This window comes from Castor canadensis, chromosome X, assembly GCF_047511655.1.
Source record: "Castor canadensis chromosome X, mCasCan1.hap1v2, whole genome shotgun sequence".
In the NCBI taxonomy this organism is placed as follows: domain Eukaryota; kingdom Metazoa; phylum Chordata; class Mammalia; order Rodentia; family Castoridae; genus Castor; species Castor canadensis.
The window spans coordinates 35,684,016-35,756,104 of NC_133405.1; the positions used below are offsets into that span (position 1 = coordinate 35,684,016).

The 72,089-nt window shown below is 42.1% G+C and overlaps 1 protein-coding gene across 1 annotated transcript; it reads right to left on the reverse strand.

The window, feature by feature from the left end:
• Positions 1-6,013: 6,013 nt before the first annotated feature.
• On the reverse strand, positions 6,014-52,530 carry Slc25a43 (solute carrier family 25 member 43). The gene is made up of 5 exons (XM_074064211.1): positions 52,169-52,530; positions 40,629-40,870; positions 35,861-36,033; positions 8,112-8,246; positions 6,014-7,268 (listed from the first exon to the last, which is right to left on the reverse strand). The coding sequence occupies exons 1-5, from the start codon at positions 52,441-52,443 to the stop codon at positions 7,068-7,070; spliced, it is 1,026 nt and encodes a 341-aa protein (XP_073920312.1). The 5' UTR covers positions 52,444-52,530; the 3' UTR covers positions 6,014-7,067.
• Positions 52,531-72,089: the final 19,559 nt, after the last annotated feature.

The following is a 72,089-nucleotide window of genomic DNA, read 5'->3' on the forward strand; positions in this document are numbered from 1 at the left end:
GAAGGCAAGGTGTAGCTGGGAACCATTGTCTCACCCATATAATGCTATCAGGAGGCAGAGATCAGAAGGATGAAGTTCAAAGCCAGCCCTGGGCAAATAGTTCGTGAGAACCTATCTCGAAAAAAACTCACCACATAAAAAGAGCTGGCAGAGCGGGTCAAGCGATAAGAGTGCTTGCCTAGCAAGCATGAGGCTCTGAGTTCAAACCCCAGTTCCTCCAAAAAATAAAAAAATAAAGAATGCTAGGTATGGTCACGTGCCCACCCATTTGCACACATGCATACACATGTATACACATGTATGTGTAAAGTAGACTTCAAAAGAACCAGAGAAAAGACAAGTATAATGTCCTGGTCAGATACCAAAAGAGGAGAGCTCAAGAGGGAGAAGAATCCAAAAAAGAAAATTCAGATCAGTACAATTTGGAAAAATTCCAGTGAGAAATTAAAAACACTACAGTGTCCATATAGATTATTCTCTGTTGAGCTTAGATTTTAAAAGTACCTGTAAAGGTGATAGAAAGAGGGCTAGACATCCCAGGACAAAGTCTGGTATCACAAACTTCTAGGAACTGAATCACAAATGCTAAAGTCTGGAATACACCCAGGCTTATAAAATGAGAAGGACCACAATAAAGGGTTCTAATGCTCTATTTAGTGCAAGACATTTAAGGATACTGAGATAGAGTTTTAATGGTAGCATTGTGAAAGAGAGAATTGGGGGGGGTCTTAGTTGACTGATTTGGCAAAGCCAAAATGTGCTGGTGAATCTTTATTTGAATTAAGAGAATATCAGTGAATAGAATCGGGGGGACTTTCAGTCCCACTTGGGTCTTTGTGCAATTCTGGATGCCACATTTAAGTGACATTAACAGATTGGAGCACATTGAAAGAAAGCAATCAGGAATGTCATATGAGAAATGGTTGAATGAATGAGATATTTAAGTGGGAAAGAGCTTTGGGTGAGGGAGGGACAACATAACTATGTGCATAATTAAATAACTTCCAGGTAGAAGAGAATTAGACATTCTATACGGAATTAACACCAGTTAGAATCTTCATGAAGGTTGACTTCAGCTCAACAAGAAATTATTTTCAAAAAGATGAGCTATTTCAAAGTGAAATGGATTGCTATATGATGTGGTGAACTTCTTGTTACTGGAAATGCTAAAAGTTGAGGCAAAGTAGTCACTTAGGAGGGACTCTGGAGAGAGATTGCTCTTGGTTGGGAAGGGAGTTCTACAGGCCTGTAGTTATGTTTGCAGTATAAGTATTGAGGAGAAATCAATGACTGTCATTTGTGAATCAGTCTTCTTGAGCCTAGTCTCTCAGTGCTTCAGCGTCTGGAACATTCTCGCTCCTGTTCAGTTTTCATTATGCCACCTATGTTGCTTAAGAACCCAATGACTCTCCTTCGCTTACTGGATCAAACGTAAGCTCAGCATAGCATTGGAAGCTCTCCCCCCACACAACCCCAGTGCTTGGAAGGATTTTATTTATGGCAGTTTTAGAAAGCATTTAATGGATTTCGGGCCTGGGTAACTGTCTAAAATAAAATAAAAACAACAATATTACTGAGGTACAATTGTCATATAATGAAACTGTACATATTTGAAGGATACAATTTGACAAGATTTTTAAATGTATGTACACCAGGGAAACTATCACAGCAGTTAACATAGTGAACCTGTCTATCACCACTCACCTACAATTTCCATGTGGCCCTGCTAGCTTCCCCATCTCCAAGCAGCCATTGTTGAGCTTTCTGTCCCTGTTAGAATCTTGTATAAATGGAATCATACAGTATATATTCTTTCTTTGGGGGGCCTGACTTCTGTTGGCATATTATTTTTTTGAGATTTATATTGTTGTATATTTCAGTAGTTAACTCTGTCCTATTACTAAGGGTATTCCATTATTCAGATAATGCCACATTTTTTTTAAATTCATGGGTTGATGGGGATTTGGGTGATTTCCACATTTTGCCTATCTTGAGTGATGCTACTTATGGCAGCATCCTATAGCAGTTTTTATATGGGCATGGGTTTTCATTTCTAGGAGGGTATTGCCTGGTCACATGGTAACTCTATGTTAAACATTTTGAAGAACTGCCAGAGTTTTTCCTGAATTATTGTACCTTTTAACATTCCCAACACCAGGGGATGAACATTCAATTTCCTCCCCATCTGGAGGTCTTTCTTTAGCCACCATCTCCTCAACGTCACTTGTTGTAGCTTCCACTTCCCCCAGGAGTCTCCTTTCACTTCATCCTTTGGTGGTCTCATTCCAGCCCTCTGTTTTAATCTGCTGATGACAGCTACATCTTTATCTCCAAGCCATTACTCTTCCCTGAAGAGGGTTAGACTTGTCCTTATTATCCTGAAATAATTTTCATTAGTGTTCTGATGTATTAGATTTCTGTTGCTGCTGTAACAAATTACCACAAACTAAGCAACACAAATTTGCTATCTTAGTGTTCTGCAATTTTGATGTGGATCTCACTAGGTAAAAATCAAGATCTCAGTATGGCTGCATTCCTTTCTTAAGGCACTAGGGAAAAATCCATTTGACTGAATTCAGTTCCTTGTGATTATAGGACTTAGGTCCTTGTTTCTATTGACTGAATGTTATTCTCACCTTCTAGAGACTATCCCTGTTCTTTGGTTCCTGGGTACCTTTGTGTTCAAAGCCAGCAATGGTGAGTTGAGTCCTGTCATACCTCATTTCTCCTGCCTCTTCTTCTGTCCTTGCCTTTCTCACCCATTCTTCTGCTTCTTTCCCAACTTTTAAGAACTGTGACTAGGGCTGAGGGTGTGACTTAAATGGTAAAGCACTTGTCTAAGCCCTGACTTGAAACCTAGTACTACAAAAACAAAAACAAAAACAAAAACCTCTTGTCTGTGGTCCCACCCAGACAATCCAGAATAATCTCTCCATCTCAATGTGTGTAACTGTAATCACCTCCTTAAAAGGTCTCTTTTGTCATAGAAGGGAATATATCCACAGGTTCTGGCAATTAGGGTGTAGGCACCTTTGAGGGGGCATTATTCTGTTTACCTCATCTAGTTTGAACAATTTCAGGGACATTCTGTGCTCTAGTCAACTATCTACATGACTTCTCTCCTTGGATATCTCCTGGGCATTTTGACTTTATGCATTTACTTTTTTTTTTGGAGGTACTGGGGTTTGAACTCAGGGCTTCATGCTTGCTAGGCAGGTGCCCTACCACTTGGGCCACTCTGCCAGCCCTCAAAATAGAACTTTAATTTTACTTTTCTTGATTGTTTCCTTCCTTCCTTCCTTTCTTCCTCCCTTCCTCCTTTCCTTGCTCCCTCCCTCCCTCCCTTTCTTTTTGTGGTACTGGAGTTTGAAGTCAGGGCTTGCTAGGCAAGCACTATACCACTTGACCCACACCCCCAGCCCTTTCTTGCATTAGTTATTTTTAAGATAAGGCCTTACATTTTTTGGGTCAGGGTGGTCTCAAACCACAATCCTCTCAACCTGGAATTAACTTTTTGTTGAGATGGGATTTCTGTAACATTTTGCCTGGGCTGGCCTCAAACTGTGATCTTCCTGTTCTCTGCCTCCCAAGTAGCTGGGATTATAAGCATGAACTACCATGCCTAGCCCTTAGTTTCTTTTTTTAAGCTGTACATAGTAAGTGGTTTTATCATGACATTTCCATACATGCATATAATGTACCTTGACCATATTCATCTCATCTGTTACTATTTCTTATTCCCCTCCCTCTTTTCCCTTTCCTCTTTTATCTCCCTAGTAGTCCCCCTTTTATTTTTTCATGACCTTGGGTTTTTTCCCCCATATATTCCACAAATGAGAGAAAACATGTGATGCTTGTGGGACTGGCTTATTTCACTTAACATGATCATCTCCAGTTCCATCCATTTTCCAGAAAATGACATAATTTCAAAAACTCCATTGTGTATATACATCACATTTTCTTTAGCCATTCATTTGTTGATGGACACCTAGACTGATTCCATATTTTGCTGTTGTGAATAGTGCTGTGATAAACATGGGTATAGAGGTATTCCTATAGTAACTGGTGTTGATTCATTCATTTAGGTAACACCCAGGAGTGGTGTGGATGGCTGATATGGTAGTTTTATTTTTAATTTTTTGAGGAACCTCCATAGTGGCTACACTAATTTACATTTCCATCAAGAGTGAGTAAGAGCCCCCACCCACTTCCTTTCCAGGATGTTATCTGTTATCTTTGTTTTTGTGGTTCTGGGGTTTGAACTCAGGGCCTCACACTTGCTAGGCAGGCACTCTTACCCCTTGAGCCACTCTGCCAGTCCTTTTTTTGTGTGTCGGGTATTTTTGAGATAAAGGCTCAGGAAAAATTTGCCAGGGGCTAGCGTGTAACTTCAGTCCTGATCTCTGCCTCCTGAGTAGGTAGGATTTCAGGTGTGAGCCACCAGTGCCTGGCTTTATCTGTTTCCTTGAATGATAACCATTCTGACTGGGATAAGGCAATTTTGATATGTATTTCCCTGATTTGCTAAGGATGTTGAATATTTCTTCATATATTTATTGGTCTTTGGACTTCTTCACTTGAAAAATGTTCAGTTCATTTGCCCATTTACTGATTATTTGTTCTTTTGGTGTTTGTTTTGAACTCTTTATATATTCTGGATATTAATCCTCCATCAGATGAATATCTGATAAGAATTTTCTCCCATTCTGTAGGCTGTTTCTTTACTCTGATAATTGTTTCCTTTGCTATATAGAAGCCTTTTAATTTGATGCAATCCAGTTTGTCAATTTTTTTTGGCAGTAGTGAGTCTTAAACTCAAGGCCTCATACTTGCTAGGCAGGTGCTCTACCATTTGAGCCACTCCACCAGCCCTTTTTGTGTTGAGTATTTTTCAAGATAGGGTCTTGCAAACTACTTGCCTGGGCTGGCTTTGAACTGTGATCTTCCTGATCTCTGCCTCCCAAGTAGCTACAATTATAGGTGTGAGCCACCTGTGCCCAGTTTCTCACTGTATTTAGAATAAAATTGAATTTGTTGCTCTGGCCTATGTGGTCACATAAGACCTGGCTCTTAGGAGGTGGGAATGTGACTCAGTGGTAGAACACTTGCCTAGCATGCACAAGGCCCTTGGTGCCATCCCCAGCACCTCAAACAAACAAATGAAAAAGATCTGAGGGGCTGGTGGAGTGGCTCAAGTGGTAGAGTGCCTGCCTAGCAAGCGTGAGGCCTTGAGTTTAAACCCCAGAACCTCCCTCCTCTCCCCCTGCTCCCCCAAAAGAAAAAGATCTGGCTCTCAGGGCTGGCAGAGTGGCTCAAGGGGTCGGGCACTTTCTGTGACAAGTAGCTGTTTTATACTTGTAGAAAAATACACAGAAGATATGCAATGATGGATATAAGCTGAGGTTAGAACCTTAGGTTTCATAAAAACTATCTTTGTAGCTTTTTAAGAGGTTTTTGAAAAGTTATTTGCTTCAAAGGAAATAAAGAGTAAAAAGCATGGACTATTCCCCCGAGTTACGTATTTGCCACCCTCCAAACTCTAACAGATTTGGATTCAGATGAGATTTTCATGTGTGTGTTAACTGCCATACCCTGTAAAACACAGTCTGACACAGCAGTTGGAAAAAAGAGCTATTTTGGCTCAAGGCCTACACCTTGAGCCACTCTGCCAGCCCTTTTTTGCAAAGGGTTTTTTTGAGATAGGGTCTTGTGGAACTATTTGCCTGGGCTGTCTTTGAACCGCGATCCTCCTGACCTCTGACTCCTGAGTAGCTAGGATTACAGGCGTGAGCCACCAGCGCCCAGCAAAAGCATGTTGATTAAACTTTTTTTTTTTTTGCAGCACTGGAATTTGAACTCAGAGCCTCATGCATGCTAGGCTGGTGCTTTACCAATTGAGCCACACCCCCAGCTATTTTGGCATATTTAAATAGGACAAGGTTCTGAGAGTTTAAAGATTGTGGCCACTTAGGTATTTAACCGTAGTTTTATACCTCTGATTAGTAATAACATCCAACACATTTTTTTCTTTGGAAAATAAATTTAATAGAAAAATACTTTCAACATATTGAAAACCTGAGTGTGTGTGTATGAGAGACAGAGAGAGAGAATGTGTACATATGGATTAACAACTGAAAAATGTAGAGATAGGCACCATTTGAAAAAATACACTTATATAAATTTTACATGGAATCCCCCAGGTGGAACAATTCTAAAATATGATTTGTAAAAAATTAGTACAGATGATTAGCCTAAAGTGTTTTAATTCCACTATTTTTGGGGGGTATGTGTGTCAAACATTCCATTTGATTTCTTGCAGGCAAGTGGAACATCTTGTGAGAATAATGTAAGACAACTAAATAATGTATTTTCAGTGTAGGCTTGCAAAGCAAGTTAAAAAGGCAGAGAATTCAGGCCACTTGAACTGTACATGACTTAGTCAGAACGGTGTGTGGGCACGAGCAGTCATGGTAAAAACTATTGCTGAAACAAAAGCTGCTAAGCCTCAGATACCTCATATTTCAGCAAAGCACAATGGTTCTACTACAGTAGTGATACTTTAAAAAGTTAACATTTTCAGCTAGGAGTGAAGACGTTCTCTTGTAACCCCAGCACTCGGGAGGCTGAGGGGAGATGATCAAGGCCAGCCTGGGCCACACAGTGAAACACTCAAAAAACAAACAAACAAACAAACAAAAAGTTAAAGTTTTTCTTTTCTTTTCTGATAAGGCTTAATCTACACTGTGGTGTGTGCTTTCAGAAGTCAGCAAGGATTATGAGTTCAAGTACAGTTGTAGGGGGAGGCCACAAGTCAAACTGAGCAAAACTCAGGGGACTCTACATCGACTGTGAGTGACCCTGTGCCTGTGCTCATGCTACTGTGACACAGTACTGTTGGGAAAGCCTTCTCATGGTGGAGGTGTTCACAGGAGCATCAGTCTGGGGCTCTGAGTGATGTATGGCCAAACATCTCATTTCCAGCAGCAGCCGACGAGAGTGCCCTCTCATTACTCCTCACATGCACAATCACATGCCTTCAGCCTGTGTGCTTCTAGTTACATTCGGCTTTATAGAGTTGGTTTTTTAGACTTCAGGTTTCCAGTTTTGAAGAACTTATTTAATTCCCGTAATTCTTGGGGCTTCAAACTCTGGTCCACCCCTGGGGTCAACTTATAGCTGACAGGAGACATGATATAACCATTTTGGTAAAGAAAGATTCTCTTGCAGAACTCAAAGGTGCTAAACATAACTCCAAAATATGGAATTATCTGTTAAAACAGAAAATGAAAATCACATTAAACTCTGAAAAGGAAAATGTCAGTGCTTCTGCAATGGAGTTGGATCATGGTTAACTAAGATAATAGCTGTGGGTAATACTAAGGGGCGAAGGCGGGTTCAGTGTGTGGGAGAGAGGAATGACAGAGCCACTGAAGGGCAAGCACTGGCCTGGATTAATATGCATACAGACGATCTGACCCTGCTTATCAATATATGCTGGCCTTCACTGGAATGATTTATGTCAGCTAGTACAAGGTTATTCCAGAGTTCTTTTAGTTTTATTTTATTTTTATTAGCATGTTATTGTTATACTGGGGGTACATTGTGACATTTATAAAAGTGTTTACAATATATCTTAGATTTACCTTGTCCATCATTCTCCTTTATCCACCTCCAACCCCTTTCTTAGAATAGTTTCAACAGGTCTCGTTCCATTTTCATACATGAGTACATATTTCCACCATATTTGCCCTATCCCAGAGTTCCTGATCTTAGACTCTTAGGTCATGGAGGGCTTTGGGAATATGTGCACATATACACACATACACTTTTGCAGATAATTTTAGAATGTGTTTTGATTTTTCTTAGGAGTCCATGAGCCCTATGTTAGGAACCTCTAGACTAAATGCTCAGCTCCTCTGAGGTGTGGTATAAGCCGTCCACTACTACACAGCACCCCTTCTCTTCAGGGCTGAATTATGGGCATATATGCATCATGGTTTTATAGCATGATAGATGGGGTGTTTCCATAGAAACTCAACTGTAGTGGGTGACAAAGGAAAGGGGTAGAATTGGAAAAGGCAGAGAAGCAGCAGAATGGTCACCCCTCTCACCTTCAGTAGGTTTGCTGTCAATCCATTCCAGAGCCCCAGTACTCCTTGGGCCTTCACTATCTGCTGAAAGCAGTCCACTGCTCCTGAGAAACGGACATCTACTCCTCCATAGTAAGGAAGATAGGGACTCTGAGCCTGGTAGGAAATAGAAGGTGGGAGGAGGTTATTTAAATACCCAGAAATAAGTGTTCTCATCAAAGGAGTCAGGGTCTCAAGTCTGGACTTTAGATGTTATGCTTCTGGCTAAAATGATGGCAAAGAATGGCTGCTCCAGGCTTTGACTTATTCCACAGGCTTAGAATGATTATGAACATTCTATAAAACCATGATGCATATACGTTCACATATATGTAGTTTACTTTGCCTAGAAGTAAGCGGGCATTTGGGACAGACTCAATTTCGTACTTACATTCCCTCCCTCTGGACGTGACAACATATTCACATGCCCTTAGCTGTTCTTAGTGCCCTTCTGCCTCCTGGTTATAAATGATCCCTCCTCTGGGAAGACACCAAGTGGGGCTCCTTATTTCACCTCGCCACAGATGTCACAGGGTGGGGAACAGAGTGACAGTGGCATTCCATTCTTCTAGCTCCCTGTTGCTGTTCCCAGACCCTGACTCCTTCACTCTCATGCCAAAAGCACTTATCTGGGACTCACATCACTCACTAACACTTGGTGGCTTACCCTCACCCAGTCTCACCATCATCTTAGGTTAACTTTTTTATTACCATATATTTATTGTACAAAGGAGTTTCACTATGATATGTCCACACATGTATATTATGTACTTTAATCATATTCAACCCCATTACCCTTTCCTTTCGCCCTCCCCACTCCTAGTATTTCCCTCTAATATTCTTCCTTTTATATTCATGCTATTCTTTTTCATTTTTAAGATAACTTTTAGGATAGCCCATGCCATTCCCGGTTTCTGGCCCTCAATTTCAGTGATCCTCTCCTTTGTATCACTTTGCTCACCCCCTCCTTCGGACACTCCATGGACTTCATCATTACTTCAGAACTATCCTGACTGAGCTCTATTATCAAAATGCTCTGTCTCTGAAAGAAATTTTTTTTTTTTTGTGGTACTGTGGTTTGAATTCTGGGCCTACACCTTGAGCCACTCCATCAGCTCTTTGTTCTGAAGGGCTTTTTTTGAGATAGGGTCTCACAAACTATTTGCCTGGGCTGGCTTTGAACTGTGATCCTCCTGATCTCTGCCTCCTGAGTAGCTAGGATTATAGGCATACGCCACCAGCACCGGCTAAAAGAAACTTTTGTGTTCACTAGAAAAAAGAATTTTATGTTGTGTGATTATGCACACCTATAATCTCAGTATTTGGGAGACTGATGCAGGATGATCATGAGTTTAAGGCTAGCCTGGGTTATTATGTAGTAAGTTCCAGGCCAACCTGACCTGTATAGCAAGACTCTGTCTCAAAAAAAAGAGAGAATTTATGATCAGATGAAATGACTTTTCAATATATGATCTCTATAAAATCAACATTACTTGTTCACTATCTCCTCATACCCGGCTTTCAGAAATGGTGTTTAGTTTACATTAAGTTGTGCACACAGTTGGGATTGATTCTGAAATGTCTGATTGGGGCTTTACGATATTCTGCTTTTTTGGAGGGGCAGTGCTGGGATTTGAACTTAGGGCCTTGCACTTGCTAGGCGGGTACTCTTAGCACTTGAGCCACTCCACCAGCCCTTTATGACATTCTGTGAGAAATGCAATATAGTGTCATAGTAAGAAGAACATAACCCTGGAGTTGGACAGATCAAGTTCTTGTCCTGACTTCTTCACTTCCTGGTCACATGACCCTAGGCAATTTACATAATCTTCTTGAGCCTCAGTTTATTTAGAAAATCGAAATAGTACCTGCTTTGTGTGACTGCTGTGAGAACTATGTGTCAGACACACAGTAGGGATCAATAAATAGGAGCTAGCATTGCTGTTAATTACTATGATATAGGAAGTATTCTAATTATGGACTGAATCCCTTACTGTACTTACTAGTCCACTTCTGCAATCTTAGGCATCAGAACTGTTCTGACTACAATGTCCTCATCCATTCAGCTATCTCACTTCTAGTCACAATCCCTCAGATCATGAATGCCCCTAGTCACCTGCCTGCTTCTTTATCTCTAAGCTACCAAGGCCATGATGGTATCATGTTTCTCCTTTTTCATTCTTAAATTTTTTTTTTTTTTGCGGTCCTGGGGTTTGAACCTAGGGCCTTGTGTTTAATAGGCAAGCATTCAATTACTTGAGCTATATGCCCAGCCCTTTTGTTTTTCATTTATTTATTTTTGTTCAGACAGGGTCTTGTGCTAACTGTGCCTGGACTGGCCTCAAACTTGGGATCCTCCCGAATAGCTAGGATTACAGACATGAACCACTATGCCTGGTTCAGCTTTTTTTGCTCCCACCTTCAAAATCTTTGCCACTTGTCCTTCAGTTGATCCCTACCCTCACAAACTCCCTCTCCCCTATGCTGTTGAAGATGAATCCAGGGAGAGGTAGATGGGAGCCAGGCAGGGAAGCTTTCCGGTCTCCAACCTTGGGTGCTCCTCAGACTGCAGCGCAAGCTTTCCAAGCACCCTTTCCTGTTCCTCATAACGGCTTTTCACAACCTTTCCATACTCCTCATCCCACTCTAGGCAGGTGGCCTAGCCTCCTAGTTCATGGAGAAAAGAAAGATTGTACAGGGCCTAAACCTTTTGCTTCTTATCACTAATGTCCTTCCTGCCAGTGGTGCCTTGGGTCTCACACCTTGAGGCTCTCTTGGGCATCTTCCCCAAGAGACCTGCCTTTACCTTAAACAAATAAATTCAAGTCTCTCCCATCTTGAAAGCAACTCCTTCCTCCAGTCCTAACTACCAGTCAGACACCGCCTGATCTCTCACTCCCAAATTATCATACAGTTGGATCACTTTGTTTTGGTGTAAAAGTTCTAGGAGTCTCAACACACGTATAGGCTTGTGTGACCATCACCACAATCAGCATACAGAATTGTTCCATTGATCCCCAAATTCTCAAGTGGTGCCTCTGTAGTCAAAGCCTCTCTCACCATGGCAATCCTTAACCTGTTCTCTGTCTGTATAGTTTTTATCTGTTGAGAATGTTATAGAAATGGAAGCATCCTTTTAAAACTGGCTTCTTTCACTTAGCATAGTGCCTTGGAGATTTAGCTGTGCGGTTGTGTCCAAGAGTCTGTTACTTCTTATGGTTGAGTAGTATTCCATTTTGTGGCTATACGAGAGTTTACCCATTCACTTGTTGGAAGACATCTCATCCCCTTTTCTTCTTTTTTTTTGTGGGACTGCAGTTTGAACTCAGGGCTTTGCACTTGCAAAGCGGTGCTCTACAGCTTGAGCCACACCTCCAGTCCACTCTGCTCTAGTTATTTTTTGGAGATGGGGTTTTGTGAACTATTTGCCAGGGCTATCCCTGAACATCGATCCTCCTGATCTCAGCCTCCCAAGTAGCTAGGATTACAGGCATGAGCCACCGATGCCCAGCTTCATTCCCTTTTCATTTGTGCTTCTTCTTCTTCTTTTTTTGTGGTACTGGGGCTTGAACTCAGGACCTCACGCTTGCTAGGCAGGCTCTCTACCACTTGAGCCACTCCACCAGCCCTCATTTGTGCTTCTTGATATAGTCATCTCTGGCTGACTTCCTTACTTCTCTCTCATTGCTCTACCTTTCACAATCTGGTCCTGTCTCCACTTTTCCACTTTAACTGAATCTGACCAGGCCTATGTGTTTTCCTTGCTCTTATTTTTTCCAGAGTACTCATCACCTTTTAATATTTGCTATAATTTGCTTGTGCTTTAACATCTTTCTTCTCAGCCAGGCACCGGTGGCTCACGCCTGTAATCCTAGCTACTTAGGAAGCAGAGATGAGGAGGATCGAGGTTCAAAGCCAGCTGGGGCAAATAGTTCCGTGAGATCCTGTCTCAAAAAAAACCCTTCACAAAAAAGGGCTGGTGGAGTGGCTCAAGGTGTAGGCCCTGAGGTCAAGCCGCCCCCCAAAAAAAAATCTGTCTTCTCTTCCACCCAACTAGAATTTCAGTTGTGTAGGAAAAGAGATTTTTGTTTAGTTCACCATTGTATCCTCAGTATGCATAAGTCAATATTCAATAAAACTTTGAGTAAACAAAATGTATTGAATATAGTGACCTCCTAATTGCCAAATCCAATGGATACTTTTTGGGCATTTTCTTTTCTTTTCTTTCTTTATTTTATTTTATTAACTTTTTTTGAGACAAGGTCTTGCTCTGTAACTCAGGCTGGGCTTCAACTTGCAATCCTTCTACCTCAGCCTCCCAAGTGCTAGGATTATAATGTGTGCCACCACGCTAGGCTTAACCATTTTCTTATTGGATTTTTGGACACTAATTGGCACTACAACCTGCAACTCTTTGTCTTCTTGAATTTACACACCCTTTCTAAGAAATGCCACCACCGGTATGACTTTAAACATCATCTGTAGGCAGACAACTCTCAAATATTTATCTTCAGCTTTGATCTCCCACACCTCTAGAACCATGCACCCAACTGCCTACTAGCCATCTCCGTCTGGACAGCACACGAGTAGTAAACACTAGGCACACCTACAATCCATTGTCTTTTTCTCCTCCATGGGGTCACATTTATTCTTTCTTATGTATTTTGTTTTTTCGTGTGTGTGGTTCAGGGGGATTGGGTTCCAGGGCCTTGCATATGCAAGGCATATACATTTTTGCTACCTAAAAATTGAAAAATGGCTCAAGATCCTTTCTATAGTGAGTAAGAAAGGAAGAGTTCACCAATGATGATGATGATGATATTGAATTGAGCCTTTAGTGTCGTCAGTACAGGCAGGGAAATTCAATGAAGGGAAACTTGTTATTGATGTTTTTTGTGAGACAGGGTCTCACTATGTAACTCAAACTGACCTTGAACTCACAATCCTGCCTCAGACTCCCATGGCTGGGAGCAATGAAGGGAAATTTTATGGCCCATTTGAGGAAAGATTAGAGACTGGCAAAGGAAAACAAAGAAGTCAACACTCAGCCTCTCTTTTGTGTTTCTATCTCAGTGAATAGCCCTGTCATTCAACCAGCTGCCAAAAACCTGAGATTCATTTCATTCAGCCTCATTGTCCTAGACAGTTGACAAGTCCTATCAATCTTATCTTCTAAATGTAGTGTTTCTCAGACCCATCCCCTCTGCTACATCCTCACTGCCATCTTCATGCTACTATCATCTCATGCACTTATCACTGCAACCATCTCTTACTGACCACCTGGGCCCACTCCTGCCCTCTCAATTCTTCATCCTTCACACTGCAGCCAGAATGTACTTCTAAGATTGCAGTTTGGACCACTGACTCCTTTGCTGATTTTGTACCACCAAAAGGAGGAAACCCAAGCTCCTTAGAATAAATTAAAAGCACCCTCACCCCAACCATATTAATTATGCTCCTTAGCTCTTTTTTTGTACTCTCATAAGCTCCCATTATCCCTCTGAAGACTTTATTCAAATATTTATTGAGGGGCTGGAGATGTAGCTCAGTAGTAGAGCACTCGCCTAGCATGCATGAGGCCCTGGGTTTGACCCACAGTACCACACAAATTGTGTGTGTGTGCACACAGAGAGAGAACCTACTATATGCCAGACACTTAGGATACCATGCAGAGGAAAATCTCCCTTAAGGAGGCATGACAGGAACAAAATACCAGTATCCTGATGGGATGAGGAAGTAAGGGCCAAGCATTAAAATGTTTCCACACATGCTAAATGTTCAGTTAGATTCAAACCATGTTTGAAGGAAGAACAAAACAATCAACAAGGCCCACGAGAAAGAAAAAAACAATCAGTGAAATCCCAATTAACTCCACGAGACTGCACCAATCTCCGTATCAGTGTGGCAACACTCCCTTGGTGCTCAGCTGTCTGTTGCTTCCCTTAGCAGTGTTCTAATAAACCTTTGCTTCTACTCTCTCATCTTAGATGAGGATAGTAGTCTGAGTCCAGCCTGACCAAAAATGAGAGACCCTATCTGAAAAACAACTAAAACAAAGAGGGCTGGGGGTGTGATTCAAGAGGTAGAGTGCTTGCCTAGCAAGTGCAAGGCCCTGACTTCAAACCCCAGCGCCACCAAAACAAAACAAAACAAAACAAAAGAAAAAACAGCTTCTTTTGGCAAATAATTAAATATCCCCATAATCATACTATTTATGTGACTCATTTGCTTATAAGCCCTGGGATATTATAATTTTAGATTAGTGTCAGGCAAATTTATGGGCATTCATAGTTCTTTATCTTCTATCTCTTTCCTCATTAACTTGAAGGATCAACATTCTATAGTTTAAAAATAAGGAGTTCTCCATCAAGGTTAAGGGTACAACCTTTGAGTTAGGCCTCCCCTGAGAGGTACAGTAATAACCAAGTACAGGCCAGAGTATGAGAATCAGAACACAAAATGACCAAGCTGAGTCTTCTGGCCTAGAGTTACAGTAGCCAAAGTGGCCAGGGGTCTTGGGGAATGTCTTCTTTTATAGTGTCTCCTTTCCAAAATCTTACCTCTTCTGTAAAGAACTATTGCCAAACAGATATTAAACCTCCTTTCCTTACAGAAATAATTTGCCTAATCACAAGACTCAAGTTCCTCCAGCTACCATACAACTGATAGGTTGAAAAGAGGAAATTATGGCTGTGCAGGAAAATAGCCTTATTTTACTGGGGAATAATATTATTTATCTGATGCCAGTTTCTGGTAAGAGCTTCAAAAGCCTCAAGTTATGAGGCAAAGTAATCAGACTGTCACCTGATGCCTTTAACAGGTCAATCACAATCAATTTGTGATAAACCCAGGGACACCTGCATTTAGTTCAGGACCTTAACAATCTTCCAAATGTCTTTATTGCGCTCCTCTCCACTGTCAAGCCACCATCCAGGCTCACATGGGCTATTGCAGCAGCTGCTTCCTCAGTGGCTCCTTGCCTTTTACCTCTTTAGACCATTTTCTGCAGTGATTTTTAAAACTCAAAACCTTCGACTCATCTGCTTAAATCTTTTACATCCAACTTTGAGTGCAATCTAAATTTCTCAGTGGAGCCTACAAGCTATAGTGGCAATATGGTGGTAAATATTCAACAGCTGGTTGTTTGGGTGTGTATAAAAGGTCTGCGTTGTAGCACTTGCCAGTTTCAATGGTGTAAATACACCCACTGTGGCTGATCTCAGGCTACATGAAGTCAATCAGCTCCCAAATTTCCTGAAGTTTAACAATAAGCTCCCCCAAGCCAGGAGAAGATGGCTCCAGTGCACTACTTATAGTGCCCTGCCTACCTTTGCAACTTTATCTGTGGCACTTTTTGTTCCTGTACTACACTTCCACTGACCTGGCCGGCCTTCTATTCTCCTCTGCCTAATGGTTTCCAGACTTCTATCCCCATCTCTTACCTCTCTGTGCCATAGGAGCATGTAACTCTCTGTTTGACTCTCCACTCAGAAGTCTAATGCATCTCTTAAACATTTCATGTCCCAATCAGAATTCTTGATTTTATTCCACTCCAATCCTGTCCTTTAGTTTTCTTTCTTTCTTTTTTGGTGACACTGGGGTTTGAACTCAGGGCCTCCTGCTTGTTAGGCAGGCGCCTTTACTGCTTGAGCCATTCTGCCAGCGCCTTTAGTTTTCTTGATATCAGTATATGGCACTGTCAGTGATCTGCTTCCTCAGGCCAAAAACCTGAGTCACCTGCAAGTTTTCACCATGTCTTTATCTTTCTACTGTCTAATCTGCCACCAGTCAAATTCTGGGGACTCCAAACATGTCCCAAATCTGTCATCTTTTCTTTCTCTCCACCATCATCATCCTAGTCCAAGTTATCATCTTTTAGCTCCACTATTAGTACTGCTTCTAGCTAGTCGGCCTGCCCTTTATTTCCCACAGAGCTGCCAGAGTGATTTAATAGGAATACTTCCTTGACCTCCATTCCTCAGTGGATCCCCACTGCCCTCAGGTTAAAGGCCAGCTTCATTCATCTGCCTTACCAGGCCCTCAAGGATCTTGCCTTTGCCAGTGTAATCACTCGCTACCTTCTGCATTATAGTCCATGCTTCAGCTACTTTTCAGTCCCACTGCCAGTACCTCCACCATTTCTCTTGGTTGAGAGCTACCGTTTCTTCACCCATCCCCTGACCTCTAGGCTGTCCTCTTTAATTCATCCTCTACTTTGCAGCCAGGTACCCTTCCAAACTTATTGCATGCTACTATTGCTTTGCTTTGAATCCTTTGACAATTCCCAGCTTTCTAAAGAAAAACTTTAGTTTTTCCAAATGAGTTTTCTAAACTTTAATAGAATTCAAACCCATTTACAATTTGTCCTCTTCTGTTCTCCCACCATCATTTCCCACTGCCATCCTGTGATAATTAATTTCATGTGTCTACTTGTTAGTCCACAGTACCCAGGTATTTGGTCAAACACCAATCTAGATATTGCTGTGAAGGTCTTTTTTTTTTTTCAGATGAGTTTAATGTATTTTTTGGTGATGATTGGGATTGAGCCCAGGGCCTTGTACATGTTAGGCAAGAGCTCTACCACTGAGCCCTTGGTTTTGTTTTTTTTTGAGACAAAGTCTCACAATGTAGCTCAGTTTAGCCTTGAACTCACTATGTAGCTCAGGCTAGCTTTGAACTTGTGATTCTCCTGCCCCAGCCTCCTGAGTAGCTGGGATTACAGTCATGTGCCACCATACCAGTGAGTTTAATATATAAATCAATAGACTTTAAGTAAAATAAATGACTTTCCATAGTGTGAATGTGATACAACCAATCAGCTAAAAGCCTTAAAAGAAAAAATGTCTTCCCGGAGGCATGGCTCAAGTGGTAGACAGCCTGCCTAGCAAGCTTAAGGTCCTGAGTTCAAACCCCAGTACTGCCAAAAATAAAATAAAATAAAAACTTCTGAGGTTCCTGGATAGAGGGAATTCTGCTAGCAGACTGCCTTTGGACTTGAAACTGAAATATTAATTCTTCCCTGGGTCTCCAGCCTATCAGTCTCTCCTGTAGATTTCTGACATGCCTTTTGCCATAATCATGTGGGCCAAATTCTTAAAATGTCTCTCCTTTCATCCTCCCACTATGGGTTCTGTTTATCTGGAGAACCCTAATACACACTCCCACCCCATGAACTCCACATCCACTCACACTTCTCACACTCTTCTCCTGAGCACCATGGATACTTTTTTCCTAATCACCTAGACCCAGCTCAGATCCACTCATCTTGAAGTTTTTCTTGATTCTGCACTTGAGGCTGCTTGTTCCCTCTATCCCTCCCTTCTTTTCTTTTAAATTTTTTTTGTAGTACTGGAGTTTGATCTCAGGACCTATACCTTGAACCACTCCACCAGCCCTTTGTTTTGTGTGTGAAGGGGTTTTTCAAGATAGGGTCTCTCGAATTATTTGCCAGGGCTGACTGGGAACCTCAATCCTCCTGATCTCTGCCTCCCTAGTAGCTAGGATTACAAGTGTGAGCCACCAGCACCCCACTCTCCCTTCTTTTCTTAAACATTATCTTTCTCTCTCTTTACAACGTCTCACTGTGGAAAACTGAAACATATACAAGAGTAGGGAGACTAACAAAATGAACACAAAGTTCTAGCACCTAACTTTAACAATTAGCACAGCCAATCTGTTTTCATCTTTCCCCCATAAGAACCATTTCAATTTATCTGTGAATATTCAATTACGTTTCTGTATAATGGCTCCATAGCAAGAAAAATATAATACCATTATCACACCTAAAATTCATAAAATTCCTTAATATTACATATCCAGTTAGTGTACACATTTCTTTGATTGTCTTATGATTGGTTTTCTTTCTTTCTTTTGTGGAGCTGGGGATGGAATTCAGGGCCTCATATATGTTAGACAAGCACTCTGCCACTGAGACACATCCCCAGCCTCTTGTAATTGTTTTCTAGCTTCTTTGTTAGAACTGGATTTCTCAATCTGTCTTAAGCTGCCTTAGCTTTTGGTATAGGCTTCTGCTATGGCACAGTCTAACGTATATGAGTTATCTGTGTGCAACTGTTTTTTTTAAGTTGGACTGGAGTTTGAACTTAGGGTTTTGTGCTTGCAAAGCAGGCACTCTACCACTTGAGCCACACCTCCAATCCATTTTACTCTGCTTATTTTTTTATTTCTTTTATTCATATGTGCATACAATGTTTGGGTCATTTCTCCCCCCTTCCCCCTGCTATTCTGCTTATTTTTGAGATGGGGTCTTGAGAACGATTTTCCCGGGATGGCTTTGAACCTTGATCCTCCTGCTCTCAGTCTCCCAAGTAGCTAGGATTACAGGCTTGAGACAACAGCACCAAGCTCTGTGTGCAACTTTTATGTCCCCTCCTATCCAGCAAGCATGTGAGAGCAGGCACAGGGCCTTCCTTGCCAATCTAGCTCTTTAAGGTCTAGTACCCTGCATTGCACATACTAGGCACTCATGAACTGCCAGACCAAATTTCCCTCAATGTCAGTATCACTAGTAGCTCTTCCAAAACATAGCAGTTTACTTGTGAGCCCAGTTTACCTGTGAGGCCCAAATAAACCATATGGATGGTCATGAAATAGCCAAATCTGAATGAGTTCTCAGTGACAATTTATATTGAGTGCTTTTCATGTACCATAACCTCAGGAGATGGGTAGTGTTATATTATTAGCCCTATTTTATAGATGACAAAATGGACTCTGAAAAGATAAATGACAGTCTCCGAAATCACAGAATATAAGACAAAAGCATCAACTAAAATGTGGGTCTGTTTGACTCAGAGCCATGCTCTGCTCCACCAGGGTTCCTGGTCTCCCAAAGGTGAAGAACATGGAAAACACAATCGTAGCCCTTTGCAAACTTCTGAATGCCGTACATCACTAGTGGACATGGCTGCTGCAGCCATGAATCCATGAACAGATTCTCTCTCTCTTTTTTTTTTTGTGGTACTGGGGTTTGAACTCAGGGCCTATACCTTGAGCCACTTCGTCAGCCCTTTTTCGTGTTGGGTTTTTCAAGATAGGGTCTCGAGAACTATTTGCCCTGGCTGGCTTCGAACTGTGATCCTCCTGTTCTCTGCCTCTTAGGTAGCTAGGATTACAGACGTGAGCCACCAGCGCCTGGCTGAACAGACTCTCTGTGTTAACACTGATGCTTGTGGTATAGTATGTGGCCTCTATAAGTGTCATGTAAAACTAGTGTCCAGAACACAAAGGCAAACATGTATTGCTGGTCACCTCCAAAGGATGAAGGAACGGTTAAGCTAAATACCAGTGCTTTTCAACCCTTACCTAAATATTACAAACTAACCAAGGAAGCTTTAAAAAACTATCAATGATAAAAAAAAAGTGAACTATCAATCGGATTCACCCCTAGAATTTGCAATTTAACTGACCTAAGGTGAGGCCTGGACATCAGTTTTTTTTTTGTTTGTTTGATTTGTTTTAACAAGCTCCCCAGGTGATTCTGATAGGCAGCCAGGGTTGACATCTGCTGGTGTGGGCATTCCATAGCTCAGGCTGTTCAAGCCCTGAGTTCATCAGCCTGCTCAAAGTATTGAGAGGGCCTGGAGAAATCATAAGAGCCCTTAGCTAAACTGCCTGGACTGACTCATTAGCTCTGTGAGCAAATGCCTTGACCTTTCTGATCCCCAATTTCTCCTTCTGTAAAATGGGGTAATAACGTCACCTACTTTGTGGGATTGTTGCCCATATTAAATGATTTAATATATGCAAAGTGCTTAGAATTATATCTGACATATAGGAAACACTATCAATAGTATATGTATAATAGTCACTGTTATTAAGGTCATTATTATGATTATCTAAACTTGGAGAAGACCAAATCAACCTGCTAGACTGGAATGTTAGATTACCATTTACCCAAACTGTATCTTACCAGTATAAACAGATCACGTCAGGCTGCTAGTCACAAGGTCCTCAACTTCAATCCTCCTTCCACACAAACCCAGGCAACTATCCAGCCTAATAAAATGTAGCTGTCTAGTTGGAATACATAGCTCTCAGGAGGAGCACACTGGATTCTGTAGCATGACATCATCTGAAAAAATCAAGGGAACCAGGCCCAACTCTGGCACTATCTATGGAACCTTGGCTAAGTCATTTAACTTTGAACCTTAGATTCCTCACATGTCAATGGAGGAGTTTGAAACTAAATGACTTTGAAGACCCTTTTCAGTGTATATAATCCTTGCTGCTGGTCCAACTCCTTGCTTCTTCCTGCCTCTAGGATTTCAAACCTGCCATTTCCTCTGCCTCATAAGACTGTGTTATGAATCAGATAAATAGCACTTCCTCAGAGAAGTCTTCTCAGTTCCCCAAACTAAGCCTATTGGACTTCTTCATGGCAGTTAACAGGATTTGTAATGATCTGCTGTATAATTCTTTCTTTCTTGTGCTCTCTCCACTTATAAATGCCACAAAGGCAGGGACCACATCTTTCCTGTCTGTGGTTCTATCCCCAAAGCCTACCAACATGCCTGGTACATGGTAGGTGCTTAATATATATTGAAAGAAGGAAAAGAGTTATAGAAGGTAAAAATGAAGACCAAATACTTCAAAGCTAAGCATTTGAATGCTTATGTGATAAAGTTTATAGACTCCTTCCAAAAGAGGTAACATTTTGGTTATACATTCTTTGCATGATTCCTGAAATAGTTAAACAATATATTTATAATTATGTAGACACATATTCCCTTTGATTAAAGCAACCTTACTTTAAGGAATTTATTCTATGGATATCAGTACATGTGTGAAATTATGTTACAAGGATATTTATTACATCACTGTCAGTAACAGTAAATGATTGGAAATAATGTAAACGTTTAGCAATAGGGGACTAAAGAAATAGGACATCATACTATGTCACAATTTAAAAATATGTGGCAACTCCATCTGGATAGATATGGTGTCATCTCTAACATATTTTTAGGTGAAAAACAGTACAGAAGAGTATGTGTAGTATGCTGCTGATTAACTAAAAAACAAAAAGAACACAAATGTACATGTTTATGCAGAACTTTGCATAGACTACCTGTCGTCTTTTTTTGTTTGTTTGGTTGGTTGGTTTGGTTTAGTTTGGTTTTGGCAGTACTGGGGTATGAACTCAAGGCCTTGCACTTGCCAGGTAGATGTTCTACTACTGGAGCCATTCCTCTAGCCTATTCTGCATAGATTATCTTTGAGAAGATATAGATAAGGAACTGATAACAGTGTTGTCTCCAGTAAGAACTGGGTGGGTAAGGGACAATGAGTAGGGGACTTGGTTTTCAATGTATACCCACGGCACCTTTTGGAGATTAGAGCTTTAAGGAGAGGTGAAGTCAGATTTAGTGGCACACACCTGTAGGAGGCCGAGGCAGCTTCCTGAACTCACTTGAGTCCAGGAGTTTAAGGGCAGCCCGAGCCGAGCAACATAGTGAGACCCTGTTTCAGAGGAGGAGGAGAGAGGGAGAGAGGAGGGGAAGATAAAGAAAATAAATAAATAAGTAGGGAGAAGACAGTCTGCCAGTAGAGCAAACAGGAGCTCAGAACATTTTGAACTGTCTTTTGGAAATGATCTTTAGCTTCTATAGCTGTGTAAGACCAAACTGTTCAATTCACAAACCATCTGAGACATAAGGAGGCTTGAATCTTTTGGCAAATTGCCAACGATCAAAGAACGCCAACCATGTTGGAGTTAAAGGACCTTTCTGTCTGTGAAGTATATGATCCATGTTTCTCTTGGCGAAGCCAGGACCCAACAGCTCTCCTTCTATAGCTGGGAAGTCATCTCTCTCTCTCTCTCTTTCTGCAGTGGGGATAGTCGTACAAGTGGGTGTAGGCAGCTCCCCCCCAGCATGGACTGCCTAAGAGCTGCCCTTGATCCCCACTGGGGTGAATGCTTTCCACTTCAGCAGCAAGTCAGGGGTTGACTAGCTGCTCGGAAAACCTGCCATCACTGTGGGCAAGAGAGCAAAAGACAGCAGGTTAGTATTCTCCTTGGGCAGAGAGAAGAGAAGCAGTAGGTACCTGTGTAGCCATTGAGGGGTAAGGGGTGGGGAAGCTGGGGAGAGCACAGCTGCATCCATCAGAGGAAGCGATTGAGACACAAGTGGGCAGGATACGCCAAGGCCAAGATGCAGGCCAGGGGAGCCCCACACAGAGCAGCTGAGACCAACTTTTAAAAGAGCCAACTTTGAATGTCTTCTTGATTGAGGGTGAGGATGTAGATGGGTGAGGGAAAAAAATGTTGAAGATGAGTTTTCAGAAGGCTGGGAATATACAAATGTATGCAGGACTCACACACGGTGGCCTCAGTAATGCTTATTAAACTAACCAACAAAAGAATAATTAACTCCCCTACCATTCTTCCTCATCATTAGCCATCAAGATAGAGGGTTTACTAAGGTTTTGTGATCCCAGCTCATTTGTGTGTTAATAGTAATCATAGGAAACACACCTGGACTGGCTTTTTACAGTTCCAATCAGGCCTTCCATGCTACACATAGATTCTGAAGCACAATGAAAATAGCACTGGTTATGTGCCCTGCTCTGGCTCTGCACTAATCTACTTCATTCTTTTCTACAGGTATACCAGGTAGGCACAATTCTCATCTGCATGAACAGATGAAGAAGATGTGGCTCAGAGAGGTTCTGTGGCTCACCCAGATTCACACAGGAGTAAGGGGTGGAATCCAAAGCCCATACTGTGACCCACTGAGCCCACTACACACTCAAGGTAAGTATAGCCATCAAGACAAGTAATTTCAGTTGGGCTGGTGGTACACACCTCTAATCCCAGCACACTGAAGTCTAAGAGAGGAAGATCACTGCAAGTTCAAGGCCATAGTGAGATGCTGTCTCAAAAAAAAAAAAAAAAGACAAATAATTGACAGCTATATGGAAACATGGAGGTCAAAGTTGGTGTTTCATTTCCAAAGCTGGCTGGAAATGAGTTGGAGGAGTTGTTGGTTGCTGGGCTTTCCTGGTTAACAGCAGGCATTTTCTGGGCCTTTTCTTTCCCTTTCCCCACCTCCCTTCACCCCCACTCTGAGGGGGAGGTTGATGGGCAGAAGCTCCTATCTTAGCTGCTGTTACTGTTTAGCTAGAGCTCAAAGAAGCCTGCTTAGCACAGGGTGGCTGTTTTGACTCCCAGACCCTTACCTCCTCAAAGGAATAAGCCAGCTCAGGTCAGGAGAAAAGGGAAACGTGGGTTCAGCTTAGTTCAGTGGAATTAAGAAGGCTCCTCTCTATTCCCTCCTTGCCTGTCCCATAGGGACAGCCTTATTTCCATGATCAACAATTGCCATCCATTTAGGGCCCTCTATAATTTTGAAAAAACAAAGGGGAGCAATTTTCCTTTCCCTTCACTTTAATAACCATGCTAAAAAAGGTACCTTACTTAAGGGATGTCCAGACATCTTCCTGGATTCAAAAAACAGCCTTTTTTTTCTGACTACTGGGGCAATACTGCACTCATGCAGAAGTTAGCCCTCAAAACAAGAGGACAATGAGGAATTGAGAATGCAAGGAAGGTAAGGGTCCCTGTCATCTCCCACTACCCTGGGGGGCTCAGTACTCAGCAGTGTTTGTAATTCTGGACAAATAAGTGGGCCCCCTCAGGAAAACCGAGCGCTCTTTTCACTAAGAATAGATGCTACGCCAACCAGGAGAGTTGAAGTAGGCAGAAACCCATTAGCATCTCCTAGTAGGGGTCATGACAGCCTACTAGGGGCTTTCCCCCTGCTCCCTTAAGGGCTCCAAGAGTCAGTGGGACTTTCCAATCCTTGTGAGCAGCCATGGTCAGACTGTGGTTAGGGTCATGACTGCTCACTGATGTATGCCTGTATAGCTCCTCATTCCTCATTCCAGTCTGCTGGCCTCAAGGCAACACTGCCAGTGTGGCTTGGCTTTCCGTTGCCAGGCTGCTGACTAAAGCCAGCCCCAGGACAGCCCAGTCTTCCTCAGATTTTTTTTTTTCTCTAACTTGAGTTAACCATTTCTTGGCCAAAGTCAGGCTTCTTATGGTCTGAACATTTGTGTCTCCCCCAAATTCCTATGTTGAACTCCTGACCCCTGTGTGACATATCAGAGGGTGGGGCCACTGGGAGGTGATTAGGTCGTGAGGTTGGAGCCCTTGTGAATGGAATTAATGCTCTTACAAAAAAGGCCCTAGGGAGCTGTCTTGCCTCTGCTACAGGGAGGATGCAGCAAGAAGGTGTCATCTATGAACTAGGAAGCAGGTCCTCACCAGACACCAAATCTGCCTTGATCTTAGACTTCCCAGATGCATTTCTGCTGATATTGTTTTGTGGCAGCCTTGAGGATTAAGATGAGGCTCTAGCCTGTCAGTTTTGGAGCCTGCACACTTATTTTTCTCAGCTCCTCTTTCACTGAGGCTGTGAGCTCCCAGTTCTCCAACTTCGGCTTATTTCTCCCTCAGCTCTTTATTACCACATCAGGGACAAGGGAACTAACACCAAAACCAACCAATTACTTAGCATCTAGGGACAAACCCTTGTATCCCTGGGGAATAAAGCAAAGGCCTGAGGAAGGAGAGTCCCAGGTTCAAGTCTCAGCTCCACCACTTACTAGCCATGTGACTCTTGAGTAAGTGGCTTACCCTCTCTGTGCCTTGTTTCCCCATCTATAAAATAGGAATAATAATAGTACTTATTTTGTAGAATTGATAAAGAAGATTAAATGGGTTAAGAAATAGGGGACTGGAGCCAGGCTCAGTGGCTTGTTCCTGTAATCCTAGCTACTTGGGAGGCAGAGATCAGGAGGATCGAGATTCCAGGCCAGCCTGGGCAAAAAGTTCAAGAGACTCCATTTCAACCAATAAAAGCAAGGCATGATTGCGTGCCCATCATTCCAGCTATGTAGGAAGCATAAATTAGGAAAACTGCAGTCTAGCCCAACCTAGGAATAAATGTGAGACCCAATTTGAAAAATACCTAAAGCAAAAAGGGCTTGGGGATATGGCTCAAGTGGTAGAGTGCCTGACTAGCAAGCACAAGGCTCTGAATTCAAACCCCAGTGCCACCAAAAAAAAAAAGACAAAGAAAAGAAATAAAAAAAGAAATCAGGTCAGATATTGTAGTTCAAGGCCAGCCAGCGTCCCCCACCCCCGCCAAAAAAAATTAGCCACACCCATCCACCCATCTCAACAAATAAGCCAGATATAGTGGTACATACATGTTTTCAGCTATGCAGGAGGCATAGGTAGAATTGTGGTTCCAGGCTGGCCCAGGCAAAAAGCAAGACCCTATCTAAAAAATTACCTACAACAAAAAAGTCTGGAAGCGTGGCTCAAGTGGTAGAGCACCTGCCTAGCAAGTGTCAGGCCCATGAGTTCAATCCCCAGTTCTGCCAACAAACAAACAAACAAACCCTAAATGAAAAGGAGGGGGAAACCCAAACCCCAAACTGCCTTGTACAGATTAACTGACAGACAAATGATAGCTGTTATATTGTTATAATTACTTAATTCTGGGGAGGCCTTCCTGTCATCACCTCCCCCAATATGGTTTATCCCCATGTTTACCTGACACAAGCCTCTCCCCAAAGAGCACAGATTTATGTACATTCATTTAGATCTGGTCACATTTACTGAAAGCAACACAGGACTGTCAATTTGATTTGCCAAGCATTTCAGCCAGACACTATACAAAGCGGTGGTGGGAGAGGGGGGCTGGAATGAAGAGAAGTGTAAATGAAAATGGTGTGAAGAGTTTTTATTCCTGTCCATTTAGCACATTTGCCTGCCATGACTGCTCCCGTGTTTGCCCTGAGCTGCAGAGACCCTGATTGCCAGGGTAGGAGATGGGAGACAAGACATTGTCAGGACAAGCAGAGGTTTCCTTTGGGCAGCAAGCTGGGGAGGCGGCAGGCTTGAGTGTTTTTACCTTCAGCTTGGGTAGAGACAACAATGCAGACATAGGGCTCTCTAATTGGCAGCTAAGGTTTAATTCTGTTTTCACTGGGAGATCTAATCCCATCCTGAGCTACATTCATTTTTAACAAGAATCAAGTGCCTTCTATGTGAGACTGCATGCTGTGGGGATATACAAATGTGTAAGGCACACTTCCCATAGGCAAAGAGCTTACAATTTGGAGAAAACAAGGACACAAAGTTTATAAGACAAGCCGGGCACCAGTGGCTCATGCCTGTAATCCTAGCTACTCAGGAGACAGAGATCAGGAGGATCGAGGTTCGAAGCCAGCCCAGGCAAATAGTTGGTGAGATCCTATCTCAAAAATACCCATCACAAAAAGAGCTGGCAGAGTTGCTCAAGGTGAAGGCCCTGAGCTGAAGCCCCAGTACTGCAAAAAAAAAAAAAAAGTTTACAAGACAAGACAGCATGTGACACGGGCCATAAGAGAGCTCACAAGCCTGGTACCGGTAGCTCACACCTGCAATTCTAGCTACCTGGGAGGCTGAGGTCAGGAGGATCATGGTTCAAGGTTCATGAGACCCTATCTCCAAAACAACCACAGCAAAATGGATTGGAAGTGTGGCTCAAGTGGTAGACTGCCTGCCTAGCAAGCATGAAGCTGAGTTCAAACCCCAGTGCTACCAAAAAAAGAGATACCCAGATTGAGTATCCCTTATCTGAAATGTTTAGTACTAGAAGTGTTTCAGATTTTGGATTTTTGCATATTTCTTTCTCTTTCTCTCTCTCACTTTCTTGCTTTTTTTTTTTTTTTTGAGACTGGATCTTATTATGTAGCCCAGGCTGGTCTCCAACTCCTTATTCTCCTGCCTCAGCCTCCTGAGTGATGAAATTATAGCCTTGTCACCATGCCCAGCTTTAAATTACCCATATATATTCCACTGTTTTTTTTTTGTAGTGCTGGGGATCAAAGCCAAGGAAGGCTTAGTGCATGCTATGCAAGTGCTTTACCACTAAGCTACATCCCCAGCCCAATATTTCTTGATTTTGGAATATTTGCATATACATAATGAGATATCTTGGGGATAGGATCCAAGTTTAAACATGTTTCACTTATGTTTCAGATATGCATTGCTTACATAGCACAAAGGTAATTTTTAGTGTGCCTGCATTTTGACTGCAATCCTTCGTATGAGCTCAGGTGTGGAATTTTTCCTGGTGGTATCATGTTGATGCTCAGAATTTCAGATTTTAGAACATTTTGGAGTTCAGATTTTTGGACTTTGGATGCTCAACCTGTACCAAGACTGTACTAAGGACATTGAAAAGGGTTGGATACTACTTCTGTGTGGGAAGCTGAGAGAAGACATCAGGAGGTGGTGTTGACGGGAAGAGACAGCAGAGCAATGATGTTGAGATGGGAAAAGCTGGGGCATGGAGAGATGCTATGGAAAGGAAACTGGCGGGGTCAAAGGGCACATGCAAAGGCTGACAGCATTATTCTTAAGGAGTTATTCACCCACAACACTCTTAGAATAAAGTAAGTATGCCTGTGGGTGTGGCAGTGTCCATGAAAACCCAGCATCTGTAGTTATGGATAGAGCACATTGTCAGCTTCTCTTGCCCTACTCCACTCTTGTTCCACAGGGATCAAACATCTACTCGTTTGTTTTCGTGGCCTGGGGATCAACCCAGGGCTTTGCACATGCTAGGCAAGTGCTCTACCATTGAGCTATATCTCCAGCCCCAAACATCTACTTTTAACCACCTTGACAAAATACCTGTTTTGGGGGTAGAAGAAGCCAACACATTTATCAAACAAAAGCAGTAGATACTGCTCCTGAAGCAAACTCAATGGAGCCCTTAAGGAGACAGGAGAGATGCTGAGGCAGAGGTAGCCACGGGAATGAAGGCCCAGTAACTGGAATGTAAAATACACTTGGTCTTCAGGGCCTAGGGGAGGCAAACTAAGATCACTTTGCTGGAATTGGAGGCCTGGATAAAGCAGGAGTCTTAAAAAGGCATGTTTTGTTTTGCTCAATCAGTATTTTTTATTTGACACCCTAAAAAATGGGGAGATTTTACATAAAAATCACGAATTAAGGCTCCCTTGGAAACTGGGCCTGCATTTTTAAATGACATCCATCCTTTGGAGAAGAGGAGCTTGTAGTTTGCTGCTGCCTCACTGGCTCCTTTTACTCCTTTCTGCTATCCATATTTAAATGCTAAGCACATTTCCTGAGCACAGTGAGGTTGATGAGAATGCCTTCAAAAGCCATGAGGGTTCAGAATGTATTTGAAGGCTTATAGTGCAGGGGTGGAGCACATGCTAACTGGGTTCCCTAAGCTCTCCTTTTCATGCTGCTTCTGAGTTCTACAGGCATTTGATTTTACAGCTCCTGACATAGAGGGCCTCTGCGCAATGAGGACGACAAAGTTGGTAAGGGAGACATGCCAGGCCAAGGGCTCGGTTTTTATTTTCTAAGGGCAATAATAAAGAAGGACTAACACAGGCAGAGCTTAAGAAAATTAATCCAGCAGAAGCTCATGGGCTGGGCTGTGGGAGGAGGGGGACTGAAATGAGTGCTAACTCTGGAGGTAAGTTAACTGGGTTTATGTCCTATTTCAGTTACTGGATGGTAGGTGTGCAAGAAAAAGCAGCATTACATTGCAAAACAAGGTATGGAAACTTTCAGTGCTTCAGTTTTTTCATCTGTTAACAATAACAATAGCAGTCCCCGCTTCATAAGGTTGTTGTAAAGATTAAATGAGATAATGAACATAAATCATTTAGCACAGAGCCTGCTCAATGCTTATGATCATGCTGTTCTGTACAACAGAAGACACTGTTGTAGCAGAGGTGAGTGGATAAGGTCTTAGATTGAGGCAGAGGGCACTAACAAAAAGACCAGTGTGGGAGAATTAGGCATGAGGAAGCAAATGGGCTTCAGGCTGAGTGAGGGGAAGGCCAAGAGTCAAATCTAACTTCAGATTTCCAGCTTGGGTGCCTGGGGCAGTGATGACATTGAAATGGAAAACCCTGGGAAGACAGTTTTAGGAGGAGAGGTGACAGTGGAGATGTGATGGCCAAATGGCTGTGAGAAATGCGAGCCATGGTCAGAGCTGAAGATGCAGATTGGAACAGGAGAAATTATGAGGGACGAATGAAGTGACTGTGTCCAGTTAAGCAAAGGCTGCTCAAGGCGGTGACCATCTTGGTTAGATGTGGAGTCTATTTGAGCAGGTTGGGACCTCTGTTTACTCAGTGACCACATGTGTTCTGCTTAGTCAGCTGTGCCACTTGGGTACTACCTTTGTCCTTCATCATATGTGTTTTCAGTTCAAATGCTGACCTGGCCCAATTCTGCTTACCTGTGAGCTGTGGTGGGGTCAAAGTCCATCAAGGTCTAAAGCAACAGACTGACACTTGGTTTTATATTCTGTGAAACTAAAACACCTAATACGGACAACAGGGGAGAGTGTTGGGCAGAATTGGGGAGGGGTGGTGCACTTGGGCCTAGTGCTTCATTTCATTCCTGATTCCTTCAGAAGGCCTACTAGGCTCCAAGGCTCCCCCCATTCTCAGCTGCTCCCTGGCTCTCCAGGGCAGTGCTCCCCAGCTTGTCCCACTCCCTCCTCCACATACACCTGCCACAGACCTATTTTCTCAGGGCTCCATGGTCCTTATTAGGGACCTACATATTAATCACATTAATCATTGTCAATATTTTCCCCATCCTACTTGTTTTCTTAATACACTAAGTGCTGCCAGTCTCTTTTGGCCCAGGATCTAGGCCAGTTATGGGAGATACAGATGAAAGGGCCAGGCTGTACCTGGAAGAGCTTGGGCTAAAATGCATGGGAGTGTGAAGAGGATTTCAGGCACAGTGGTGTTAAGGTCTGTGAAAACACATCGGGTAGGGGGTGCCTCATTCCATTTGTGCATACAGGCCTCATCCGCCCCTTTCCCACCAGAAATATTCTATCAAAACATGCACGTGCATAATTTATTTACCTCTTCATTCTCTAGCCAGGAGCCAAGGCAAGAAAGACAAAAAAGGAATAATATGAGTGTAAGCCTGGTGAAGGAGGGTGCAGGTGGCTAAACAAGACTTCTGATTAGTGTCATTAATGTTCAAAAGAGTTCCAACCTGATATGGCATTAAACAGATTGTGTGTGTGTGTGTGTGTGTGTGTGTGTGTGTGTGTGTGTAAAAGAGTATTAGGAGACTGAGACACTCAGACAAAGCAGCCAGTCAGTGTAGGAGTTGGGAAAAATTCCCTGTTATCCACCAGACACCTGCTGTTGATTTGCTTCACGTCAGGCACTACGACATGGGGAAAACCACAATGGAATGCAAATGTTACCATTAACTGTGCTTAGGTCACAGCAGTGTGACTGCCCTGTCAAGGTCCCTAGTGACAGATGTAGTTGGCAAACCTGCCTGCTCCAGTGGGGACAGATTGTTCTTAAAGTTCTGTCTTCTTGATGAATTTGGATTGTGCGCTTTGCAGGAAAAACAACAGATTTAGGGTTTTCCTGTTGCCTCTAGGTCACTTATTTTCCAACTGAAGATGGATTTTGAGTTGGGATTCTGAGGTTGTTAACTGCACAGTGATCACTGAGCTGCTGACTCCAATAGTCTGTGGTGGTGCTCATGCTCCATTTACTACAGCGACATCTAATGGCCAGATGAGGCAATGCCATGTTTGCATTTAAAAGCAGCTTGTGATTCTGTCTTGGTGGTTAATTTTAAGGTATTATGTTTGTTAACCCATGAAAAATAACACTTTGACTGAAAACCCTACAGATTTACTTCCTCTATTTTTGGATGACATTATGATGTTACTCATAATTAGACACTATTTTGTGAAAACAGCACAATTACCTTTTTTGGATTTAGCCATGTTGAGTTTGCATTTATTTGAAAGCTGCTTCTTGAAGGTCTATGTATGCATTATCCAGAAGGTTCTCATACAAGAGAAAAGAGGATCAGAATTACCCTCAATACCGACTTCTAGTGTATTTTACCATGGATTATGGCAGATTGTTTGGTAAGGATATATTCTAGTGTAGAATGTAGTGTTGTTTACATTCGCCAAAGAAGAGAAAGGAAAGATAAAGATTTATGGAGACGACTGAAAACCCTCAGCCCCACACTGGGATGTCACTGACCTTCATTGGAAACCCTTTCTTATGACTAGCTACACCCGGCAGGTCTCAAGGCCTTGGTTTTGGACAGGCCCATCAGGAGTAATCTGAGCTCACCAAATTCTGCAGAAGTAACATGAAATTATAAGCGGTGGCAGAAAGTTCTGGAGAGATACTCCTGGCAATAAGAGAAATCCTTAGAGCCAGAATTTTGTAAAAATGAGCATATGATACTCACTTCTCTCCAGCTTTTTTTTTTTTGGTGGTATTAGGGTTTGAACTCAGGGCCTTGAGCTTGCTAGGCAAGTGCTCTACCACTTGAGCCACACCTCACAGTCCCTTTTTGCTTTAGCTATTTTTTGAATAGAGTCTCAAATTTATGCCTGGGCCTTCCTGGACTGTGATTCTCTTTTTATACTTCTTGGATAGCTGGGATGACAGGTGTGTGCCAACACACCTAGATTTTTACTGGTTGAGATGGGGTCTTACTAACTTTTTGCCTGGGCTGATCTTGAATGGCAATCCTCCACAATCTCTCCTTTCTAAGTAGCTAGGATTATTACAGGCATGAGATACCATGCCCAGCTCTGGGTTTTTTTTTATTTTGTTTTAAAGAAAATATCTTTGGGGGATGGGGATGAAGGTCAGTGGTAGAGTGCTTGCCTAGCATGGGCAAGGACCTAGGTTCCATCCCCAGCACCTCAAAAAAAAGTATCTTCCCTAGAAAGAAAATAAATACCATGTGAAGGAAATGACTTTTGAAAGCATTGAAACACAGGAAATTGCTGTTTAAATGTGTCAAAAGGTTGGATATGGAAATTTCATGTGGTTCAACCTAAATAAAGAAGAAGCTAAAGGAGAGATATTCTGTACTCCTGAAGAAAAGACAGAATATTTTACATAAATTATTCCAAGTTTATAATTTAACCTAATTCAAACCTCAAGCACAAGATAATTCTAAAGTTCACCAGGAAGAACGAATGACTGAGAATAATGAAGGAAATGGTGCAATAAAGGTTTTATAAAGCTATAGTAACTGACATAGGCACAAGAACAGTCTGACAGATGGACAGAACAGAATACACAACCCAGAAATAGACACATAGGAAAAATATATAAATATTTAGTATGTGGTAAAAATCACATCACAAAGTAGTGGAAAAGGGAAAGATTACTCAAAAGTGGTGCTTAAACAATTGGTTAACTATTAAATTCCAAATGTATTAAAGTGTTAAGTATAAAAATTATAACAAAAATGATTTAAAGGACATGTAAGTGCAGAATCATGGGAACGTGGGCTTGAGGGCTGGGGACTGGCTCTGAGGTGGAGTGCTTGCTTGCTCTGCATGTGCAAGGCCTTGGACTCCATCCCCAGCAATGAAACAGCAGACTCTTGGGGAAGCAGTAGATCTTTTAAGCAGAAAGGCAGTGTTAGAAACAAAACAAGTAGACATAATAGGATAAAGTTTTAAAAGTACATACAACAAAACAACAAAATAATACATACATAGCACTAGAAGCCAAATGTCAAACTGGAAAAATATGTACAATGGATGACAAAGTGTTAATGCCATTAATATGTAAAGACTTCTCACCAATCAACAGAAAAAGCTGAATATCCTAGAAAAACAGGCAAAGGGCATAAATAGAAAATTTATAAAGAAATGCAAAGGACCAACTGATGTATTAAAAACATGCAACCCTACTTATAAACAATGAAATTCAAGTTAAAACAATGTGATACCATTTTTCAGCTATTAGGCTCACAATCACCTAAAAAGGGACAATAATTAATGTCTGTTAGAGTTTCAAAGATGAGCCACTCTCTTTTACTGCTTATGGAAATGTAAACCTACAAATTTCTGGAGTGCAAATTTCATTAAGAGACTGAGAATTATTCATGTCTTGTGATCGGTAAGTCAATTTCTAGGAATATAGCCTATGGGTATTATCGCAGATATGATAATAACAAGGGTTTTCATTACAATGTTACTATTCTTAAGAATTAGAAATGGGCCAGGCACCAGTGGCTCACACCTGTAATCTTAGCTACTTAGGAGGCAGAATCAGGAGGATGGAAGTTTGAAGCCAGCCAGGGCAAATAGTTCACGAGATCCTATCTTGAAAAAAACGCTTCACAAAAAACAGCTGGTGGAATGGCTCAAGGTGTGGGCCCTGAGTTCAAGACACAATACCAAAAAAAAAAAAAAGAATTAGAAATGACCTTAATATTAAAAAAATGAGATTGTTAACAATTTCTGGTATATCCATATGGTGGAATATTATTTGGTAATTAATTACTTAATGGCCTGAAGCAATATCCATTATATAATAGGTGAAAAATAGCAATATTCATTATATAATAGCAGGATACTAATTTTATATATAGTCTTAACCTAATTTTGTAAAATCTTATATATGTGTATATTTACCTATACATTCATATGCATATGATCACACATAGAAGAAAAACTATTAACCATTATAACCTATAAGTATTGGACTATGAGTAATTTATTGTTCTCTTTTATGTACTTTTCTGTATTTCCCAAATTTTCTGCAAGTTATGTATACTACTTTTAAAAATTGTGGCCACATATACATAATATAAAATTAAACATTTTAAAATATATGTACATTACTTTTAAGATTAGAAGTTATGTTCTTTATAAATAGGCATGTACTAAGTAGGCTCTAAATTTGCACCTACACTATAGTTGCAACAATGAAACAATGATTTATCTGAATGAGGACAGGAAAAATACAACCCAGAAGGACGAGAAGTTTATGGATTGGAGTGGCAGAGTAGCACATAATCATGACGTGCGTTTGTCTGAAGGCAGCTTTGATAAGTCAGTATCTTCAGGCTTCTTAGTGCTGAAGCAATGATCCAGACAAGCCAAGAATATTGTGGAGGGAAGCAAGGGAAGTGGTGAGGGGCACTGAGAAAGCACAGGGAAAAGTCAGAGTCATGTGAGAAAACAGGGACTACCCATTTAAAATTGCACGAACTGACCCCAAATCAATTTCCATTCAGGATTTCAGGAATACATGGACTGTCTCAATTAGAGTTTGCTAGAAGAGGCAAGGGAGGCAGGCAAGCCAATGGAAGTGGAATTTCCCAGGAGTGAGCAGGGTTAGAAGAAGATGCAAAGCCTCAATCCTGCATGGAGTCTGAGTCTCCCCCCAATGTACAGATGTGGTTGCAATTCCCCAATCTTATTTGAACCAGTCTGATTTTTCTTTTATAAAAATTGGCTTTTATAAAAATATATGCCAATAAAATGTGGCATATCTACACAATGAAGTTCTATTCAGCCATAAGGAATAATGACAAGTGTTTTGAAGGTAAATGGATGCAACTGGAGGATATCATGTTAAGTGAAGTTAGCCAGGCTCAGAAAGACAAAAGTTGCATGTTTTCTCTCATACGAAGAAGATAGAGCCAAAAGATAAACATATACACAAAAACAAACATGATCATATACAAACACAGATGTAGAACATGTTTGTAATAGTGGAACTACTCATGGAACTCAGGGAAAGGAAAAGAGAATGATAGAACATCAGTAATATCATAAAACATAAGATCTGTAAGGTAGAAGATATAAGGATGTGTATTGAAGGCTGTTGAAAAACGCGGGTGGGAGGTAAAGTGGTAAGGGAAAGTAATGGAAGGGGTTGAACGAACCAGAGTAAAGTGTACTCACAGCAGGGATACACTGAGACACCCCTTTGAACGTCAACTTAAATATTAATAACAAAAGACAGGACTATAAAATAGGCACAGTGTGTGGGGGGACTAGTGGGAGGGAGGGTGAATGCAGAGATTAAGGTAGGTGTATATGGTTGATGGACTTCATATACCTATATGGAATAGAACAAAGAAACCTCTCGCAACTGCTTTAAGTGGGGTGGGGAGGGGTTGAGGGGGAGAGACAATGGGGGCGATGTAACTAATGTACAATGTAAGTTTAATCGGAATTGTCATTATGAATTCCCCCTGTATAATGAATACATCCAATGAAAAAAGTTGGCTTATTGTAGGCTAAGCTAATTATTCACGTTGGAACCTCTGCTTCTAGGTTTTTGCCTGTGCTCTGTAGAGCAAATACTGTTTCCCCAAATAATACCTCAGACAATGCATGATCATTCCCACCAGGACGCCGCCGCTTTGAAGTGCAGTTACCTTCACAGCAAGGATGTTAAGGACTATCGGACCCTTGCTGACTACAGTTCCTCTCTTCTTTGCAGACTTAGCTATCCATTTCATAAAGGTAAGGCCAGTGACAAACAAGAGTACTGTGTCACAGTGGAGCTGGCAAGGAGAGGGCTAGTTGATGAGCTGCATTCTACATTCTCCTCCCTGATGGTATTGGAGGAAGAACCATAGTGATGTTTCCAGGAAGACAGGCAAGAAAAGGGGAGTCTCATCTAGAGCACAGACATGAGGCAGGGGCTTGGGCTCCAATCAACAACCCTAAGGCCAGCAGCAGAAGTGCCAAAGTGGGACTGGCTGGAATTTGCATGAACAGTCCCAAGCTCCCTGGAAACTGGCATCACTGGGTGGAAGCTGGTGTTCTTTGCTGCGGTTACCCACTCACAAACACTTCAAGGCATCCCCCACACCACCCGCCACCACTGCTCCTCACCTGCATCTTTCTCTTCACAGTGTCAAAGGGAAAGGAAAGGGTCTGGCTTACTGCAGCAGACAGACAGACATTGGCAAAGTTCTGTAGGAGAGAGAACCGGTCTCGGGGTCCATTCCAAATTTTCTCCAGGTTCATGTAAACTAGAAGGGAGCCAGCAGAGAACGGGAGTGCACCTGCAAACCAAGATCAGGAAGAGGCTGCCATCTGGGGAGGGCACTGGCTTGAGCACATGAAGACTTGGGGAATTAGGCAAAGAAAACAAGAGGGGCTCCAGGCAGGTTAAGACTACTCCAACTGAGAGGTTGTGTCATTTATCAAAATACACAAACTGGTTCATTAAAGGTGTGTGCACTTTATGTATATAAATCAATATATTGTAAAGAACCATATAATCTCAGCTTGGGAGGTAGAGACAGGAGGATCACAGATTGAGGTTAGCTTGGGCACAAGTGATCAAGACCCTATCTCAAAACAAGCCAGGCATGGTGGTTCATGCCTGTAACCCCAGGCACTTGGGAAGTGGAGGAAGGAGGATCATGGTTATAGGTTGACCCATGCAAAGTTAGTATGAGACTCTTCTCGGAAAAAAAAAAAAACTAAAAGTTAAAGGACTGGAGGTGTGGCTCAAGTATTAGAGTACTTGCTTAGCAAGCATGAGTCCTTGAGTTCAATCTCCACTACAGAAAAAAAAAGAGAAAAGAAAAGAAAAAAAGAACCAGAAACAAATACTAACTTGCATTAATGATGCACATTAAAAGGTTTAGGGGTGAAGTGCACTGATTGCAACTTACTTTAAACAATGAATAGAAAAGATGGAATAATGAATGATTTTGAGGGATGGATAGATATGTGATAAAGCAGAACTTGTTAATTGTAGCATCTAGATGGTGGCCATATGGGTGTTTACAATTCTTTTAACTTTCCTGTGTGTTTGAAATTTAAAAAACAAAGTGTTGGGGGAAAATCACTGTCATAAAATAAAATAAAGTGGACAGCACCAGATTCATTTGGGAGGCTAGCTAAGAAAGCATTGTAGAAACCTGTGGTCCGGTTATGTAACCTCACCTTTGAGAACAACATGGTCACATCAGGGCCCAGTGTGTACTCCACACTGTGTGACATCTTCACCTTTCTTGTAACTAAGATGTTGAGCAAGCAGTGCAGTATGTGGCACTCTCACAAACTTCCAGAAACTTTGGAGCCATCTTCAGTTTATAGAGGAACTAAATTTCTCCCTCACAATGAGACTTAAATGAGGGGATAAGGCTGAGGACATAGCTTAGTAAGAGTACTTGCCTAGCATGAGCAAGGCCCTGGGTTCGATCCCCAGCACTGCAAGAAAGGTGGAGAGGAGGGCAGGGATGACACAAGTGAGGTTATTTATCTTTAGACAAAGGCAATAGCTATATCATAAACATATATTAAAAGGACTGAAGAATGTAGCTCATGGTGAAGCACTTGCCTAGCATGTATGAGGCCCTGGGTTCTACCCCCAGCACTGCAAAAAAACAACAAAAAGACTTGTGAACCTCCAATTTACCTTCATTCAAAAAACATATGTATGTGCTTTTGTGTACTTTTTTTGGCAGTACGTGGGTTTGAACTCAGGGCCTTGCACCTGCTAGGCAAGCACTCTACCACTTGAACCATGTCCCCAGCCCTCAAAACATATATAGAAGCAGGTGTGGTGGTACATGCCTGTAATCCCAGCTACCTGAGAGGTAGAGATAGTAGGATCATGGTTCAAGGCCATCTCAGGCAAATTTAGTGAGACTCTATCATAAAAACAAGCCTGGCATGGTGGTGTGTGCCTATAATCCCACATCCTTACAATGTGGAAGTAGGACTGCAGTCTGAGGTTGGCCCAAGGCAAAAGCACAAGATCCTAGGTGAAAAACAAAGTTAAATAAAAAGGTTGTGGAAAAAAATTGGGGGAGCTTACGCTATGTGCTGGGCCCCATGCCAGTTGCTGGGAACACGAAGAGGAGCTGGCTAATTCTGGACACACTATTGAGGACAGGAAATAGCCAGGGAAAACTAGTTAGTCTAGCATCCCTGCTATGTGCCACAATAGGGGATATATAATATGCTTTGCATACTCAAGGATCAGAGGAATGAATTTTGCCTAGGAGAATCAGGAAGGACTTGACAGAAAAGAAAACTTTTTGGGTTGGTTTGTTTTTGAGACAGGGTCTTGCTATGTAGCTCAGTCTGGCCTGGAGTTCACAATCCTCCTGCCTCAGCCTCCTGAGTGCTGGGATTACAAAGGTGTGAACCACTACACCTGGCTCAGAAGACAGAGTTTTGAACTGAATCTTGAGGAATGAGTAGGAGTTCATCAAACGTCGAGAGGAAAGGCATTCCAGGCAGGGGGAACTGCATGTATGAAGAGAGTGGTATTTCCAAGAAACAAGTTTTTCTCTGTGACTGGAGCATGAGTGCAGGTAATGGCATGGCACGGAATGGGATGAAGTAGGAGAGGCCGGCAGGGGCCAGGTCTGAAGGTCTGGAATGCCATAAGGAATCTGGGCTTTCCCTGTTAGCCCAGAGAGAGTCACTGGAGGTCATTAAGGAGGGTGGTGAAACGAGGGTGGAGCATTTGGAAGAATCACTCTGGCCTGGCAGTGGCACACAGGGCAGACTGGGGCAGGAGACCTGAGACTGCAGACAAGTCTGAGTCCACAAGAATTGGCAGGAAAGTGAGGGCACAAGCTACAGTAAAAGAGATAGACTTGAAGAAGGGTAGGCTTGAGCATTAAATGACAGGACTGTGACTGATATGGGAATAGCAAGAGGAGTAGCTTTCTTCTGGTTTGAGCTCCTGGGTGAAAAGAAGGTGGTCTCATTCACTGGGGGACACAAGAGGAAGAGTGAGTTGAGACTCATGAGAACATCAGTTAGTCTTGAGTTTGCACCTAGGGCATACGGTAGAGGCAAAGGTGTCAGTAGCCAGTATGGTGCCATTAGTAACTGGTATAAGTCAGTGGCTAAGAGAGAGGGCCCTGGAGTTGCTGTGCTAGGCTATTCCATGGTGTATCTATGGAAACTTGCACAATCACTCAGCTTCCCCAAGCATCAGTTCCCCCATCTAGAAAATGAGGCTTAAGAGGTTGTTCAACTGGTAAAACATTACGGTTACATAGGAGAAATAAGTTCTGGTGTTCTATTGCACAGGGTGTTGACTATAGTTAACAACAATGTATTATCTATTTCAATATAGCTAGAAGTGGGCTAGCGGTGTGGTTAAAGTGGTAGCATGCCTGCCTAGCAAGCACAGGACACTGAGTTCAAACCCCAGTACCTCCAAAAAATAGCTAGAGGAGAGTTTTTTGTGGGTTTTTTTTTTGTAGTGTGGGGGCTCAAACCCAAGGCCCTGCACGTAACAGAGGTTTTTGAATGTTTTCACCATAAAAATGATAAATGTTTGAGGTAATGGATAAGCTAAGTATTCTAACTTGATCATTACACAATGAACACATGTATCAAAACATCAAATGGTACCCCATAAACATGTACAATTATATATCATTTAAGAAAACTAGGGGCTGTGGTGCACATCTGTAATCCCAGCTACTTGAGAGGTGTAGGTAGAAGGATCGCTGTCTGAAGGCAACTTGGGCAAAAAACAAGAGATGCCATCTGAAAAATAACTAAAGCAAAAAGGGTTAGGGACAATGGCTCACGTGGTAGACCACCTGCCTAGCAAGTGCCAGGTCATGAGTTTAAACTCCAAGACTACAAAAAAAAAAAAAAAAAAACAAAACTAAAAACGCCAGGCATGGTAGTCTATATTTGTAATCCCAGCACTAGAGAGACTAAGGCAGGAGGAGATCAAAGCCAGTCTGAGCAACATAGCAAGACCCCCCAAAAAAGTAAAAAATAGAAAAAAAAACCTAAAAGGTAAAATAAAAACAAAGCTGAAACAAGAAACTGAATTCAAAGCACTTAGCAAAGTATCTGGTATATAATTACACACACACCCCAAAATTAGTCATTGTTATTGAAGAACTAGAGAGTGACCTTGTTTTTGGTGGTGCTGGGGTTTAAACTCAGGGTCTAACACTTGCAAAGTAGGTGCTCTACCACTTGAGCCACTTCACCATCCCTGAAGAGCTAGAGATTTGGAGTTACAGAATATACTGATGCTTGTTCAAGCCACTAGCTTAGATGAGGCCGCCTATGGAGGGCTGAGACAGAGGCTGGCAGTGTCAGGTCCCAGGTGGGCCAAATAATTCAGACAAGAAAGAGCTGCCAGAGAGCTCGGAAGACACCCAGGAGATGGGGGGCTCCTAAAAGCAAGCTACCAGAAGAGGTGACTGATCTCATCAAATGCTGCAACAAAGGTCACATGAAGGGTCAAAGTCTGCTGGATTTGGTTATTGGAGGTCCTGTATGTGTGTAGCTCTGGTGAAGGCCATAAAACCCCCAGGAGATACACTTGCTCTTCTAGTTGTGCTCCTGTGTGTGTCTATGTACACTGAAGGCTACTTCTGTTTCCTGTAGGGAAGTACTAAGTATGGCTTTACTATCAGGCTGTGCTGAGCCACTTCTGCTCTGTCCTACTCTCTTCCTTAGATGAGTGTCCAAAGTTTAGGAGTGGGGTGTATGGCCATGGAATAGAATGAGGCAACTGGCTCTACTATGGATTGAATTCATACTACCTTAAGCTCAGGAAAACTGATTTAACTGATCACAAAGATATACAATATGATAGTATATGTCAAAGAACACAGCTTTTTCTTGGACAAGGTGAAAAGTTCCATCTTACCTAAAATAGTGAGGGTCACACCTCGATAAAGGGCCAGGAATCCTTCCTGTTGATAAATAGTAGAAAAGGCATGGACGAGTCCCCTGTAAGATGGTTCCAGCATGTTCTGCACAATCAACCGGGTTTTGATGAGATCTGTAGGATATGTCACAATAGTGGAAACCATGCCTGCCAGACTCCCAGCCACAATGGAACTCCACTGGGAAATATGGCCCAGATCATCCGTGAACATCACAACAAATCTAGGAAAAAATAGAAAGCCCAAAGAAATCAGCTAGAGGGGATCCAAAATGGCAGCTAAGGTAGGGAATCAGAACTCCTAAGCTCCATGACACTAGAAACCTCCTTGAGATATTGGAGCTACACTTGGGTAATTCTGATTGCTCCTGGCCAAAACAATAACTACCATCACATTAGGTGCAGATAAAATTCAAAGATTGACCCTTAAATCAGTCTTCAATTGTACCTAACAGTTGTGAAAAATCCCGCCAGGCACAGCCAGCAAGGCGTGTCTGGCCTCTGGCCGTGGGAAAATAGTCCCTGGCTGCTTCTTTCTCTTTTTTTTTCTTTTCCCAACAAGCAGAAGACAGAGCATCAATGAGAATCAAACTCTGTGACATCCTGGACCCCTAGCCTGTGGAAAGCCTCCCTACGCTGTTTCTCCCTGCCGACTGGCTCCAAAGCTGCCTGTATGAAACTGAAGAAGGAATAGGTGAGCATCACACACTGCATGTGACTCCTCTACCCAACCCCCACCCTGGAAAAATAATCCAGCACAGCCTCTGGGCAGACTAAACCCCCACCCTGCCCCTGAGCAAAACTGAAAAACATAAACAACAAACTGTAATCTTAACACCAACAGCGGAGGTTGGGGTGGAACGCTGAACCTGCCCCAGAGAATGGGGGTGCAGCAAGGAGCCCAACTCTCAGTGCCCAACTCTCAGTGACATGCTCCTAAAGCAGCAAAGGCTGAGAGTGAGGGTGGGACAGCAAGCCAACCTCCAGAAGAGCCACTGGCACCCATCAAAGATCAGGAGAGGCATAAAGGCTGAGAGAGGGAGTGGGGCAACAAACCAACCTCCCAGAGGAGCCGCCACAACTGAGCAGAGATTAGGAAAAGCACAAAGGCTAAGAGCAGGGGTGGGGTGACAGGCCAACCTCCAAAAGCACGGCAGGAGGTGGATCCCGGAGCTGATCTCTGGGACACAGGGAAGATTTCAAAACTGAATTGCCCCACCTTGCTGGGGCAAGAGCTGACCGAACAGAGTTGCAGCTGAAGGGCAACACAGCTGCCACTTGGTGAAAACAACAGCTCTGACCACCCTGCACAAGCTGGCAGTCTTACCTCACCTCAAAGTTCCAACTAATCTTGTGGACAAAAGAATAAAGTACCATTCACAAGCCAGTCACCTGGTGAGACCACATCACAGCTTCTGCTTGTATGCCAATACCAGGATTGGACACCTAAGGAATAACTCCAGAAGTTTTACCAATAGACTGAACTTTTTGTGGTTCCTGAACTTGGTGTTTTTTATTGTGTTTCTTTTTTCTTTTTTCTTCCTGTATTATTAACTTCATCATCACTATACTCTTATCCCTATTCTTTACCTCTTCACTTTCCCTCCTTCTCCTGTACTACAATCCATTGTTCTCTCTCTCAACTACTCTTTCTGCCCCTTCTCATCCACTCTTTCCCATCTTTACCTCCCCTTACCATCCTCCCTCAACCTGTCCCCACACTACCCCTCCCTCCTACTCACTCACCACCTGCTGACTGGCCTACTGTGCCAACCGTACACAACCCCAACACCCGCAATCCCTGACACAAACACCTCCACTGCAACAGAAATACACCCAAACACACACTAAGGGCCACACAAACCAGCAGCCCCCATACCTCTTCCCCCACTCACCCATCCCTTTTCCCACTCCCTTTTTAGTGCTGCCTCTACCAATTCCCCCAAATCTATAACTAGCCTAATAACCATTACCCCCCACCCCAACTCCAACTGTTTATAGATATTATCATCAAGGGGTTTTCTATATAATATGTAAACACCTGGCCTGGCATTGAACCTGTGAATTTGTTATTGCTAAATTACACCTCCAGGCCAGGGACAGAAAGAGCACATCAACCTAGCTAACAACCAAGTCAGTCACAACACAAAAATTAAATCAGGGAAAGAAATCAGGCAATCAAAACCACCGACTAGCCTACCAAAAACATAGTTGCTTAGCACCAAGTGGAGCAATGGGAAGAAGAAGAAGGGATGGAAACCCCTCTTGGTCAATCACAATGATCAAGTCAGCTTCATCCCAGGGATGCAGGGATGGTTCAACATACGCAAATCATTAAATGTAATGCAGCACATTAACAGAAGCAAAGACAAAAACCGTATGACATCTCAACAGATGCAGAAAAAGCCTCTGATAAGACTCAACACCACTTCATGATAAAAGTTCTAAGAAAACTAGGAATAGAAGGAATGCACCTCGACATTATACAGGCTATATATGACAAACCTATAGCCAACATCATACATAAGGGGGAAAAACTGAAACCATTTCCCCTAAACTCAGGAACAAGACAAGGGTGCCCACTCTCCCCACTTCCATTCAACACAGTCCTGGAATTCCTAGCCAGAGCAATAAGGCAAGAAGAAGAAATAAAAGGAATACAAATAGGTAAAGAAATAGTCAAAATATCTGCAAAAAATAATTGCAAACAATATGATCCTATACCTCAAAGACCCAAAAAACTCCTCCCAAAAACTTCTAGACATCATAAACAGCTTCAGCAATGTAGCAGGATACAAAACCAACTTACAAAAATCAGTAGCCTTTCTATGCACCAACAATGAACAAACTGAGAAAGAATACAGGAAATCAATTCCATTTACAATAGCTTCAAAAAAACAAATCAAATACCTAGGAGCAAACTTAATGAAGGAAGTAAATGACCTCTATAAAGAGAACTAGAAACCACTGAAGAAAGAAATCGAGGAAGACTACAGAAGATGGAAAGATCTCCCATGCTCATGGATTGGCAGTATCAACATAGTAAAAATGGCTATACTACCAAAAGCAATCTACATATTCAATGCAATTCCCATCAAAATCCCAATGATATTCATCACAGAGATTGAAAAATCTACCTTAAATTTCATTTGGAAACAAAAAAAGATCGTGAATAGCCAAGGGAACACTGAGCAAAAGAGCAATGCTGGAGGTATCACAATACCCAACTTCAAACTATACTACACAGCCATAGCAAGAAAAATAGCATGGTACTGGCACAAAAACATAGATGAAGACTAGTGAAACAGAACAGAGGACTTGGTTATAAATCCAGTCCACTTTATTTTTGACAAAGGTGCCAAAAACATACGATGGAGAAAAAACAGCCTCTTCAACAAATGTTGCTGGGAAAAGCTATCATGGAAACTAGATCCATGCCTGTTACTCTGTACTAGTATCAACTCAAAGTGGATTAAGGACCTTAATATCAGACCTGAAACCTTGCAATTAGTATACAAAAGAGGAGGGAATACCCTGGAAACAATAGGTATAGGCAAGGACTTCCTCAGTAGAACTCCAGCACCCCAGCAACTAAGAGAAAGGATGGACAAATGGGACTACATGAAATTAAAAAGCTTCTGTACACCAAAAGAAATGGTCTCTAAACTGAGGAGACCATCCACAGAATGGGAGAAAATATTTGCTAGCTATGCACCAGACAAGGGACTGATAACCAGAATATATAGGGAACTTAAGAAACTAAACTCTCCTAAAATCAATGAACCAATAAAGAAATGGGCAATTGAACTAAACAGAACTTTTTCAAAGGAAGAAATCCAAATGGCCAAAAAACAGATGAAGAAATGCTCACCATCCCTGGCCATAAGGAAATGCAAATCAAAGCCACACTAAGATTCCACCTTACCCTTGTTAGAATGGCTAGCATCAAGAACACCACCAACAACAAATGTTGGCGAGGATGCAGGGAAAAGGAACCCTCATACACTGCTGGTGGGAATGTAAGCTAGTATAACCACTGTGGAAAATAATATGGAGGCTACTTAAAAAGCTAAACATTGATCTACCATTTGATCCAGCAATACCACTCTTGGGGATATACCCAAAAGACTGTGACACAGGTTACTCCAGAGGCACCTGCACACCCATGTTTATTGCAGCACTATTCACAATAACCAAGTTATGGAAACACCCAAGATGCCCCACTACTGACAAATGGATTAAGAAGATGTGGTGTTTATACACAATGGAATTTTACTCAGCTACAAAGAAGAATGAAATTTTGTCATTTACAAGTAAATGGATGGAATTAGAGACCATCATCTTAAGCGAAGTTAGCTAGGCTCAGAAGGCCAAAAATCACATGTTCTCCCTCATATGTGGACTATAGACCTAAAACAAACACAGTAATATTATTGGACATGGTTCACACACTAAGGGGAGAATGCGCATAAGGAGGAATAGGGAAAGGGAAGGAAACCTAAAACTTGAATGTGGTTGATGTGCCCACTGTAGAGGAGCGAATGAAGTAATCTTAAACTGACTGAGGCCACTATGGGAAGGGAACCAGGAAACAGGGAAGAGGTCTGGCAGAGATGAACCAATGTAGGTTGCAATACACACGTTCATGGAAGCAACGCTAGGAATCTCTCTGTATAGCTATCTTTATCTCAAACTAGCAAAACCAGTATGTCTTTCTTATTATCTCCTATGCTTTCTCTTCAACAATATGGGAGAATAAGTGACATGTAAGTAAATGTAAAAACAATAAAATAAAATAAAAGAAAGAAGAATAAAGAAAAAAAAGGAATCAGCTAGGGATTGTGCTGAAGAGTTCTACACTACTTGAAGTATTTGCCAGCGTTTGGAAGTGCTTTACAAAGTGAAAATTGCTATAGTATTATATTAGGTTTAATGAATAATAAATTTACATATGACTATATATATATATAGCTAGTTAGCCATAAGACAGATACCCAGCCTTCTGACTTGTATCTACCCTAAGCTCTTCCCTCTTCACTTTCAGCATTTTCCCTTTTGATCTGCAAACCTGTCTGGCCTTGCTTGTCTGTGGGCAAGCACTTGGCAAATACCAAATTGGAATGCACTCTTTTGGTCCTGTTGAAACTTGAAAGGAATGGAATTTCTTGAAATAATTACTTTGGGCATCCCAATTTAGCTCTACTAGATTTGACTGATATAAGGAATTTTCCTTTTAACACTAAATAGATGTGATTTCACTAGTTATCAGAAAAATGATAAAAAACAGTAACAAGATGTCATTTCTCACCCAGCAGATGCACAAAGATCATAAAGTCTGATAATATCAAAAGATGGCAAGATGGCAAGAATGGGAAACAGAAACTCTCACCCATTGCTGGGATAAATATAAATCAGTTAAATCACTTTGCAGTATCTAGTAAAACTACTCCAGCAATTCCATTTCGAAGTGCATACCTTAGAGAAACTACTGAAGATGTATGTATGAAGACACACACTACACCACTGTTTGTAAGGTGGAAAACTCTAGCAACTGAAATATCCATTTGTAGGAGAATGGATAAATTATGGCACTGTCCATCAGTGAATACCATATGGTTTAAAATTAATGAGCTTAGATAAAACACAAAAACATAATGGGTAAGTCATAAAAGCGTAATACTGAATGAAAAAAGCAAGCTGAAGAGTTATCTGTACAAATACTTAATTTAGAAACACCCAGAAAACAACATATTATTTGAGGATAAACAAGTACATATGAAGTGTAAAAACAGACCTCTGGGAAAGGGCAGAGGGAATGGGACTAGGGATGAGAATGAAGAGGACGTCAGCTTTATATGTAGCATTTTATATTTTTAAAAAATATGTGGGTGCCAGGCACAGCAGCTCATGCCTGTGGTCCCATCTACTAGGCAGATGAGGTTGGAGATTGCTTGAGGGGTTTGAGGCCAACCTGAGCTATGTAGCAAGACCCCAACTCCAAAAGAAAAACAAAGAAAGAAAGGAGATAGCCGTGGTGGTGCAAGTCTGTAACCCCAGCACTTGAGAGCCTGAAGCAGGAGGTTCGTGAGATCAAGGCCAGCCTTAGTTACTTAGCAAGACCCTGTCAAAAAAAAAAAAAGTAAAAGAAAAGAGATGGCCAGGCATTGGTGGCTTACACCTGTAATCCTAACTACTTGGGAGGCTGAGATTGGGAGGATCGAGGTTTGAGGCCAGCCTGGGCAAATAGTCATGAGACCTCATCTCCAAAATAACCAGAGCAAAATGAACAGGAGGTGTGGCTCAGGCAGGAGAGCACCTACTTTGCTCCTGAGTTCAAACTTCAGTCCTACCAAAAAAGGAAAAAAAAAAGATGTGTGGATGATGGGTATATTAGTGTTTGCAAGGTTATTCTTTGTATTTCCTTGTATTTTTATAATTTAGTTAAAAATGGTTTGGGATGGACTTTTCCAAATACAAAACACAAAGCCACTGTGTTTCAATCGTTCTTTTTGGAAGTAGGGCATGCCCTACCACAAGGGCCTACTCTGGCAGAAATAGTTATAAGGGGACTTTTACAAAGCACACTCTCCCTGACCATAAAGCAAAAGTTTTACTCCTGGCTGATGAGGACAAAATCCGAAAGGACTTAGAAACCAGGAAGAATAATATTTTCTTACAAAGAGTGGGGTCAAGGAGAGTGATAGCGAGGGTTTGGAATAGAAGGTAAGTGAACAGAGCGAGACTAAAGTAAAAGAGCTTTATCTTTTTCTTTTTTTTCTTTTTGATTTTAAGACAGAGTCTTGCCATACAGCCCAAGCTGGCCTTGAACTCACAATCCTCTTGCTTCAACCTCCAATACTAGGGTTATGGGCGTCTACCACCACACCTGACTAAAAATGAGAAGTTTCCAGTGAAGGGGTGTGTTTCCGGCTCCTTCAGTTGTCAACAGGCCAGGGATCACTGAAGGATAAGTGGACTTTCAGGTGAAACAGTTTAAGGGGTTCTAGGCTAGCGCTTCTGCTACCAAGTAAATGCTTGTTGATTAAAGCTATCTCCTTCAAGCTGTAGAGTTTTTTTTTTGTTTTTGTTTTTGGTACTGGGGGTTGAACTCAGGGCCTTCACCTTGAACTATTCCACCAGCCCTATTTTTGTGAAGGGTTTTTCAAAATAGGGTCTCTTAAACTATTTGCCCAGGCTGGCTTCGAACCACGATCTTTCTGCTCTCTGCCTCCTGAGTAGCTAGGGTTACAGGCATGAGCCACCGGTGCCTGGCTTATAGCAGTCTTGACTTCATTTTGAAAAACCTGCCTTAACTGTCAACTGAAATAGTCATTTGAGTAAAGAGCTGCTTTTAAGACACAGGTTAAGGGGCTGGGGTTGTGGCTTAGTGGGGCCTTGGATTTGATCCCCAGCACCAAAAAAAAAAAAAAAAAAGATGCAGGTAATTAAAGCCGGTATTCACCAATGGACCATTTGCCTCAGTTTTACTGCCTGCATACTTCCTTCTTCTCACTCACCAGCCCCCCAGGCAAGCTGGAAGCGCGGAAGAGAGGAAGTGGAAATGCTTGACTTTTGTTGTTAAGTATTTGTTGTCTGTGGCAAGGTGGAACAACCCAGGTGGCATTTGCAATGCCAAAAGAAGCACCATTCTTTCTCTTTGTCCTACCCTTGTTCCCTACCCCACTTGGCCACTTCTAGGACACTGGTTAATTCTTTACCTATTTATTGAACATCTCTAATACAGCCAGACACTGTGCTAGCTCTCAGCATAGATAATATAAGACACTTCAACAGTCCTGACAAGGAAATGACTAAAAGGAACAACTAGAGGGAAATAGGCCCTTGGTTTACTAAATGACTTGACTAGGAAGAGGAACTCTGTCTTGTATCAGTTTGATTTATAAACTAGTCTTACTATCAAATATACAAAATTAAAAAGAAGAAACCAAGGACGTACTTTCTTCTCAGACTCTTACCTTCTGATACAGGGAAAAAGACCCTATATAGCAGTTAAGGTAGGCAACCCTGATAGGCCACCAATGATGTCATCCTTGTTTCTACACCTTAAAGTCTTGTCTGATTGGCTGGAGCAGGGGCATTCCCATTTCTGCTCTTCCTCCCACCCCCTCACATACATATAGTCACAGAAGCTTTTTCCAGCAAGACTGGATGAGCTGGTGAACTGCAGTAACCCCTTCTTAGCCAGCACAGATTCTACACACATTTGGATAGATGTGATTAGAACTGCTAACACTTCAGCCTAACACAGTTTGCAGCCAATGCAGCCAAACACAAACTCATGGAGTGGTATGCAATAAGGAAATGGCAATGGTTCTAACCACAGAGCTGCAGGAATCCAAACCAGTGTTTATACAGATGGACAACTGTTTAGTTGTGGAATAACCTTGGAGGAGGGTCTTTGATCTGATGCATTTGAAAGCCACTAACTGTATCAGCTATTATTTACTTATGACAAGAATCTAGCTGTCCACAGACTCTACTCAGTGATCTGTTTTGATTATGAATCCAAGTAAGCAGACATTTCAGCTGTGCAGTGGTGGGCAGAGCCTAGGGCTAAGGAGCCAGAAGACATAGTTTCTAGTTCTAGCTTTGCCAATTTTTTTGTGGACAAATCCTTTAACCACTCCATTCCCTGAACATAGTAGATGGTACACTTTTGTTACTCCCAGCCACTTGTTTTCCAAATTCATGGTCAGGAAAGAAAAGTGAATCAGTATAATGATGAACCAAGAGTATCATCTTTATGTAGGAAGAATGGCTTTGAGATTAACCAACCACTTCCCTTTCTCTCTCACTATGCTTTACCATTCATCAAAATATTTCTTTTCAGTTTTCAGAAAGGAAATAATCCTGTAAGAAACAAAAATACTAGCAAGCCTAGCCCATGTAACTCTGTTCTTCATCATACTTTTGCTGTCACCAGCCTGTTTCAAGTGCCCATAGCTGCCATGTGCACTAGTGCAACAGATTCTAACTGATCCTGGCACCTGCTGTCTTCCTCCTCTCTAATATCCTACCCTGCCACCATGTGACAAATCATTCCCCTTGAATTGCATTAATCACAGCACTGCCTCCCACCTGCACAAAAATCTCCCATAGCAACCCTTGCATACCAAATCAGAACTAAAGTCCTTAACCTGATCCTTCAAGATCTCATTCCAACCTGCTTTTCCTGCTATATTTCCGGTCCTGCTGCATGCCTTCCTGCCTCCACAACTTTGCTGACACTACCTGCAGTATCTGCCTCCCAATCTTTACTCAGCACACTCCTACTTTTTCTCTCAAGGCCAACTCAGATGTTGTTTCTCCTCTGTAAAGCTTTCACACATCTTCTCAACCCTCCCCTGAAGTGTATATTTCCATAGCACCACACCCATGGTAATCACATGCTACCTTGTGTATTATGGAACAAGACACACTAATCTTATTCTTGTATTACACCGTATGTCTTTTCATTGTCCCCAGCATCACGCACATGGTGGGTACTTCGTGTACCCTAACTAAATTAATGTCAAATGAATGCAGACAGAAAGGCAGCATGAGATATTAGAAACTGTATGAGATCTGGAGTCAGAGGCCAGGTGGACCTTGGCTATCACTGATGAGTGGTGTACCATTCTGGGCCAATTCTACATCTGTGAAATGGGCATAATACTTCCTGCTCCATGGATCTTTCCACACAGGAGACAGAAGTTGTAAATATTGAATGATGTAAACATATGAAATAGCAGAAAAGCCATGAGGCTTCAACCAGCCTTTGAAGTCCTGCCCCCTGCTCCTTGGTACACATTCTCTCTTATTCAAAGGAAGATTTCCATGCAGCTTTGTGGACAAAAGGGTGAAGTGAGAAGAAACCAAGTCATTTAAACTCAGAAGAGGGGCTGGGAGTGTGGCTCAAGTGTTAGAGTGCCTGCCTAGTAAGCTAGAGGCCCTGAGTTCAAACTCAAGTTCCTCAAACAAACAAAAAACTCAGAAGGGGGGCCGAGCATGGTGGTCCATGAGATCCAATCTGAAAAATATCCAAAGTCAGGCTGAGGACTTGGCTCAAGTGGAAGAGTGCTTGCTAGGCAGGTGCAAGACCCTGAGTTTAAACCCCAGTACTGCCTAAAAAAAACCTCAGAAGAGAACTGTTTACAGACTGCAAGCCAGATGTTGCTTGAGAGCAAGGGGGTGGTACAGGGAGGGAAGAGAGCCTTGACAGAAATGTCTCATACCTATCCACCATGATTGCCTCCCCAGAGAAAGAGAAGACAATTCTCCCAGGCAGAAACCAAATGAGTGCTGACCCAGAGGATTCAATGATAAGGATGATTCCATTCGCTTGTCAGTGCCAGGTGAGCCTTCCAGCTTTGGCGTTCCAAGTGACAGTGTCAAGTCAAGGCAAACTTCTTTGACTGTTAGCCACCAAGGTTGAATTATGTGGTCAAGACTGACCAGCTCTTGGGGCTAGAGATGGAGGTCTGTGGTAGAGAGCTTGCTTAGCATGTCTGAGGCCCTAGGTTCCATCCTCAGCAGAACAAAAAAACAAACAAAAAACCAAAGCAAAACAAAACAAACAATATGAAAAAAAACCCCAAAGCAGCAACAACAACAACAACAAACTGACCAGCTCTCCTGACTGTGGGTTGGTTTAATTCAGAGCCAAAGCCAGTCTTTAGAGTTGACATTTTTCTCGCAGAATGAGGAGCAAAGGGACCATCTTCCCAAATAGAGAAGCAGCTCCTCTTCTGAGATGATATCTCTCCCATTTCTTCTTTTAGGCTTTCTTGCCAGCTCCAATGCAAATGTCTCTGAGCCCTGGGGAAGCGTCCAGACTCAGCTCACATTTGCATCTTCTGTCCTTTTCCTAAGGAGCAGTTGTTGATGTGGGAGGTGTGGAAAGCCCAAAGAAGGTCAGGGGGTAGCTGGGGATGGGGAGAAGCATTAGGCTAGGGGAAGTGTTCCCTGCTGGAGGAAGGGGAACCTGCCTCCATTGGATCCTAAAGTTTCAGTTGGCTGGGTTTGGGGCAGGGGGCAGGTGGGCAGAAATCTGTGGCCTTTCTAAGGCAACAGACTAGTCCCTCTCCTCCTACTGAGCACTTTCTTCTTGGGGCACTGGTCACACAGACACACCTTCAAGAGGGGCTCTCTCCTAAGCTAGTCAAAGAAATATTCCAAGTTGCTGGACGGTGGAAATAAACGGTCAGGAGTCATCTCTCTGGAGACTTCTTCATTCATATGTCCCCCAGACCTTTTGCATTCCACCTCCATCCTTGAGAGCCTCAAGCCACAAAACTGTGTCTTGCAGGCAGGAATCCCAAGAGCTTGTGAAAACGTTCGGCTTACGTTCTAGGGGACACAGATATGGCCTTGTGGCCCAACTGCTCTAAGGAGCCCCCAACGAGATACAGAAGGGGCCTGGCACCACTACAGGGCCCTGGGCTGCGGGTGCCAAGCCGCGCCAGTCCCCGTCGGGCCTCCGGGACCCGCCCCCGCCCGCCCGCCGCCCGCCCGGCTCTTACTTGCGGTAGGCGCCGAGCTGTACGGCGCTGCAAGGGAAGAGGCGCAGGCACGCCACCGCGTTCCCCTTCCACAGGGCCCGGGGCCCCTCGGTCCGCCACAACCGGCGCACGGTGGCCCACGGCCCGCAGCCCTGGCCTCGCGCGACACCGACCTGGCCCAGCACGGTGGCGAGCTCCAGGGGCGCGGTGAGGCTGAGGCTGAGCGCTCCCGCTAGCCCTGCACACAGGAGCCGCTGGCTGCCGGTCAGCCGGCCGTCGCGCCTCCACGTAGCCATAGATCCCCCGCCGGAGCCGAGCAGGCCCGGGCAGACCGCGTGGCTGGCGTCCAGGGCTCGCCGGCCACCGGCAGAGGGACGGACCAGGCCCCGCCCGGCGTGGGGCGGATCCACCGGAGCGACGGGAAGCCCGGTCCACGCCCGCGGGGGCCGGGGCGGGGTCCAGGGCCACTGGCTTTGGGGTTGAGGCCTCCCAGAGTGACTCGAGGTTCCATTTTCAGTGGAGAATACTCACCCTGTTCTCTCAAGGCCTAGCCAGCTAGACTTTGTTCTAAGTATTCAGAGATCTCTCTGCTTTTTTTCTTTCCTTTTCTTTGGCACTGGGGCTTGAACTCAGGGCCTACACCTTGAGCCACTCCAGCCCTTTTTTTGTGATGGGGTTTTAGAGATAGGGTCTCTCGAACTATTTGCCCAGGCTGGCTTTGAATTGCGATCCTCCTGATCTCTACCTCCTGAGTAGCTAGGATTACAGGACTGAGCCACCGGCGCCTGCTTCTGCCTTTCTTCTTGTTGGCCCCCTTTCACAGTTCACCTGGCCCTCTTTCTCCTTTTCCTTCCTACATGTTTTTGTTTGTTTGTTTTGGTTTGTTTTTTTTCCTAGCCCAAAGAAAAAGCCTGCAAAGGTGTGTAGTGCAGAATGGACAAACCTTCTATGACAACCACAGCTGCTTGCTGCCTGTCAGACATTTGTCAATTACTGGGCTTTTTGTACATTATTTTAGTAAATCCTCAGAATAGTCCTTAGCAGGTATAACCTTATCAGTAGAAGCTGTAAGTGTGGTGATTAGAACCTGAGCTCTGGAACCTGCCTGAGAATCCTTGGCTGTGCAGTTTAACCAGCTGTGTGACCTCAGGGAAGTAACTCAATCTTTCTGTTGCTTCATCTGAAAAATGAAGATGACAGTCTCTTCCTCTTAGGAGTTGTAAGGATTGGGTGTACAGTGGCTGGGACAGCTAAGCAGTATATATGTGTCAGTTGTGATTACGTATTACTTTACAGAAGCAAAAACTAAGACACACAGGCAATGGCTTGCTCAAGATCACACAACTACGAGGCAGAGTCAGAATTCAAATCTAGGTCGATGTTTTGCCAGCTTCCACTAAGGGCTGCACTACACGTCTACTAAGACTACAGACTGTAAGTGCAGTCAGGACACGTTCAGTGGTTCTGTTAGCTAAGAGCACAATAAAGCCAAAGAATGGCTAAGAGGGACTTGCTCAGAATCCAAGAAGGATATTAATTTTTTTGAAAGTTTTAGCAAGGATTTATTTTAGTATAACAGGGTAAAGTATAGACAAAGACAAACATTCCTGTTCCCCACACAGGAAATGGGAGCAAAGACTCTTAACTTTCAATTTTATTTCTGTCTCTCTTTAAAAAAAAAAAACTCATGTCAATAATAATAATTACAAGGAAAGGGACGCTCTGCAGACTGTCAGTGTGAGCACGATTCCTAGGTATAGCAACTTTTACCCTTGCATATTATTTTCTACATTTGTGACACACGGTGATGTAGGAGCCTGTTCTTTTAAGTTAAGCATTTGTGTGTCCATATATATATGTGACATAATTGTACATATCCATGGCATACAGTGTGATATTTTGACACTATATGCAATGTACAATGATCAAATCAGGGTAATTAGCATATCCTCAAACATTTACAATAATTTATTGTATAATTCAAAATAGCTAAAAGATGATTTTGAATAAGCCTTGCTGTACTCTCAGCAATTGGGGAATGTTTCTTTTTTGTTAGCATGTTTGATTTTTTTGTTCTGGGGTTAGAACCCAGGGCCTCACAAATGCTAGGCAAGCACACTACTGCTGAACTTCGTCCCCAGACCAGGAATGCTTATTTTTCATGTTTTGTGAATTGTCATGTCTTGCTATAAGTTAATTTCATGTCTGCATGAAGTTGGACAAAGTAGGTTTATGACTCTGAAGATCAAAGGTCAGAGGACTTTAAAAGGGCTTGAATTGAGCCCGGTCTGGTCACACATTGTAATCCCAGCTACTCAGGGGTCAGAGATCAGGAGGCCAGCCCTGGGCAAATAGTTTGTGACACCTTATCTCGAAAAAAACTCATCCCAGAAAAGGAGCTGGCAGAATGGCTCAAGGGATAAGAGTACCTGCCTAGCAAGCATGAGGCCCTGAGTTCAATTACCAAAAAAAAGGAGGCTTGAATTGGATATGCAACTGTGACAGAACAACCTTCAGGCACCAGTTCTGTCCCCAAAGCACTGTGTTACCAACAGGACTGGATCCTAAAGCTCCTTTGGGGAGCATTTGCCCAGGGTTAGAGCTGTTGGTGCAATTTCCCATTGCATGGAGGTTGGTTATGTCGATTTGGTTTTGTTTTAAGGCAACTGGTGTGAGAACTTCATTTGCACCCCTCTTAGAACTGGGGGCACGCACCCCTTTCTTTAGCACTACTATTCTTTTTTTGTTTTGTTTTGTTCTGATAGTTCTGGGGTTAGAACTCAGGGCTTCCCACTTATTAGGCAGGTGCTCTACCACTTGAGCCACACCTCTAGCCCTTTTTACTTGGTTATTTTTGAGATAGGCTCTTGCTTTTTGCCTAGGCTGACCTAAACTAAAATCTTCCTGTTTTATGCTTCCCAAAATATGGAATGACAGGTACATGCCACCACACCCAGCTTTTTTCTGTTGAGATAGGATCTCATAAACTTTGTTGCCAGTGCTGGCCTGGAACCACGATCCTTCCAATCTCAGTCCCTGGATAGCTGGGATGACAGGTTCTCACCACCATCACCCAGCTAACACTCCCATTCTTTTTGCCTCAGCACAGATATAAAGTGTTCAGGTGATACAGACTCAGGAAGAGCCATTTTCAGTCTTGATAGCTATAAGCTAAGAAAGATAATGAGCTGATAGTCTATTTTAACCTCAGATGTTAATGTTGGTATTTTTTCTCTGCAGATACATTGAACAGTAAAATGAGTAACAGCAAAATATATATTTGATGCTTTCTGTGTTTTCATGATAACGTGCTAACAAGATGTGTTCATGTTTTTCTCAGAGTGTCATTCATTTGCTAAGCATTGGGTGCATTATGTTTATTGATCTTTTCTCTTCCCAGGGTGCTGAGAGTGAACACAGGGCTTTGCACATAATAGGAAAACACTCTATACCCTGAGCCCTGCATATAGATATTAAACATAGGTAAGTCCTTGAGCATAGACTGGCCATGGTGGTGTACACCTGTAATTTCGGCTATGTAGTAGACACAGGTAAGAGAATTAAGATCCAAGGCTGGACAAAAATACAAGACTGTATCTGAAAAATTACTAAAACGAAAAAGCCAAAACAAACAAACAAACAAACAAAAAAATAGCTCAAGTGGTATAGCACCTGCCTAGCAAGTTTGAGGCCCTGAGTTCAAACCCCAGTACCGCCAAAAAGAAAAAAAAAATCCCTGAGGCTATCCAGTATTTGGGATTATGACTTGTCGACTCAAACTAACTTTACTACCTCTTTTTTATACTTGTTGAAAAGTGAATGAAGTGTATCCTTAAAATCTGCAACTTTAGCGAAGCACCAGTGGCTCACGCCTGTAATCCTAGCTGCTCAGGAGGCAGAGATCAGGAGGATCATGGTTTGAAGCCAGCCTAGGGCAAATAGTTCATGAGACCCTATCTCAAAAAAACCCATCACAAAAAAGGGCTGTCACAGTAAGAGTACCTGCCTAGCAAACGTGAGGGCTAAGTTCAAACCCCAGTGCTGCCAAAAAAGAAAAAAAGGATCAGATATACACGGTGTGAAGCTTGCGTACTACGTTAAAGCTAAATATATAACTAAAAAAAGGAGAGGGGGAAGGCGCAGTCAGTAAAAAACAATCTTAGAAGTAATATTGCAACAGGAGAAAGGTAGTCAGCTGATGCCAGCTAGTAGGCAGCCTCATGTCACCCTAGTCAGGCCTTGGGAAATGCTAAGACTTAATTTTCCAACTTGCATTTTTGGTTTCTCTTCTCACTAACTGAAATTGCTTCTCAGCACATTACCTTAAACTTTCTAATGTTCTTAGATTATAATATGTCTTCCTATATTTGTGGTAATGCTAGTTGATTCTTGCTCTCCTAATTTTTCTTTTATTCTTTACTCTTAGGGGATTTTGTAGATTAAAAACTAGTATAGATCTTTTGTACTAAAAGAAAGTGAAGTCCCCTAACTCATGCTGAGGTAACCACAGTTAAGAACTTTCAGACTGGAAGTATGGTTCAAAAGCAGAGCACCTGCTTTGTAAGTGCAAAAGCCCTGAGTTCAAACCTCAATCCCACTCACACACAAAAAGAACTTGGTGTGTGTGCATGTATCCTTCCTCAAGATTTTTTTTGTGCTCAAGTATTCACTTATGTGGAGCTGTTTTCTTTGCCCTCCTCTCCTCTCCTCTCCTTTCCCTTCCCCCTCTCTCCATTCCTGCCAGGCCCCTTCCTTCCCTCCTTTCTATAAACTCATTTCTGTAAAGGATACCAGAAAGGCCCTGATAATCAGGTTATCTTTGGGGAAAGAAGTTGGGATACTGGGAAATAGACATGGAAGGGGGCTTGAGTTTTGACTGTGTGTCCTTTTGTAGTATTTGATTTTTTTTCTTGCTTTTTGCCATGGGCATGTATTATCAATTAAAAGTATTCTCTCCACCATTGACTTTCTCTGAAGCACTCCCATCAATTGTAGTGTTTTTGTTTGTTTTATTTTTGGTTTGTTTATACTGGGGGATTGAATGCAGAGCTGAATGCTCTACCACTTGAGCCACGCCCCCAGTCCTTTTGCTTTAAATGTGTTTTTCAGATAGAATCTTGCCATAACTTTTGCCTGGGCAGGAAGTGATCCTCCTATCTCTGCCTCCCAAGTATCTTGGCTCACAAGTGTATGCCACCATGCCTGTCCCTCTTTTTTTTTTTTTAAATGGTAAACAACTCTTGATGAAGTTCTGAATGGAACAAAATGCAGTCTTCCTTTTATTTATGTGGTACTTGCACTCCTAGGAAATGCAGTATACAGAAATACTATGCAAAACATGTTTTGTCTTTAGGAGTAAATCAGAGTTAAGTTCCTGACTCTGATCATTATAAACAGGCTTTCCATCTACATGGAAGTCTGGTGGAATCCTTGAAAACCGTGAGGGTGCTCTGCAGATATACAGCATCCTGGCCTTTGTCCATTAAACATCAGCAGAATACTCCAATCATTATGGCACCTCCCCTCAGATTTCAAAATGCACCCCTAAGAAGCAGTGACATTCCTGTTGAGAACCACTGCTCTAGCTGCCACCTCTTCTTGGAATGTTTGGTCCCCAGATGTTTGCAGTGCTGGTTCTTGTCATTAAGAACTCAGCCTAGCCAGGCACTGGTGGCTCACGCTTGTAATCCTAGCTATTCAGGAGGCAGAGATCAGGAGGAGGATTGCAGTTCGAAGCCACAGCCTGGGCAAATAGTTCGCGAGACCCTAGCTCAGAAAAGACCCATCTCAAAAAAGGGCTAACAGAGTGGTTCAAAGTGCAGGCCCTGAGTTCAGAACCCAGCACCACAAAAAAAAAAAGGAATTTAGCCTACATGTTATCTCCTGGAGGGCTTGCCAAACCACACAGCCCTCATCCACTCTAGTACATTGTCCCATTGCAATTCTTGGTCTAATTTTTAACCCTGCCTACTAATTTCTTTTCTATTGGTTTGTTTGTAAGATTCATGATGAATGAGATCTTGGCTCTTGTTCACAGCTTTATCTCTTCTTCACAGCTGTGTCCCCATTGCCTGGAACAGTGATGGTTCATCATTAGTACCCAGGAATGATTTAGATGAATGAGTAAAGAAACAAGGAAGGACAGAAGTACAAAAGGAAGTATGTCCTTCATCTGTATGAGTTGGAAAAGGTTGGGAGGACACAATGTCTTTAACTTTATTTAGGTAATACATAATAAACATGAAAAGAGTAGCTAAATCCACAAGATCAGTGCATTTATCAATTTGTAGCAAATAACATCAACCATGTCAGAAATTGGAATTTGCTATTTTAAGTTTCCAGCTACTTGTGTGGTCTGTGATATTTAACACAGGCACTTCCTTGCTTCCCAAATCATCACTTTCACTATTTGATAGAAATTTTGGCATGTGTCAACAATGAATTCAGCAGCTCTGTATTTCCAAGAGACTATAACACAATGCAATGTAGTTTCCATAGCTTTTGTATTTGGCCCAGTGTATTTAATTTTAGGAAGTGTTTGAACATCATTCCATTTGGTTTCAACAGTTTTGATGATATTTGAAGCAGGAGGTTTCATATCGAAATGTGTGAGCCCTTTCATTCATTGCTTGCTCACTCCTTCACTCACTCATTTATTCATTCCACAAATGTTTATTGAATCCTTACTCTATTTCTGGAGCACAGCTAAGGATACATATGCCACAAAATGGAATAACTTATTTTAATTACCAGGCAATGGTAATCCAAATTTTAGCTATTTTTCTTGGTAGTCACATGATACTTTTAGTTTCTTTGCTGTAGGTTTTTTTCCAACACTAATGGATAGTCCAAGTGTGTGTATATATATATATATATATATATATATATATATATATATAATACCTATCTGAAGATCTATGACTAAACTCTGTCCCACCCAAACACACATGTATTTAATTATTTTTATTAGTGCATATTAACTGTACAAAGTGAAGGGTTTCATTGTGACATTTCTATACATGCATATAATGTACCTTGATCATATTCACCCCCTCTAGTACTCTTCGTTTCTTTTTTTTTTTGGCAGTACTGGGATTTGAACTCAGGGCCTCACGCTTGCTAGGCAGGCACTCTACCACTTGAACAACTCCATCAGCCCTCCCTCTATTACTCTTTCTTATCCCACCTGTCAACAACCCAGGACCTTTTATCTTTCTTGAAAACTTTTAAATAGGTTTCATTATGACCTTTCCATAGGTACATACAACACACTGGATCATATTCTGCAACCCTCACCCTCTCTTTCCCTTATTCCTCTTCCCTCTGGTTCCTCCTGCCCCAGCAAATAGTTTCCTTTTATGTCCTTTGCTTTTTAGATCTAGATTCCACACATGAAAAACAAAACAAAACAAAACAAAAACATGTGGCATTTGATTTCCTGACTTTGGTTTATTTCATTTACCATGCTGATCTCCAGTTCCATCAGTTTTCCTGCAAATGACATAATTTCACTCTTCTTTCTTTCTTTTTTTGCTGTACTGGGGCTTGAACTCAAGCCTTCACCTTGAGCCACTTCACCAGACCTGTTTTTTGAGATAGGGTCTCTTGAACTATTTCCCCGTGCTGGCTTCGAACTGTGATCCTCCTGACCCCTGCCTCCTGAGTAGCTAGGATTACAGGCGTGAGCCACGGGTGCCTGGCAATTTCACTCTTCTTTATGGCTGAATATCACACAGGCATGCCTGCACACACAGACACACATACCCCACATTTTCTTTATCCATTCATTTGTTGAAGCACACCTAAACTGACTCTATAACTTGTCTATTGTAAATAGTGCTTCAATACACTATTGTGTGTGCAGGTATCTCTCGTATACTGACTTACACCCCTAAGGTAATGCCCAGGAGTTGTATAGTAGGATCATATGGTAGTTCTCTTTTTAATTTCTTGAGAAATCACTGTACAGATTTCCACTAGCTACACTAATTTATACTAATTTACATTCTCACTGGAGATGTGTAAGGGCTCCTTTCCCCCTCGATTTTCTCAAGCATTTGTTGTTGTTTGTTTTCTTGATGTTTGTTTCTCACTCCATTCTGATTGGCGTGAGACAGACTCTCAATGATATTTTGATTTGCATTTCATTTGTGGCTAAGGATGATGAGCACTTGTTCATGTATTTACTGGCTATTTGCACTTCTTTTCAGAACTGTCTGTTCAATCCAGTTGTCCATTTATTAATTGTATCATTTGAGCTCTTTGTATGTTCTGGATATTGTTCCTGTAGCCAATGCATACCTGTCAAAGATTTTTCTCCCATTCTGTGGGTGGTTTCTTTGGTCGATAATTGTTTCCTTTGATGTACAGAAGCTTTTTAATCTGATGCAATCCCATTTGTCAATTCTTGTTCTATTTCCTGAGATATTGGATCCCTATTCACAAAGGCTTTATCTATACCTATATCTTGAATTGTTTTCAATTAGTAGTTTCAAAGTTTCAGGTCTTACATTGAGATCTTTGATCCATTTTGGATTGATTTTTATACAGGGTGAGAGATAAAAGATCTAGTTTTGGTCTTCTATATGTGGATATCTTGTTCTTCCAGCACCATTTGTTGAAGAGGCTGACTTTTCTCAAAAGTATGTTTTTTGCCAATAATCAAATGTATATGATCATGTTTGTATTTGTATATACATTTGTGTCTACATTTATCTTTTGGGTCTTCCACACATGAGAGAAAACATGCCATCTTTTTATTTCTGAACCTGGCATATTTCACTTAACACGATGATCTCCCAGTTCCATTCATTTACCTGCAATATGACACATTTTCATTCTTTTATTTTTATTTTTTGCAATACTGGGGTTTGAACTCAGGGCCTACACCTTGAGCCACTCCACCAGCCCTTCCTTGTGAAGGATTTTTTCAAGATAGGGTCTTGAGAACTATTTGTCCTGGCTGGCTTTGAGCCATGAGCCTCCTGATTTCTGCCTCCTGAGTAGCTAGGATTACAGATGTGAGCCACTGGCGCCCAGGGATTTCATTCTTTTTTATGGATGAATAATAATCTGTTGTGTAAATATACCACATTTCCTTAATGCATTCAGATGTAGGGTATCTGGACTGTTTCCATGGCTTGGCTATTGTGAATAGTGCTGCAATAAACATGGCAATACAGGTGTCTCTATTGTGTCCTGATATTCCTTTGGATATATGCTCAGAAGTGGTATTGCTACATCATAGATAGTTCTATTTTTAGTTTTTAGAGGATCCTCCATACTGTTTTCCATAGTGGTTGTACTAATTTACATTCCCACTAACAATGGATAAGTGTCCCCCCACCCCATCCTCGCCAACGCATGTTGTTGTGTTATTGATACCTGCTCTGACTGGAGTGAGGTGAAATGTCATTGTCATTTCAGTTTGCATTTCCTTTGTGGCCAGGGATGTTGAGCATTTCTTCACGTATTTATTTGTCATTTGTATTTCTCATTTACCCATTTATTCATTGGTTGCTGATTTTTGGTAGTTTTAATTTTTTTGAGCTCCCTGTAAATTCTGGTTATTAATCCCTGAGACAAGGATAATTTCTAAATTTTGGATTTTTTTTATTCGGAACTGGGGCTTGCACTCAGTGCCTTCACCTTAAGCCACTCCACCAGCACAATTTTTTGTGGTAGGGTTTTTTGAGATAGGGTCTCTCGAACTTTTGCCAGGCTGGCTTTGAACTGCGATCCTCCTGATCTCTGCTTATTGAGTACCTAGGATTACAGGTGTGAGCCTCCGGTGCCTGGCTGATAGGGAAGGATTTTAACATATTGATGACTTTGCAAGTGTAATATAGCCTAAAGTGGTATATCAGCATACAGTAGGGAGGGTATTAAAGCTATGGTAAATCCAACTTGTGGGCGTGTTTCATGGATTTGAACTGTTCTACCAAAAGAAAAGTCCATTATGGCAGAGGCAACACCAATATCCACATGCTCCCTTATGTTTCCCAGGTTTCCTTTTAGCTATGTAGGGTCTTGTGTAGGTTCGTTTGCTGTGGCAATAGGATGTGTGTGGGATTGATAACCTGGCCCATATTATAGCCATTTTTTTATGCTAAATCTCTCTGCCATTGGTGCAGCTGGAGACACAGGATTCTAAAATATTGGAGCACAATGTAAAGAATCTGGATCCCTGAGTCCACCACGGAGAAGAAAACCATCCTAGGGAACTGGTCACACAAGAACCATCTCATGGGACTTTGTGCAAATGAGAAATGAACCTTTGGTTAAGTCAATGAAATTTCAGGCTTTGTTTGTTACCACAGCAAAGTTTAGTCTACACTGACTAACATGTCTACACATTATTGCCTCCCAAGAAAGCCCTTTCCACCCGAGCTACATGTGAGGATTATGAGAAACACTGAATGCTTGTCCATTATGTTCAGCATTTTCTTCCTCACTTTCATGACAAAATGGCAGTGACCATCTGTAGCTGCTTTTATTCAAGGAAGTCACTGACTTTCATCAGGAAAAGTCTTCACTTGACTATTTGAGTTTCCAGCAACATCTTGTGTCTTTATGGAACCAAAGCCTTTAATCTGAATGATCATAAGCATGATTAGGATTGATCTGGAGCGACCCAAAGTTAGACTTATCTGGCAAGCTTCATCGGTGTTCTATTGTGCAAGAGAAACTGGATGCAATGGTTGCAAAAACTAGCTGTGCACACATGCCTTGAAGGAGGTTGTGAGGCTGGGGTACTAAATAGTTTATATTGTCTGAATTACCTAGTTATGCATTGCATTGAAGAACTTGCTGAAAACATCTCGATCATAATGAAGAGACTCTTGAAATGCTTGATTAAGTGTCTTCTAAAGAATTTTCCCCAAAGTGGATGGCAGTGGCAAGTGGCTAATTGTGTCAATTTGGGTTCTGTAGGAAGCAGATGCTAACATGGAGTTAGGAATGCAAGATGCTGACTGAGATAATGCCTGTGACGGAGAAAAGGGCAGGGAAGGCCTTCAGACCATAATGTACATATGACACGTGTGAAAGTACAAGGAAAGAGCGTATTGGACACAATTGCTGTGTGAAGGAGATGTGACAATGTCTTAGCCAGCCAAATGGGGAGTTCTGGAGGAAAGACTGCCCGTTACAAGAGTCTCACGTAGGGCAGAAATAGCCAGGCTCTAGCACTGCCATCGTGCCATCATGCTTGGTCATCGATTGGAGGCTGCCAAGGAAAATATGGCCTTATCAAGAACTCTGTGGCTTTTTGGGGGAAGGTGCTGTGGCCTGAGGCTGTTAGCCAACCGCCCTTCTCACATATGTGGTAGATCCTTTCTTCTTCTTTTCTTTACGCCATGGTGAGGCTTGAACCTGAACCCAGGGCCTTGTTCATGCTAGGTAAGGGCTGTACCACTAAGCCACACCCCAGCCCCATGGCAGAATGTTTCTTGAAGAGAGAACTGAGCTGTGGACCTCTATGCCTGCCATACTACACCCTTTGTGTTGTGTAGATTAACTTCCTGTAACATGTTCAGGATTCCTGTGGACCTCTCTGAGGGGAGAGGTAGGAGAAGAAGTTAGCAGGAAAGACTACAGCCCACCTTGGTGCCATTTATCTCAGTGCTGCCACTGGTTCTCCTCCCTTCTCCACTATCCATTCTGTCTTCATACTCATTTTCTGTCTGCTTCATTTCCCAATTACTGACAGAGTGGTGTTGATGTCTCCTGTAACACTAGTGGATGCTTCTGCTTCTCTGTAGTCCTATCTATTTTTGCTTCATTTATTGTGATGTTCTGCTGTGAGGTGTGAACACATTTAATATTGTATCATCTTCTTGAGAATTGACCCCTTAGTCATCATATTTTTCATGTTCAGAAGATATATATAGTGCCATACAGAACTTCCTGAATTAGTATTTATATTGCACACTGAAGGATGACATCACATCCTTATAGTGTACCACTTCTAAGCTGACCATTGAAATGCCAGGTTAGGTGATGTCATTTCATTGCTCTGTGGGACTGGTTGCTTCAGAATGGTGTGGAATATGACATGTCTGGAGGATCCTATGGTCATGACTACCCTCCAATCTTCCTTTGCTATGAAAGAAGTCCCGTGGGCAGATGCTCTGCCATGTTGGATTTCATGGTGTGGATGAGGTACTCCTTAAGCCCCTAGATAGTGCTACTGGATTAAGTTGTGTGAACCTGAGCCATGCTGTGGAACATAATTCTCTGGTGGGTTTTCTAGCCTCAGATAACCATTCCAGAGTGCTCACTTCCCTGAGCCCTTTAATTCCCTTGTATTTTACTCTACAATGGTAATTTAGGTATTTCATCCTCACTCAGTGTGAATCATCAATTTCCCCAGGTTTCTAAGAGCTACCCTAATTAGTTACTAACTGGGTATATTTGGGTTATTAATTCCTTTTCAGATGTATAGCTGACAAAGATTTTTTCCCCATTCCGTAGGCTGTTTCTTCAGTCTAATGGCTGTTTCCTTTGTTGTGCAGAAAACTTTCAGTTTGGTACAGTTCCATTTGTCAATCCTTTCTCTTAATTGCTGAGCTACTGGAGTTCTATTCAGGAAGTTATAAGTTATGCCTACATGTTTGAGTGTTTTTGCTTTTTTTTTTTTTGGCTGCATGAGTTTGAACTCAGGATCTCATGCTTGCTATGCAGGCACTCTTATGGCTTGAGCCATTCTGTCAGCCCTGTTTTGTGATGGTTTTTTTTGTTTGTTTGTTTGTTTTGAGATAGGGTCTCAAAAACTATTTGCCCAGGTTGGCTGTGAACCACAATCCTGGAGGCCTCTTGCATCTGTATGGGAATATCTTTCTCTAGATTTGGGAAATTTTCCGTTATTATTTTGTTGAATATATTACGCATTCCCTTCGCTTGCACCTCTTCTCCTTCTTCGATGCCCATGATTCTCAAGTTTGGTCTTTTGATGGAGTCAGTGAGTTCTTGCATTTTCTTTTCACAGGTCTTGAGTTGTTTAATTAATAGTTCTTCGGTTTTTCCTTTAATTACCATTTCATCTTCAAGTTCTGAGATTCTGTCTTCTGTTTGTTCTATTCTGCTGGATTGGCCTTCCGTTTTGTTTTGCAGTTCTGTTTTGTTCTTTTTTCTGAGGTTTTCCATATCCTGGCAGTTTTCTTCTTTATTGTTGTCTATTTTTGTCCTGAGTTCATTTATGCATTTATTCATGGTGTTCTCTCTTTCACTTTGGTGTTTATACAGTGCTTCTATGGTTTCCTTTATTTCTTCTTTTGCTTTTTCAAATTCTCTATTTTTATTGTCTTGGAATTTCTTGAGTGTCTCCTGTACATTTTGGTTGACCCTATCCAGTATCATCTCTATAAAATTCTCATTGAGTACTTGTAGTATGTCTTCTTTTAAATTATTCTTGTGGGCTTCATTGGGTCCTTTGGCATAGTTTATCTTCATTTTGTTGGAGTCTGGATCTGAGTTTCTGTTCTCTTCATTCCCCTCTGGTTCCTGTACTAATTTTTTGCTGTGGGGAAACTGGTTTCCCTGTTTTTTCTGTCTTCCCGTCATTGTCCTTGGTGTTGTTACTGTCCCTGTACTGTGTGTAATTAAGTATTTTCTAGCTTGTAATAATAACAATGGTAATATTGAGAATGGAAGAGTGAGCTGAGATGGAAAGCAAGAAGTTAAAGAAAAGGGGAAAACAAATATACAGACAAGAGGGAGAAAGCAGAACAAGGTATCAGACAAGAGAGTTTCAAATGTATAAACAGGGAGTGTTAGTGTACTAATCGACAGTAAGCTGAATAGACAATAGAGAGACAGAGAGAGGATTGAAAATCAAAGATAAAAAAAATAAAAAATAAGTAAATGAAAGTAATATCTATATATAAAAATGAATTAAAATAAAATGGAAAATAGAAAATTAAAAAAAAAACCCAAAAAACTTCCAAGTTTATATGCAATGCAGTTTCAGTCTTAATAATTTGGGCGTCCGTCTCAATCTCCAGTCCTGGAGTTGGTGCCTCAGATGTTGTTCTGTAGTTGTCTCATCAAAGGGTATGCATAAAGTAGAACAAAACTACACACACACACACACACACACACACACACACACACACACACTCAAAAAAAAAAAAAGCCCCACCAAGTGTCCCCAGTTCAAATACAATACAGTTTCAGTAAGTTTTTCGGCTTGCAGGTGTAATTCGGTTGTTCTCTCATCAAAGGTAGGGAGAAAAAGAAAAAAAAGCGTCTGGAGATAGTTCTGAGAGTGGTATCTGCAACTGTGGCTTGCCTGCCTGCTGCTCTCAGCCTGTAGCTGGCGGCGTTATTTATGCAGATCTCTGGGGTGAGCTAGCACTCACCTGGTCCCACAGGCTTTGTTTGCTCAGAGTTCTCCTGTGCGGGAGCCTCTGCTACAGGCTTTCCCCTTTCCAAGCACTGGGAAAGGTGACACTGCCCCGCGTTGTCAGGTCTGCGTGTTTATTTACAGTTCATGTGGGAGCCCCTCTCCTCTGAATTTTTCCTCCCACTGCCACTTTCAGCAGCTTTCCTGCTCCTGCTTACTGGGCGGTGCTGCTGCTCCTGCCGGCCACCATGTTTGTTTACAGTTCATGTGGGAAGTGGGTCTTCCCTCCTCTCACAAGCTTCCCCGCTCCTGGTTGCTGGGCACGCGCCCCGCTCCCGCCAGAGCCTCTCCGGCCCGCCCGGCTTGTTTATTTACAGTCCCGGGAAGGATTCCCTTCCCCCAGTCTTCAGCGCTCAGGGCGCCCCACCCTCTTTCCAGCGTGTCTTAACTGTTCTTATTGCTTAAACAGATAAATGAAGTTAGAAAATTAATCCAAGACCTAAACAAGAAAGTCAGCAACATGGAAGAGAAATTCAGTAAGGAAATGGAAGTTGTGAAGAAAAAAAGCGTAACTGTTAGAAATGAAAACCTCAATAAATCAAATAAAAACTACAATGGATCATATCAGCAGCCAAGATCAAACAGAGGAAAGAATATCAGAGATGGAGCACAAGATCCAGGAGATATTGCATACAGATAATCACAAATAAAAAATGAATAGCTATTACTAAAACATAAGAACTCTGGGACATGATCAAAAGACCAAATATATGAATTCACATGATTCAATTAAATGAAATTCCCCATGCCATAAGAGACCTTTATAGATTAAGCAGGACTGTTCCTTGAGATATATCACGGGGAAACACAGATGCTAGAAATAAAAGAGGCACCAAGGAGAGGACATTAGAAAGGGTGCACTAATACCACTCTTGGGGATATACCCAAAAGACTGTGACACAGGCTACTCCAGAGGCACCTGCACACCCATGTTTATTGCGGCACTATTCACAATAGCCAAGTTATGGAAACAGCCAAGATGCCCCACCACTGACGAATGGATTAAGAAAATGTGGTATCTATACACAATGGAATTTTATGCAGCCATGAAGAAGAACGAAATGTTATCATTCGCTGGTAAATGGATGGAATTGGAGAACATCATTCTGAGTGAGGTTAGCCTGGCCCAAAAGACCAAAAATCGTATGTTCTCCCTCATAAGTGGACATTAGATCAAGGGCAAACACAACAAGGGGATTGGACTTTGAGCACATGATAAAAGCAAGAGCACACAAGGGAAAGGTGAGGATAGGTAAGACACCTAAAAAACTAGCTAGCATTTGTTGCCCTTAACACAGAGAAACTAAAGCAGATACCTTAAAAGCAACTGAGGCCAATAGGAAAAGGGGACCAGGAACTAGAGAAAAGGTTAGATCAAAAAGAATTAACCTAGAAGGTAACACCCACGCACAGGAAATCAATGTGAGTCAATGCCCTGTATAGCTATCCTTATCTCAACCAGCAAAAACCCTTGTTCCTTCCTATTATTGCTTACACTCTCTCTACAACAAAATTAGAAATAAGGGCAAAATAGTTTCTGCTGGGTATTGAGGGGGTGGGGGAGAGGGAGGGGGTGGAGTGGGTGGTAAGGGAGGGGGTGGGGGCAGGGGGGAGAAATGACCCAAGCCTTGTATGCACATATTAATAATAAAATTTAAAAAAAGAAGAAGAAAGGGTGCACTACATTAATTTCCTGGTCACTAGAAGGATGCTTCAAAAGTGACCCCAAAGGTTTACCTAGTTTGTAGGTCAGGAGGACACTCTTCCCATGATCTTGGCTTAAGGCTTGACCTAGATTCAAGGTTTCAGACTCTTGGGGTAGGGAGGACACCCTGTCTGGACAATGACAATTGGCTCTCCTTCTTTCTTTCAGTCAGGAGAAACATGTCTTCTGTTCCTGAAGACTCATCCGTACGTTGCATTCTTTGTAATGTGGCATGGTCAACTTACAGACTGCCAGATCATGAAGTCTGGCCTCAAGATAGCCCTCTTACTTGATCTTTTTTTTTTTTTTTGTAATTTCTCTAAATGATCTGAGGTTCCCTATGTCCAAGCCATTAGATTCCTCTTACAGGATCTGAACCTGCAGATGTGTCCAGCTTCTCAAGGACATTCTAGATAAGCCCTAGCTCTCTTCTGATCCACTCTGCCACATTATACACTCTCCTGGTCTTTCTTCCCCCTGCTTCTAGCACTGTCCATGTGGTGTGGTTTCTCCCATCTATCTTATAGGACTAGTTTATCTGTCACTAGTCAAAAAGTAGCTCATGATCTGTTTCAATGTAGACCTTCGCCACATTTAAAACTCCACAATCTAATGGATCCTTTCCTGATTCTCTGATATGTTTCCTGAGGAACTAAACCTCCCACTCTGTGCCCTTCTGTCTAATCTCCTGAATAGACTTTGCCATTTTGCCCTCTGCCCCAAAGGAGTCTTTTTTTCTCTCCTCAGACATTTTTTTGTGCTGCTGGTTAAAGTCCAGGACAATTCACAAGTCTCCCATTTGTCTTAACTTACACCCCAGATTATCTTCTTGTTTGAGAGAGCCCCTTAAGTTGTTTCTACCACCTGCCTTCAGCCCCTGGGGGCCCAAGCAAGAAAAAAGAAAGTTTCCTGTTTGTTCTCTGTTGTGTTTGTTTTGTGCCTGTATGTTATATGTAACATGCTTTATGTTCCATCTGAAAGCCCTTTGGAAAAAACTTGTGCTCACAGTGACCCACTCATGCTACCACCATGAGTGGGTCACTGTACCTCCTCCAGTGGCCAAACTCCACAGCAACCATTTCCATCATGATGATGCTAGGAGAGCAGAAATGGGGTCTGTGCCATCTTGTAGCCCCCTAGGGAGAATTGTAATTAACCCATAGCCAAAAGGTCTAAAAGTACTCTAAATTAACATAATTATTTACAGGTGTCATTTTGTGCATTAATCTGTCAAGTATTGGCCAAAAACTTCTTCTGTCCCTGGAATTCAAGAAAACAACTGGCTAATTCAGCCAATTTTCAGGGTTTTTTCACTTTTATGCACTCTTTAGTCTTGGCTTGCCTGATTTAAAACTTTGTATTTATATGTGCATAAACATCCCTGTATTATGGTTCTTTTTTGTAGTATGGTTCTTAAAACTGGTATTATAAAAGTAGTATGTAAAAACTGTTGTTACTCTAAAAAATTGATCATCTATCTCAATCAGGTCTAACTAAAATGCAGGCACTAAAGAATTAACACTTAGGTGCAGACTAAAGAAAAAAATATCCATTTTAAAACTCAAAGCAGCAAAAGGGATCTTAACATGGTTACTTTGAGAAAGGTGCATGTGTGTGATTAAGGTGACTATATTTTAAAAGCTATTTAAGGATTTTCTAAAGTCAAGATTTAATATACTAATGAAGAACTAACACCCAATTCTCTTTGTCTATAACAATGAGGCTAACTTGATATTGTTCTGTTCTTAGTAACATTTGCAAGAAACTGGCTTAAAGGAAAGATTTTTATTTTCTACTCCAAAGGAAAAAGAACTAAATAGGCATATATAACCTCTCTGTAGCTGTGATGCTAATTTTTGACAGCTCCCTTGTATGTTGAATGTATTTCTGTTCTCCAAGTATATAAGCCTTCTAACATACAAAATTTAGGGAAACACTACCAAACTGGTGCCCTCTCAATTAAAATTGTTAATGATTCCACCTTCTTTGCAGACTTGTGTCCAGGTGTTTCTAATTGCAACAAGGAAAATTTAATGGACTCCAGGTAAACCCAGTTTAGGAACCACTCTTTCTAAACTTCTATTTTGCTTAAATTTGGCCAAAAGGGTCTTATTGGCACTGACCTGCCTATCACTCCCCTCCAACATGGAATCAAATCAGACCAACTAGGGCATCTCATCCCAGCAATGAGAAAAGACCTACTGGGACAACTTCTGGGACCATTCAGAATCAAACAGTTTTTTAAAAAACCTAGATAAGTGGGGAGCTTATCAGATTCCAAGTAAGAGTCACTTGTACCCTACCCATCCAAAGCAGTCAAAGCTGAGAGGTCAAAAAGAAGTGTTTCATAAGTATGAGTACCTGATGCCCAGCTTGTGTAACTTCCAACTGAACAAGAATGTTTGCCCTTGCCTTTTTTTTTTTTTTTTGCGGTACTGGGGTTTGAACTCAGGGTCTGCACCTTGAGCCACTCCACCAGCTCTTTTTTGTGATGGGTTTTTTCAAGATTGGGTCTCATGAACTATTTGCCTGGGCTGGCTTCGAACCTTGATCCTCTTTATCTCTGCCTCCTGAGTAGCTAGGATTACAGGTGTGAGCCACTGATGTCTGGTCTTTCTAGCCCTTGAGTGGGGAATATTAGGTAGCAGTTAGCTATGAGTGATGGGCATATGCAAAAGAAAGCTAAAATGCAGGAGTCTTGAAGATCTCTGAGAGAAAAACACTTAACAAACCCTGTTAGGATCAAAATAGCCCACCAAAGGTCATGGTACATCACAAAATGTTTTAAAGTCACACACCCTATGGTGGGTCAATATCAGTTCCTGAAACAATAGATCTTTACTTGACAAAACAAAGACCCAGGCCTATAAACCATATCCTAGGGGTAAGGGTGGACCCAATTATACTTTGTACTTTGTAAATCTGTAGGCCTACCCTAGCCTTGTAACCGGACTTCAGCCTCATGGTGGGGAGGGGTGAACTTGACACTCCAAGCCCCTTCTACCTCAATAAAAATATGTTCCAGGGTAAAAATAATTGTCATTCAAATTCTCGCTCTAGGGACTACTCACTTTCAGTGTATTGAAAGTGTACTCTTTCCTAATAAACTTCACTATAATTTTCACTACAAAAAAAAATTCAGGCTGGCAGAGTGGCTTACGTGGTAGAGCACCTGCTTTGCAAGCATGAGACCCTGAGTTCAGACCCCAGTAATGCAAGAAAAAAAAAGGAGAGAGAGAGCATGAGATGCTGTCTCAAAAAAACAAAAAATGAATTTATGGTGTGTGACTGTATCTCATTTAAAAGAATGTCAATGTTATTTTTAAAACCTCAGTCATCTTTGGCATTAACATGGGTAGCTTTGCATGTTAGGGGCATGCTCTGCCCCTTAAAAAAAAGAATTCACAGGTGGAAACAAAAGCTGAAATACAAGCTAAAGTCATAGGAAACCTATTCAATGAAATCATAGCAGAACATTTCCCAACTCTACGTAATGATATAGACACCCATGTACAGGAGGCATTTTGAAATCCAAATAGACATGACCAGAAAAGAACAACCCCATCTCATATCATAATTAAAATGCCAAAACTAGAGAACAAAGAAAGAATACTGAAAGCCACAAGGAAAAAAAAAAACACCAGCTTACACACAAAGGTAAATACATAAAAATCACCTCAGCCCTCTCAACACAGACCCTAAAAGCCAGGAGAGCATGAAGCAATATAATTGAAGCAATGACAAGGAACAACTGCCAACTAAGAATACCATATCCAGCAAAACAGTGTTTCAATCTCAATGACGAAATAAGAGCCCCACTCTTATCAATAGAC

What these genes read in the sequence shown, in the direction of transcription:
- Slc25a43 (XM_074064211.1), bottom strand. Translation starts at nt 52,443, where the DNA reads ATGGCTACGTGGAGGCGCGACGGCCGGCTGACCGGCAGCCAGCGGCTC. An exon ending in CAGCTCGGCGCCTACCGCAA is followed by an intron (nt 40,871 to 52,168) that starts GTAAGAGCCGGG and finishes ATTTTTTCCTAG; the next exon opens with ATTTGTTGTGATGTTCACGG. An exon ending in TGACAGCAAACCTACTGAAG is followed by an intron (nt 7,269 to 8,111) that starts GTGAGAGGGGTG and finishes CTGTTTTAACAG; the next exon opens with ATAATTCCATATTTTGGAGT.